Source organism: Heteronotia binoei, unplaced genomic scaffold, assembly GCF_032191835.1.
Source record: "Heteronotia binoei isolate CCM8104 ecotype False Entrance Well unplaced genomic scaffold, APGP_CSIRO_Hbin_v1 ptg001390l, whole genome shotgun sequence".
Lineage (NCBI taxonomy): Eukaryota > Metazoa > Chordata > Lepidosauria > Squamata > Gekkonidae > Heteronotia > Heteronotia binoei.
The window spans coordinates 29,721-99,813 of NW_026800256.1; the positions used below are offsets into that span (position 1 = coordinate 29,721).

At 51.2% G+C, this 70,093-nt stretch overlaps 1 protein-coding gene and 1 pseudogene across 4 annotated transcripts; one reads left to right on the plus strand and one right to left on the minus strand.

Annotated features, from left to right (window-relative positions):
- Positions 1–9,409: 9,409 nt before the first annotated feature.
- On the minus strand, positions 9,410–9,491 carry LOC132591054 (U2 spliceosomal RNA; annotated as a pseudogene).
- An 11,323-nt stretch (positions 9,492–20,814) lies between these two features.
- LOC132591053 (leucine-rich repeat and fibronectin type III domain-containing protein 1-like protein) lies at positions 20,815–55,199 on the plus strand. Of its 4 annotated transcripts, none has more exons than XM_060263932.1 (4): positions 20,815–20,982; positions 42,897–43,533; positions 49,603–50,997; positions 54,510–55,199. In XM_060263932.1, the coding sequence occupies exons 3-4, from the start codon at positions 49,622–49,624 to the stop codon at positions 55,015–55,017; spliced, it is 1,884 nt and encodes a 627-aa protein (XP_060119915.1). In that variant the 5' UTR covers positions 20,815–20,982; positions 42,897–43,533; positions 49,603–49,621; the 3' UTR covers positions 55,018–55,199. The 4 variants fall into 4 exon arrangements, with proteins under 4 accessions (XP_060119915.1, XP_060119918.1, XP_060119914.1 ...); XM_060263935.1 differs by having other exon boundaries at positions 20,852–20,982; positions 42,897–43,051; XM_060263931.1 differs by lacking the exon at positions 42,897–43,533 and having other exon boundaries at positions 20,855–20,982.
- Positions 55,200–70,093: the final 14,894 nt, after the last annotated feature.

A 70,093-nucleotide genomic window follows, 5' to 3' on the forward strand; every position in this document is an offset into this window, starting at 1 on the left:
GCACCCAAAGAGTGCTTGTGAATGGTTCCTCATCCTCTTGGAGAGGAGTGACAAGTGGAGTGCCTCAGGGATCTGTCCTTGGACCTGTTTTGTTCAACATCTTTATCAATGATTTGGATGAAGGAAGAGGGAATGCTTATTAAATTATTGCAGATGATACTAAATGGGGAGGGGTTGCAAACACAGAAGAAGACAGATACAGGATACAGGATGACCTTGACAGGCTGAAAAACTGGGCTAAAACCAATAAAATGAATTTTAACAGGGATAAATGTAAAGTTCTGCATTTAGGTAGGAAAAATCCAATTCATGGCTATAGGATGGGGGAGACTTTTCTTAGCAGTAGTATGTGCAAAAAGGATCTAAGGGTCTTAGTGGATTATATGCTGAACATGAGTCAACAGTGTGATGCCGTGGCTAAAAGGCAAATGCAATTTTAGTTTGTATCAACAGAAATATAGTGTCTAGTTCATGTGAAGTGATGGTATCACTTTACTCCACTCTGGTAAGACCTCACCTGGAGTATTGTGTTCAGTTTTGGGCACCACATTTTAAAAAGAATATAGACAAGATGGAACAGGTCCAGAGGAGGGCAATGAAGATGGTGAGGGGTCTGGAGACCAAGTCCTATGAAGAAAGGTTGAAGGAGCTGGGGATGTTTAGCCTGGAGAGGAGGTGGCTGAGATGATCACCATCTTCAAGTACTTGAAGGGCTGTCATGTGAAATTGTTTTCTGTGGCCCTAGAAGGTAGGACCAGAACCAATGCATTGAAATTAAATCTAAAGAGTTTCTGGCTCAACATTAGGAAGAGCTTCCTGACCGTTAGAGCAGTTCCTTAGTGGAACAGGCTTCCTCCTTGGGAGGTGGTGGGCTCTCCTTCCTTGGAGGTTTTCAAACAGAGGCTAGATGGCCATCTGACAGCAATGAAGATCCTGTGAATTTAGGGGGAGGGATTTGTGAGATTCCTGCATTGTGCAGGGGGTTGGACTAGATGACCCTGGAGGTCCCTTCCAACTCTATGATTCTTTGAATTGCTTCAAACTTGGTGACAACCTATATCTACAGGTGAACAGCACAGCCCTGGTCACATGCATGGCACCATAGTATGCCAACTTTTTTATGGCAGACCTGGAGCAGTGCTACTTCAGCTCCCATACACTAAAGCCATTCCTGACATCTTCATAATTCGGACCCTTGGGAAGGAAGCCCTTGAAAGTTTTCCCCGGGACTTCAACAGCTTCCATCCCACCATCCGCCTGAGCCTGGACTCAACAGGCACATTTTCTGGACACCGCTGCACAACTACACAATGGACAGATAAACACCACTTTATGCTGCAGACCCACCGACCAGGTCTCGTATCTTCATGCCTCCAGCTACCACCCAAAACATCCCACTCAGTCCACTGTCTGCAGCCGAACTTTGTGTGCCAGTTGTATCTGTGCTCTTGATTGGGACTCTCGCTTATGGAATTTATAACAAGCATTTTTGGGACTACAGAACCACCCAATGAGGCGAGGAAACACTGACAGGGCCAGGTTAGTACTCAGAAACAGCCTTCTCCAGGACAAACCAAAAGGAACCAACAAGAGAACACCACTGGTTGTCACCTGTAGCTCCCGGATCACACCAGTCCAACATATCCTCAGTGATCTGCAGCCCATCCTAGAAAAATGATGCCTCCCTCTCTCCCTCACAAGCCCTGGGTGGAAGATCTCTCCTTGCCTACAGACAGCCCACTTGCCCCCCCAATCTTAAATGACTTAAATCGGATCCAAAAAGGCAATATCCCGAAACCAGTAGGAGAACACTTCAATCACCAGGGCATTCAATCAAGGACTTAAAGGTCACCAAAGTTCCAACAGAAACATTTTAAAAAGCAAAATCCAAGGGGAAACTGCTGAATTGGAATTCATAGGGAAATTTGACTCAGTCAGACTTGGATGGAAGAGGGACTTTGGGTGATTATCTCATTACCAGAAGTAACTGCCTTGCCCTTTCAGGTATTCCATTCAGATGCATCAATAGAAGGAAGTGGCCACACCCAGTCTGGATTGTGCATTCTACCTTTTCCATGACTTTTGCAACTGCTTTGCATTTGCATGGTCCGTGGCGCAGAGTGGTAAAGCTGCAGTACTGCAGTCTGCACTCTACTCACGACCTGAGTTTGATTCCGGCGGAAGCTGGGTTCAGGTAGCCGGCTCAAGTTAACTCAGCCTTCCATCGTTCCGAGGTGGGTAAAGTGTAGATGCTGGGGGGCAAGTGTAGAGGACTGGGGAAGGCAATGGCAAACCACCCCATAAGAAGTCTGCCGTGAAGACATCGTGAAAGCAACGTCACCCCAGAGTCGGAAACGACTGGTGCTTGCACAGGGGACTACCTTGACCTTTTCACTTCCTGCATCCACTTCCCCCTCCCCTTACCAGTTATACGTCTCTGGCCAGTTTCGACATACCCTCCATGCATCTGATGGAGAGAGCTGTCTCTCTCGAAAGCTTACGCCACAATAACATTTGTTAGTCTTAAAGGTGCTACTTGACTCTTGACTATTTTGCAGCAACAGACGAACTCTGGATCTATTTCCTGTTTAAGGAAGCAGGTTGTGACTCCAGTCTATCCATATGCTGAAGACCCCTCTCAGGCAGAATGCAGACCAGCATGCCCGAGGGAATGAAAGCAGTGGGAAGCGGGCCCTTTGTGCTGCTCAGAGGCAGTCTTATCCACCAGGGCCCCCCAACCAAGACAGAGTTGCTGTGTGAGAGGCTGGGTTTTATATCTTGCAATGGTGGCACTGAAGAGGAACATGCTTTTACAAGCAAGCAAATGTGCAACATGCCCGTGAGAACACACAGAGCCAGGGTGGGCTTATTATGCCCAACATACCACCCACAGGCCCCCCTTCCCCAGGCAAGGATGAGGGAGGGGCTTTCTCAAGGCCCTTGACTCTTCAGCTGACAGGCAGAGCAGGAGGGAGGGAGCATCTCTGCCCAGCCACGTCTCGCTGTGGAATGAAGTGCTGAGTGCCGCATTGTATTCCTTTCAAAACTGCTTCAAAATCCATTTGCCAGAACCAGCATCATCCACCCCCCCTCAAAAAAAAGCCCCCTGACATGCTTGTCTCCATTTCAGAGGCTTATTCTGGACTTAGCTGAAGCCTGATCCTAATCAGCAGGAAGCTCCTCCAAAAGAGGCTGCACTTGCTGCCAGATAAGGCTGTTCGCAGAGCCCAATGTGGCAGCTTAACCAAATGGGTTTAAATTCAAGTGGAGGAGCAACTGCTCTTCTCTGCCAGCTCACGGATACCCCCCCTCCCCGCAGCACTGCTTAATCCGAGCCACATGGTCAGTCTCACGGCTGTTGCTGGTTGTCATGAGCCCTGACGAGGAGGAGCTGGAAGGGTTAACAGACCTGGAAGAGTTGCCAGCCAGTTCCTCAGTTGAGGATCAATCTCCTTCAAGCTCTCCTCCTCCGATCTCAAGAGTTCGGAAAGAACTTTCAGAGTGAAGACATGAGGCACGCTGATGCTTCAGATCTCTCAGCCCTGAGTTCTAACAGAATCACTGCCACCCAGGGAGCAGGCTGATTGAGACTCCCATATAGCTTCCACCCAGGACCTGGTAACCTTGTGGAAGCAACGTCTGTTCTCTGGCCTGTATCCATGCTCCTTCCTGATTCCTGATCCTGACCTGCTTGATTTCCTTGGCACCCTGACTTTTGGACATTGATTTCTGATTCCGGTTTGTGATTCTGCATTGGTGACTTGGCTGCTGCTTGACTTCCTGGACTTTGACCTTGGACTGGCCTTGGACTCCTGCCTGCCTGCACCCTGAGAATGGGACACTGGTGCCCTGAGAGAGGGCAGGACACTTCCCTCCAGCCAGGCTGGACTGGCCATCCTGGGGTGTGGTGTGGGTGTGTGTGTGTGCGTGCGTGCCCTCCCTCACTCCCTCTCTCCGTTTGCTGGCTGGCTTCTGCCTGTGAGGCAGACTGTCCTCCTGTACTAGGCCCTGGGGGTGACCAAGGATTCCCAGAGGAAGGAAGGAGGGTTAGGAACAGGGCCAGCATGTAGGAGTAGCCCAGGTAGGCATCCACCTAGAGGACCACTTGGCCTACAGGGGCACCACCAGGCCCCCTCCCTTCACCCCACCCCCATTTGCCTTCCTGGGTCTACACAGACCCAGGAAGGTGAGAGCGGTGGGGTAGCAAGGTGTCATGTGCTCTCCTGGGAACCCTCCTTCCATTGCAAGACCCAGAAAGGTGAGAGTGGTATGGTGTGGCGTGGCTGTGTGTGTGCTTCTCAGAGCCCACCTTTGGCAGGCTCAGAGGAGCACACAGGCCGCTGCCCCACCCTGCCCTCACTTTCCTGGGTCTGCCTGGGGTGGGAGTGGGGGGGGTAGGGCACCAGGAATTCTGGTTACCAAACAGCAGTGCTGAGAAAGGAGCACAGTGGGACTCGCTTGGCATGCCTTGATGTGAAAATAGCTAACAAGTCTCTCTGACAGCTAGCAGCAGCAATGTTTCAATTTTAACTTGATATCTAAAAAACTAACCTCTTTCTGTATGTTGAGGTTTTGTAAGGTGCCTGGGGCCCTGTGCAAAGAGAGGCTATGGCCAAACAAACCACCATGAATCAGTACATAAGCCCGATGCAGCAGCATCCCTCTGCAGGCTCGGACCAAGTGGTGGAGGAGGGGCTGAGGGAGCCCAGCCTGTTTGCAGCACAGCACCAGATCTGAGCAAGGAAAACAAAAGAAATTGGTAGAATGGAACTCACTGCCACATGAGAACTGCACAGCCGTGGGAATGGATCTGACCACACAGCAGAAGCTTGCTAGCTCTGGAACCTCCATGTTTGGGGGAGGGATCCTGCGGGAGCTCACTGCTGGGGTGCCAGGGACAGTCTTCGTCACATGGACGAAGAGATGGAAGCAGGAAGACTGAGCAGCAGCCCTTCAAGAAGCCCAGAAGACCAGTCAGGGCTGAGGGTGAAGAACGACGCAGCTGAAGGCACCACCAGACCTGGCAGGGCAGGCGGAACCATCCCAAAGTCAGGGTTTCACCGGGAGGGGGGGCATCTGAGTGAGCGGGAAGTGGTGTCAAGTCCCAGCTGCCTTGCAGAGATCCCTCAGAGGGGTTTTCAAGGGCAGAGGAGCACAGAAGTGGTTGGCCATTGCCTGCCTCTGCAGAGTGACCCTGGGATTCCTTGGGGGCTCCCATGCTGGCCGGGCTCGCCAGCAGTCCTGCTCAGCTCCCAAGATCTGATGGGACTGGGTTCACTGGGGGCAGCCCAGAGAGGCCTTGGCTTTGGGTGTGCCTGAGGTAGATCTCCTGCCAGCCAGGAGAAGGGAGGTTAGTTGGAGCAGCTGCAGGTGACGCATCGCCAGGAGTTTGGTCTCCCTTGCAGCTCGCCAGTGCCGCACGGTCGGTCATGGGCTTGAGGTTGGCTGTCTGGTGAAGGAGTCAGCTATCACTCCCCCATGGGCATGCTCGTTTTTGGAAGTACAGCGTTGTGCTCTTCTTGAGCAGTGAAACACATGCCCTGAAATACTTTAAAAGGTGAATGGAGAACCTTGATAGTGGCGGGATAACGGTGGTGGTGGTGGGGAAAGCGACCCCAATGGGGTGTGAAAGGGAAACCTCCGAGCACAAGGGTGACAATCTGGATTCCCTTGTGCTGCGTGGAATCTCTGTTGCAAGGGACCCCTCCTTGTATGGAGTCAGCAAGAGATCAGGTCTGCCACAAAATGTCCTCTGGAATAAAGCAGTTTCAATGTCTTGCTGGAAGGCCAAGGGAAGATGAGCCCAGTCTTCGGGACTCCTGGAATGCCCTCACCCCACCCACAGCAGGAAATCCAAAGCGGCAGCATTCAGACGTACAGCTGAAGTTTTCCAGCAAGGGAGAGGAAACCTGCTCTGCAGCTGAACTACTCGGCTGGCTGGAATCTTTCTCCTGATGTTACACTAACCATTTGGAAGTGCTAGTAGGATCCTGTCTGAAGATTTCCGAGCCGGCGCTCCTGCCCCTATTACCTCTGGTCCTTTTGGCATCCTGGCTTCTTGATGCTCTGGCTTTGTTGTGTCAGACCTAGGCTTCCCCTCTTGCAGAAAAGCCCTCCAGATTCTGAATCAGAACAGGAATGTTGCAGTTATAGCTTTTGACTCCACTGTCAATAAAGATCTTCTCTGGGCCCAGGAGGCAGTGGGGCCCTAGCATATGCCACAGTAAATCTGTATGTCTTCCAGGTTCCCAAAAGTTGTTGTTTAAATATCTCAATGTGATGCAACAAGAGGGGACTGGAGTCCAAGACGCTTTTTTCACACTGGTCTTTCACACTGAGAGAGAGAGAGGAGAGAGAGAGAGAGGAAAGAGACAGAGGAGAGAGAGAGAGGAGAGAGAAAGAGGAAAGAGAGAGGAGAGAGGGGGGGAGGAAAGAGAGAAAGAGACACAGAGAGAAACAGAGAGGGGGGGAAGAGAGAGAGAGGAGAGAGAGAGGAAAGAGAGAGAGGCAGGAAAGAGAGAAAGACAGAGAGACACACAGAGAGAAACAGAGAGAGAGGGGGGAAGAGAGAGGAAAGAGAGAGAGAGAGGAGAGAGAGAGGAAAGAGAGAGAGAGGAAAAAGACAGAGGAGAGAGAGAGGGGGGAAAGAGAGAGAGAGAGACAGTCTAGGGTTGCCAAGTCCAGTTCAAGAAATATCTGGGGACTTTGGGGGTGGAGCTAGGAGCAAGGGTGTGACAAGCATAATTGAACTCCAATGGAGTTCTGGCCATCACATTTAAAGGGACAGCACACCTTTTTAAATGCCTTACTTCCATAGGAAATAATGGATAGGGGCACCTTCTTTTGGGGCTCATAGAATTGTACCCCTGGATTTGTCCCCCACCCAGCAGTAAATGGGAAACATGTTTGGGACTGTGGAGGGGACTCTGGTTAAGTAGCTCTCTCTCCTTACAAGGAATGGCTGGCACTGGAAGACTTTTGTGTTTCCCCTATAAGACAGCTGACAGCATCCCTTCCTCCCTCCCCCCAACACGGTGGGGCAAGAGGGACTCTGCAGCAGCAGCTGTGGTGAAGGCGGAGAGCACAGCTCAGAGGCTGAAAAGGAAGCTCCCAGACAAGACTACCTTACAGGGAGAGTGGTCCTTGGGAGGCCCAGTTTCAGGTTGGTGGGGGTTCATCTAGGCCAGGCCTCTTCCTTGTGTCCTGTCACTTGTGGAATGGCTTCCTTAGAAGAAGAAGAAGATGATTGCAGATTTCTACCCTGCCCTTCACTCTGAATCTCAGAGACTCAGAGCGGCTTACAATCTCCTATATCTTCTCCCCGCACAGCAGAGGCCTCCTCTTAGCAAGCCTAATATTTTTTTTATTTGCTCCTTGATTGTCTCAAGTACCTCCGAAGAGGGGAGTGTCTTTGGTGTATCCCCTCCCCTCAAACACACTTGCAGGAATTGGTTTTTTTACTATTATTGTAATGTTTTGGGGCGTTGGTTTTTAGATTGTTGGTTTAAAAGTTACCTTGACTACTGCTTAAAAAATTAAACTATCAGCTGTGGAATCAATTTCATTGTTCAGCTGCTGTTTGAGGCTGATTCTTAGCCCTTCTTTCCTTCTCCTGCTGTATCATGTCTGTTGGAAACTGCCTCAGGAATCTTTTTTAAATTGAAAGCACTTCAAATAAACACATAAATAAATAGCTTTGACTTCCTGCTGTTTATCCCCAAGAGCAGCAGCAGCACTGGGAAGGCGAAGGGGGGGCCAGGTGGACGGGTGGTGAATGCGTGGAAGGAAACTTGGAGGAGCTCTCTGGAATTCCTAGGGGTGGCTTGCTCATCTATTCCGCTCTGCAAGTCCACGTGGACTTTTGCACCAGTGCAGGTTAAAGGCTGACATCTGGAGAGAGAGATGCATTGCCAGACAGGCAGCCCAGCCCACCTGAGACAAGGGAAGGGACAGAATCCAGGATCGCAGAACAGGATGATTGCTCACTGGCTCCATAATGAAAAGTGATCCCAAGGAGTTCCTTTTGGCTCTCACTGAAGACCCTGAACGGGCCTCTCATGTAGCACGGCAGGAGGGGGGAGAGGGGATGGCCCACTCCTAGCAAAGCAAGAGTCTATGGAGGAGGGAGAGAGAGGCAGGTACGGGTGGGAGCTAGGGAGGCTGCTGCTGGCTTGGCATCACTCTCTGGATGCCGGAGGAGAGTTGGAAGATGCTGTGAGCAGCACCTGCCCGCTGATGCCTCCCTTCCTCCCTGGAGAAGAAAGCCAGCCCTCTGTGTGTTGTTCTGCTGCTGCTGCTTCTGAAGGGCCCTGTTGAAGGTCGGAGGAGGAGCGGGAGACAGTGGAGGCACGAAAGCCACTCCCGCCCACTCAGTAGCCTTGAGGGAAGTGGGCTGCCTTCACCAGGATTTTCCTTTTCACAGAGAGCTTCTTTTCTAAGGCCTTTTTCTATTCCTCACATGTGGAAGCAGCTGAGGAGAGGGCAGGGGAGAAGAGGAGGAAGAAGTGGCTGCATTCTGATCAGGGTGGAGCAGCAGGACTGTGTGGGCAGCAGAGAAGTCACATTTATCTGCACAGCAGCAGTGGGCGGGGGTGGGGGCAGGGAGCCCCAGCTTGGGGGGCAGCTTGCGGGAAGGACCATTTGACTGCTCAGACGGCAGAGGGACCAGTCTGCAGAGAAGCAGGGAAGGCCAAGCTTGGCCGCTCTGGCCCTGGCTTCCCACTGGCATGTGCACCCTGCCCCCAGGCAAGGGATGAGGGGCCGGCTGCTGCTCCTGCTGGCTCCAGGAAGATTTGTGGAAGTGTGCCCCCCCCACACACCCCCGCACTTCTGTTTGAAGGAGGAGGGACTGCACAGCCTCCAGGGCCTCACAAGAGAGACTCAGCTGCCTGGGGCCAGCCCGGCCCTGCTGCTGGCAAACTAGGCCACTGCCCGGGGCGCTGGCCTTCTGGGGTCACAAAGTGGGTGCCCCCCATGTGACTCGGTGATGTCATCAGTGCAAGGGGGCACCAGGAGGTAGCCTTGCCGAAGGGGCCAGCCCTGACTGGGGCAGCTCCTGGAGCCAAAGGTTCCTGTCCTCAAGCAGCCCCTTTGTGCGGCCGGGGCACGGAGCAAATGCAGTTCTATGCTGGAACCTCCTGCAAAGTCCCCACTTATAACATTGCAAGATTTGATACGTTAATGGAATTTGAAAGTGGATAATGCCTTGGTTTTGTACAGGCACAGAGTGGAAGCAGACCCAGGAGTCCCTGGGAGAAAGCTGATGCCGCCCAGCGCTGCCCCCTCGGCCCCAGGCACCTTCTTTGGTGCTGCCTGGCTAGAGAGAGCTCAGCTCTCCATGTAGCTTTCAGAGTTTGAGGCAGCTTCTGCCCCACCCCCTTCTGCCCTTCTTTCCCCTCCAGCAGAGGTGAAGAGTTGGGTCAAAAGGACAACAGAAGACTGATAAGAACAGATACTACACTTCGATCTTAGCCAAAAGGCCGAGAAGGCATTTTTCCCCCCTTTGGTGGCTTGAACTGAGCAAAACCTTCACTCTGAGTTTGAATTTTTCCCCCTCCTCTCTGGGCAGAGAAAAGGCAGGAAGGGGGGCATCAATTGCTTTCCAGGTGCTCCTCAGCCCCCCTTTATTTAAATGCTAATACATCTAGCAGGAGAGAGACTGGGTGGGTCAAGCTCTCCCCCTTCTCCAAGCAGGGAACAAAGATTTGGAGGACTTTAGTCTAGAAAGGCTCCAGGAAGAAGCCCCAAGAAACACTAGGGTGGAAGGGGGCCTGCCCTGGTCAGTGGGTGGGGGAAAGAGAGGTGATAAAACTCAGATGAACAAGGAAGAAGGTCTCTTTTGTGCTGGGCCCATCAGAGCAGACAGAACTCTTAACCGAAGTCTGGGGGGAGACAGCCATTTGGCCATGTGCTGTCCTGGAGAGCTGGAAGAAGCTTTGAGGTAGAGATCACTCTGTTGAGATTTGTAACTTCCTAAGATAAAGGAGCCTGCCCTATATTTTAAGAACTGATGGGTCAAGTATAGAGGGAGGGACAGAGGATTTGAATCTTGCCTGTTTATTTTCAGTCCCTTGCTCAGTCTGGTGCTGTGCTAACAGTAGGTTTGTGAACATTTTCTTTTGAATAAATACTTCATAATTTTGGATATTGGTAGTGGTTCTCTATACCACACAGACCTCCACCATCTTGGACACACTGTTTTAAAAGGAGGGCCAGGGTGAATGCAGTCAGTTGGCAACTGGCCATTTCTCCAGGGGCGCCCAAGGCAGTAAACTGTCCCCATGGTGACCAGGCAGCGGGACACTCAGAGGCCAGGCCTCAGGTCTTGGCCCTCCCAGTGGGCCATTCCTGGTGGTGGGTTATCGGAGAGAGAAAAGTCTCTCAGGGCGGGAGGGGGCCTGCAGAGCAGAGTAGGCCTGTTCCACCACAAGCTGTAGAGGCTTCCAATGTGCCCATCCTGTCTTTAAAAACATTTCACAAGAGGTTTTTCTTAGTATTCCCTCAAATTTCCAATTTTTGTGCTGAAATTTTTTTAAAGACTGAAATCCCCCCCCCCCCCCGGGCCTTCTCTAGAGATCCAGTCAGAGATCTCTAGCGATCTAGCCAGCCCAAGTAGGCCTCACTCTTCTGGGCAGCCCCCCCCCCCAGTCAAAAGGCCAGCCAGCCACCCGCTGCCCAAAATCACATAAGAAGTGGAGAAAGGTTGACATAGGGCTTCTCCAGGGGTTAATGAGGACTGCTGGGGGCATGGCAAAGCCTCTGGTGCATGGCTGCCTGCCCGCGCTCAGTGTTGGCTCTTGGGCAAATAACGCCCTAGGCAGGCGCCCCCCGGCACACTCCACTTGCCCCCCGCTGCCGCGCTCACCTCGCCACACTCCGCTCGCCCCCACCCCTGCCGCAGTGCTCTGCTCGCCCCCCCACACACCGCCACGCTCTGCTCGCCCCCCACTCCGGGCTGTGAGATGGCTGTAGGGCCATTTTAGGTGAGTGAGGGGGGGAGGAGCAGAGCATGGTGGCAGAGGGCCACAGGGGGCTGGCGGCGGGGAGGGGGTTGCCTTCTCTTCCCACCAGGACAATTTCAGTGCCGGGGAACCACTCTCCTCATCCAGGGATTGTTATGCAGCTGCACCTCCTTTTCAATGGACAAGGTAGGTGGGGAGGAAGAGGAGGAACCCTCAGAAAGGTTCAGGAGCTGCTCTCCTGTGAGCTCCTGCTGAATCTGAGGCTTGTATGTAAGTCAGAAAACAGTTACAAAAATGGACCAGAATTGGTGAAGGGGCGATATTACCACCCCCCTGGGCAAAGCTCACAAAGGGAAGAAGCCGGCTGGAAAACAATAAAGTTTCCCCAAACCATTCCTTTACTGGCCTTCTGACTACTAGTTTCAGGAATGCCTCCCCCAGTGTAAGATCCAGCCCCTCCCTGGGGAGAGAGAGGGATCCGCCCTCCCCCTATATGCCCTCTCTTCTGACTCAAAGGCTCCACCTGCTAAGTGCTAATTGGCTCCTACCTGGGGAATGTAGGCCTGTGGTTGGGTTGCCAGCCTCCAGGAATGGCCTTGAGATCTCCCAGAACGGCAACTGAGATCAGTTCCCCTGGAGAAAATGGCTGCTGGGGGGGGCTCTGTGGCAGAATATCCTGCTGAGGCCCCTCCCCTCCCTGAACCCCCAGGTACCACCCCTCCCCTCCAGCAATTTCCTGGTCCAACCAAAGCCCTGCAGCAGGCCACTCCAGTCCTCAGCCCAGACCTGGGACCGTGATGGGGGTGGGGGCACAACAGGTCTCTGTCCGTCCGTCCGCATGAGAGGCAAGTGTCAGGTTTAGGGGCCAGAAGAGGCAGGGAGAAAGAGGCTCCCTCCTGAGACCCACCCCCACTCACCTCTGCACCTGGGGTGACACAGCAACCTGGAGAACGCTGAGCAAGCCCTTTTGAACCATACAGCTTTACATCCTGCGATCAGAAGAGGCCAGCCTTGGTGGGCATAGATCTCCTGGTCTCCTTTAAGGTCTGCTTGAGTTCTGGGTACATCCAGAATCCCTCCCCCCCCCCCCCCCAGGATCTGATACTGCCCTGGAGGAAGCCACCTGTGACAAAAGTCCAGTCAGCCTCTGGCTCTCCGCCTTCCAACAAGGGCTAAGCGCTGCCCCTGGGAGTGGGGTGCCAGCGACAACCTGCTTTGGCTGGCTCTGGCAGGGAGGATGGCATGGGCACAACTGCTCCCTCCTGGCTTGCCAAAACCAGGGCAGAGTCCAGCGGCCTGCCAGCTCCTCGTTAAGACTTCCAGGAGGAGACAGACAGGGAATCTTCTGTTTTCTGTGACCTTCATGAAATATTCAGGGGCACAGATTGTGACATGACTTCTTAGCACCACAATTACTTTACAGATTATTCCTCGCCAAAATGCCGGGCAGAGACTGAAGCTGGGAGCAGAGAGGACTGCTTGGGGGTGGGGGGGTGGGGAGCAGAGCTGCAAGGGCAAACACTGGCTGGTTTCGCTCACACTTGCCCTGCCATGGCCTTCAGCAACAACATATGGCTCTACAGGGGGAAGTCTCCTGGACCAGATTTTTTGAAAAATGTGGGAGAGCAGCTGACAGTTACCCCCTTTGAGGCTTAAAAGGTCAGGGCTCAAGGTATCCAATGGGCAGAGGAGTTCTTCTATATGTCTCTGGCCAGGCTTTGAGAGCAATGTCTGTGACTCTACTCCCGCCCTGGGCAGCTGGGACTAGCAACAGCTGGAAGCAGGGCTCTTTCAGTTGTAGCACCCCATCTTTGGAAGTTATCTCTGGCACCCAGGGGTTTTTTTGCAGAAAAACAGGTGGTGGAGCTCATCCAGGGATTGTTATGCAGCTGCACCAACTATTCAATAGACAAGGAGGTGGAACTCTCAGGAGGAGGAGGAGGAACTCTCAGAAAGGTTCAGGAGCTGTGCTCCTGTGAGCTCCCACTGAATCCAAGGCCTGCTGGCACCAGATTTGTTGGCTTTCCAGAACCAACTGAAGACTCATTGATTCTCTCAGGTTTTTAGATGAAGATTGATTCTCCCCTCTGTAGCATGGGTCTGTAGGTGGATTATGCGACAAGAACCCGAGGACAGCCCAGCTGCTCCCTCCAGCCCAGGCGCCTCTTCCACAGAGTGGCCTGCTGCCTTGGAGGACTCTGCGGCCCTGCCGCCCCCTAGTCCTGGGTGCGGAGCTCTGCGGCCTCTGGCATGGAGGCTTCTTTAACTCACCGTGGCAGGCAGTCATCCATGGGCAGCCTCTCCAGCACAAATTGCCCTCCATCTACGCTTATGGCCATCACATTCCTTGCAGTCACGGACCCCCCAATGCCACTGCTGAAATGCAGGTTTTTGTGCTCCTTCTTGCTGTGTGCATCTTTCGTACCATCCTGGTTTAATGGTTTTAAGTGAATGACATTTGATTCATTTGATTTCAGTTGGTCTAAATATGTTGCAGCTGCCTTTTCTGTGAGCTGAGGTGGCAGGACGGAGCCCCATGTGGGGAAGGGAGGAGCGGGAGGAAGAGGCTGGTGGCAGCACCACTGCGAGGCAGCTCTCTGCCCTTGACTCCCCCCCTCCTTGGACACCTCTTGGGCTAGGTCAGGCCTAGGTGTGCAAACCCCTTCCTCCGTTTGGTCTTGATCCTTCCCAGAACAGCCTTCACTCTTTGTGCCAAATGCACTCTGATGGCACAGCTTCCAGAAGGGTCTTGCAGGCCCCTGAGCTAGCCCCAGCTGCCTTTTCCTGAGGGGGGTGGGGAGAAAGGGAAGGAGTGAGGTGTGGAAGGAGGTGTACAGAAGGCCTTCCACCACCGGAACAGGCAAGTTGGAGGAAAGAAGGGCCAGACTGAAGCTGCCCCCAGGCAGGCAGGCAGGGAGTGGGGCTGGGGCAGAGGCAGGGCCCCGTGACATCACAAGGAGGGAGAGGCCTCCATTGTCACTATCTATGGAGGCAGGGCCATGGGGGATTTAGGGAGGGGATCCCCAGAAATTGGGGGGGGGCTGGGAACCCCTCTAATAATGCTCCTAGGAAAAGGTGAGAATTGGCCAGCAGCTATAGTGGTCTCTCAGCAGTCTCCTGCGGTGTCCGGTTTTTCAAATTCACCTTTAGAATAGTCACTTTCAGGGCTGGTGCAGGAAGGAGGATGGCGGGACAGGATGAGGTGGGGGGGAGAGGGGGGTGGCTTGGCTTTGTTGAGGGCAGTTTGGAGAGGGGACAGTGGGCAGGAGCCAGAGTCATGTGTCTGGGAGGGGAGGGGGCACCCAGTGGTGACCCCTAGGTCAGGTGGTGCCCTAGGCGACTGCCTGCTTTGCCCACTCCCCCGCACCAGCCCTGGTCACTTTGAGATCTGCAAATATGTATACTACCATGTGCACGGGACAAACTAAAGGTCACAGACATGACAGTAAGCAAGACCACACTGTGGGAGAACATTTTAAAAGTTTTCCTGGCTGCCCATTTACAAGAGTCTTGTCTGTACCTTATTCATAAGAATAACTTTGTACTGAAACTGACGAAATGCTAGCATCACAAATGCCTTCATTTGGCAAATGCGAGGCTGAAGTCTTGCAGCCGGGGCAGAATACAAAACAGCTGCTGTGAACTCAATTTCTGAGCAATTTACAGAGTTCAAAGTAGTAGCAATCTTCTTCTTCTCACTTCAAACTCATCCTACAAGTGAGTAGAAGTACATTTTAAGGCAATTCAGAAAAGCCATGACCCCAAAGAAAGCCCACAGTTATGCCACCTACAAATGTATATACCTTGCCTTCTTAGCACACTGCTTAGAAATTCCACCTTAAAAGCACAGACATTCAGAACAAATTATTAATACCCCCCACATAATTAAGTTTATGAGGCATGACTGCATTCCTGTGCATGGTTAATTTCTGCTTTTTAGGTTCAACTTGCAAAACACATTTGGCTTCGACAAATTATCTTCAAACAGCAGAAATATCTCCCTCCTCCTTCTCCCTATCCCAGCTCTGGGTGATGCATAACATGTATTATAAAACAGCATACAAGTGAAAAAACAACATAACGTAACAACTTCAATTTTAAAAAAAGCATTAACCCCCCAGGTAATACCCCCTATGGGTTTTTATCTATGTTTCTGGCCTTCCGGGGCGTCATCATGGGAGGGGCAGAAGAAAATGTATAAAGTGTCTGTGGTGGGTGGGTGGGAAATGGAAGGTGCCAGCTGGGCAGCAGACTGTAGCTGCCCTTGGCCAAAAGGCTGGTGGAGCATCCCTGCCTTACAAGCCCTGTGGAATTGCATAAGATCCTGCAGGGCCCTGATGTTACCTGGATGAGAGTTCCACGAGGTCGGGGCCAGCACAAACAGGGCCCTGACTGGGGACAGCCAGACCTCCTCAGTCAGGGATCACCAGAAATGTGTTACTAGTAGAGCACATAGTAGAGTAGACCAGACGTAGTGGAGGAGACAACCCCACAGATACATTGGTCCCAGATGGCTCAAGGCCTTAAAGGTCAAAAACAGAACCTTGGACCTGACCCAGTATTCCACCAGGAGCCAGCCGGATATGTGCCACTGCATTCTGGACCTGCTGGAGCTTCTGGGTCAGTCCCAAGGGTAGGCCAGCATGGAACGAGTTACAGTGGTCGAGTCTGGAGGTGGCTGTTGCATGGATCACTGTGGCCTGGTCTGAGCATGGCAGGAAAGAAGCCAGTTGCTGTTCTTCCATCTTCAGAAACGTCACCTTAGCAATATGCCTGACCTGGGCCCCCACTGAAAGAGGCATCCAGTGGCAGATGGCACAGTGTTAATGGTGCCCCATCAAGAGCTGGGAGTCAGCACGCCAATCCTGCTCCCGCTCCCCCCAGCCACAGGACCACGGTCTGGCAGATTCTGCTTCAGCCTGCTCTTCTTTGGCCAGCCCACCATGGTTTCTAATCCCTCAGCCAAATTTTGTGGGACAGAGGCTGACCTGCCACCCAACAACAGAAACACCTGGGTCATCTGCATATCGATGACACCCAAACCTGAAACTCTTTGCCAGCTGGGCAAGGGGGGCACATCAGAGAGAGGAGTGCCCCTTGAGGAACCCCACATAATAAGGGGTGCCTGCACCACCCTCTGTGCCCGATGGAGAAATGAGGAGAGCCACTGAAGGGCCACCCCAAGAACTCCCACACTGGTGAAGCTGTGAGTCCGAAGTGTCGAATGCCACTGTGAGGTCAAGCAATAAGAGCAGTGCAGACCCACCTCATTCCAGCTGTCTATCAGGGCAACCAGCGCAGTCTCCTCCCCATGGCTAGGGCAGAAGATGGACTGGAGTGGGACCCAGAAACAGCAAATTTGAGACCAGGCAGTAATTGGCTGGATCTAAAGGATCCAAGGATGGGTTTTTCAAGAGCAGTACAACCATGGCCTCCTCCAGACCCTCTGGAAACACCCCGTCTCCAAAGGCAGATTGATGATGTCCACCATGTTGGATCAGGCTAATGGCCCATCCAGTCCAACACTCTGTTACACAGCGGCCAAAAAACCCAGGTGCCATCAGGAGGTCCACCAGTAGGCCCATGACTTGTATACGAACTGGAGCCCCTTAGCTGTCTTTGGATTCAGTTTGTGACTCCTTCAGGTGTTGACAGGGTCCTGCATGCTGTTAGGCTGGAGCTACAGAGCAAAGCCTCAATTTTCTCCATTGGCTGACCAGTACGTGAAGCAATTTATGTACAAAAGCTCACAATGCCCAGCCATTTCATGTTTTCCCCTGGGTCTTAGGCTCAAAGCATTGACTATGAGAGTAATGAATGTCAATAAGTTAAAAGTAGATTTGCAATTTACAGACACACACCTGAACAACATCTGAGATGATGAATATAACCCAGCCTGGATTATATTTGACTTTATGCCAATGCAGTCATAAAATATAATTCATAATATTGTTTATGGAGGAAGGGGGAGAGACCCACGAGGGCAAAAGGGCCAAGGGCCCATGAACGGCAGCATGAGGCCCTGTGGTGTAAACACATCCACCCAATATCTGTAGAGGCCGGCAGCTGCAGGGCCCCCTTTGGGCTGGGCTGGCTCCTGGAATGCTTTCAGCTCCCCTCCCCCCTCCAGATTATACTGCAAGGGATCCGTGACTGGAGTCGAATTCCGCAGACTGAAGCGACACCCTGCCTGGGAACTGACCAGAGCTGGCTTTGGGCATGCCTGACCTTGGCTGCCCCCCAGCCACATACAACTGTTTGTCCTCATTTAGGGCAGGATTGCACCACGTGGCTGGATCAGAAGTTATCCCGGAAGAGGACTTCTGGCCCTCTCTCCAGGTGGGGGCCCTCCCCTCTTTGCACCCACAGGATGAGCCCAAGAGCACACTTCCGCAGGGGAGCTCAGCCCCCGCACCCCCACGGAGCAAAGAAGGCAGCAGGACAGAGAAGCAGCCAGCGTCCCCCCCTTCTGTGCCGCCAGAACGCTTGGGAGACAGATGGCTGTTCTTCTCTGCAGGGCCAGATTCCCTTTGGCTCCACTAAGCATTGCCCCAGATGGCTCCAGGAAGCATGCATAGCCTGCAGCACTCCTGTGGCTCATAAGAAGCCCCTCTGATCCACCACGACAGGGTTGGCATGGAAGGCTGGCTCAGTCTGGAGCAGAAGGGGATTAGCGGGGACTCCCGTCCTCCAAGCATCAAGCCAACACTGCCAGGCGGGGGGCGGGGTCCTGCCTGCCTCTCACCTGGACCGTTTCTGCCCATCGTGATCAAAACACAGAGGAGCTTATTGCACCAGCCAGCTGCCCAGCCTCTTCAGAGCTCCTGCAGCCCCATCAAGCAACACCTGACTCTTGGATAGTGCCACGAGAGAGAGAGAGAGAGAGCAGCAGCAGGGTGCCACGGGCTCTGGGTCCCATCAGCCAAAGCAGAAAGCCACTCACTTCCTCAAACATTTCAGCCCCTTCAGCCCATTTCAACAAAAGCGCACTCATGGGGCAGGAAGGCTGGGACAGACAGTCAGAAACGGGCATTCTACAAGTGAGAGGAGCGAAGGAAGTGGCGCTAATTCCATCAACCCCCCCTCTCCTCCCCCCTGCAGGCAGGAAGCTCTGGAGCAGGCAGGAACCCTGGGGGGCCTCTCAGGGCTGCATTAACAATTAGGCCAAGTAGGCACTGACCTATAGACCCCCACATCTTTAGGGCCAGCTTCCCCCCCATTTCCCCCCTGCTAGCAGCCCTCCCAGCCTGCACTGCACGCACAGCCAGCAACTGAGCCGCTCTTTGCCCAACTTGCCTGGTGTGACCGCTGCTGGTGTCATTGCCAAGTTTGCCTCTCTCTGCCTCTCCCGCAGCTTTGTCCAAGGGGCTTTTGAGAAGGGGCCTGCAGGCTGCAGGGGGCTGCTCCAACTCTGAGATAATTTGCAAGCCCCACCCCCCAAATTCTGACTGCCTAGGAGCCTCCATAGGGTTTGATCCAGCCCTGGGTCGTCTTCCCTGCAGCAAAGAGAGGCCAGGTCCTCTGCATGGCCAAAGGCCCTCAGCAGATACACGTGCCCTGCCCGGGCAGAACTGAAGCCTCTGGGGTGCCCCGGAGAGACAGTGCTTAAGGGCATGGGAGCTTTGGGACGTCTCTGAAGTTCTCATCTCCCCCACTTTCTCTCTCTTTGGGGGAGCAAAAGGGGTGTGGCCTGTAGCTAACCAGGGGCCCACGGGGCCTGGCCCCTGACAGTTTTGGAAGGCTCCTCACCCCCAGACTGCCCCTCTCCCCCCTGCATGTTTGTAATCACATGGGAGGGGCGCCCAGGAGCAGCTGCTGCCCCTCCCATGCCATTCAAAAGGGCCGCAATTCAGCTGATTGGTGGGGTACAAATCATGCAGGGGGGCAGCAGAAACAGCCACCAGCCCCCTCCCCCCATGGCCCCTCCCTAGGTGGCTTGGGTGAATTCTGCACCAGACTCCATTGTGGGGTGTCTCCTGTGCCGGGCGGGGGGCGGGGCAATGTTCCTCTTGACCAGCACTGCCAGGAGGCTGCCTGGAAATCAAAAGAGCTGCTCCAAGGCCTTCCAAGCTGGCATCTGCAATCACTTGGTCTCTCTCTCTCTCCCTCTGCATGCTGAACTTGTGAACTCTTTTCACTGCTTGGGGGTCCAGAGTGAGCAAAACAACCCACAACAACAGGCAGCACTTCTGCATGCTTTCATTTTGCAGCTCTAGCACTGTGCGCCCAGTCTTGGATGACCCGGGCCAGCCCAACCGTCCCAGATCTCAGGAGCTAAGCAGGGAGCTAAGGACATAAGAGAAGCCATGTTGGATGAGGTCGATGGCTCATCCAGCCCAGCACTGTTGCCCCCCAAAGAGCACAGGGCATCACTGCCCCAGACAGAATGCCTAAGAGCCACTCACTCCATAGGTTTGTCTAATCCCCTCTCAAAGCCGTCTATACCTGTAGCTGCCACCACTTCCCGCAGCCATAAATTCCACATGTGTGTGACTCTTTGGGGGAAGGGGACTCCATTGCCCTGTTCAAAGCTCCTTCATTTCACTGAGTGCCCAGGAGTTCTTGTGAAAAGGACTTCCTCTGTCTTCTCTATCCCAAGCCTAATTCTCTAAATCAGACACCCCTCAGTCCTCATTTCTCCAGGCTAAAGAGCCCTGACCTCTGTGGCATCTTTGGAATAATCTTTGGAGGCCTGGGTTTCCCCACTTGCTGAGTCCACTGTGCAGTGGAACCTTTCACCCCTGGCAAGACAAGACCAGAGAAACCCCACCAGTCCCCTTCCACGGGGAAGGGAGCCCCTCACGTGCCCATCTTTCCTAGCAAGCCAGCCGAGAACTGTGCCTGTGGACGTGTGTGCAGAGATCCGCAGACGGCCCTCCTGGCTCCCAAGGAACGGATACAGCAAGGGCATTTGGAGCAGCTCCCTCCTCCCACTTCCATGGCCAGATGCCTTCCTTGCACCTACTGGCAGGTACCTCTCCACCACTACCCTTCTGCTTGAAGGTAAAGGGAGTACTGACCCATGGGGTGTGACGTTTTCTTGGCAGACTTTTTGTTATGGGGGTGGTTTGCCATTGCCTTCCCCAGTCATCTACACTTCCCCCCCAGCAAGCGGGTACTCCTTTTACCGACCTCGGAAGGATGGAAGGCTGAGTCAACCTTGAGGTGGCTACCTGAACCCAGCTTCCACTGGGATTGAACTCAGGTTGTGAGCAGAGCTTGGACTGCAGTACTGCAGCTGACTACTCTGCGCCAGGGGGCTCCTAAGACCCTTCTACTTACTGCCCCCCCCCCTGCAAAGAATTCCAACTGGATCCAGAGATGTAGAGAAGCCTCCAGAGAGAGTCTGCTTTGCAAGACAAAGAAGGAGGGAGCACAGGGGGTGGGTGGGGCTTGGTCTCCCCAACAGCTGCAGGCGGGCATGGATGGGCTAATGGCAGCACAACTGTCTGTGTGTGTGTGGGGGGGGGGGTTGCTGCTGCCCCCCCTCCTCCCGGGCAAAGGGGAGGTCCAGAGGGAGTCGCTCTGTGGGCAAAGGAGGCCCGCCCAGAGTGTGCGTGTGGGGCACGGGGGGGGGGGGGCGAGCTGGAAAAGTGCTGGCGAAGAGGGGGTTTGAGGAAGGGAGCAGCCATTTCCTTCTGGAGAGGAGTTGCAATTCCGGGAGATCTCCAGGCCCCACCTGGAGGAGGCTGTGTGGCGTTGGGCCCTCCCGGCGGGAGCGGGGCTGGGCGAGGAAGGGAATCCTCTCGGGGCCGGGAGAAGTGGCGGCGGCGGCCAGAGAGCCAAGCGGGCGGGCTCCCCCAGTGGGCATGTGCGGCGGCATCCACGGCGCCTGCTCGGCTGCGGCAGCCACGGGAAGGGAAGGGAAGGGAGGCGCCGCCGCCGCCGCCGCCGCGCACCGGCAGCCGGAAAGGGAGGGAGGGAGCCGCCGCCGCCGCCCGTGGCCGCATGGAGAGAAGCCGCCTGCCTCCCGCTTGGACCGCCCGGCAAGAGGAGGAGGAGGAGAGCCGCCGCCGCCCAGGTGAGCCGCGGCACCAGCAGCAGCAGCAGCAGCAGCAGCGGGAGGAGGGCGAGGCCGGGCGCCGGGCCCCGTTCCGCTCGCGCTGGGCTGGGCTGGGCGGGCGCCAGGCGGGGAGTGCGGGCGGCGGCGCCCCTGCAGGTGTGCGCGGGGCTGGCTGCTGCCTCCTTCCCGGGGCTCCCGCCGCCGCATCTCCCTCCCCGGCCGGCAGCCTTTCCGTGGCCTGGGGGAGCGGGTGGCTTAGGAGGGGGGAGGCGGCGCAGAGTCCTGACCTTGGCCGGCCGGCCGGGCCTTCCTTGGGGGCCTGCAGCGCGTGTCCCTCCCTGGTGCTCTGGGGGGCCGGCGCGGCGGGGCCGGGGCCTGGGGCTGCTGCTGCTCGCGGGCGCTCGGCGGGCTCCAGCCGCCCTCCGCAGCCGGGAACGGGAGGCGGCGGCGGCAGGGCAGGGCAGGGGGTGGCCTGGGCTGGGGAGCCCGCGCTGCTTCGGGCCGGGGGGGGGAGGAGGGGGCCCAGTGCCAAAGGGCGGGGCGCGCGCTGCGGCTCAGGCGGGGCCTTTGGCGAGGGAACGGCGGAGCCGAGGAGGACATCGGTCCCGAGGGAAGCTGGCGGGGAGGACCACCTTGTGCCTCTTTTCTTCGCTCGCCGACCACAGGGGGGAGCCAGAGAGCCCCATCAGGTGTGCGTCGAGCAGGAAGGCTGACCCGCGCCCCCTGCCGCGAGGGGGGACTTGCTCGAGTGGGGCTGCTGGGGGGCCTTCTCGGCCCACTTGGCCTGCTGCAGCCCGTGCCCCCAAGCAGGCCAGCCCAGTGTCCCCTCTAGGCTAAGTTAGTGTGAGCTAGATAGCAGGTTTTTAGCCTCTGGCTCACACATTTTTGTTTCAGCTCAAGAAAAACGCCCCCAGAGCAAGCTAATATATGCAGGAGCTCACAAAGTAGGATTTTTGCTCACAAGACTGCAGCTTGGAAGGAACATTGGTGCAGACCTCCCTCCTTCCTGGCTGCAGCAGGGCCCTCCTTTGCCAGAGACCTGGTGTCTTCCTGACAGGTGGTGCCAGAGGGAGGGAGGGTGTCCGGTGCTGCTGGGAGCCAGGCAAGAGCAGTCTTGCCACCTCTGGGGCTGCGCTCGTGGCAGAAGCCTGACTCAGGACTGCCTTTCAGCTCCCCCCTTCCGCCCCCACTCCTTGGCGGCCGCAGCAGCATCCCTCTTCCGAGCACTTGGGAGCTGAGAGAGCAGAACTGCTGCTGGTGCTTCTTGCAGCCGGCATTTCAGAAAGGGCCTTGCTGCTTGCAGGAATGTTCCAGAAGAGTTTACCCAGATGTCTCTGGGTTTAGGGACTGACGTTTTGTGGCGTTTAACCACAATAAAGAAATTCTGAGCTCCCTTGGCTGGAGTCTTGTAGCACAATAATTCCAGCTACTTCCCTGACCTTCCCAAAAAGGTGAGGCTGATAAGGCTTTTCACCTTAGAGAAAAGGGCTCTAAGGGGGTGTGTGTGACATGACAGGCTGCTGAAATTACGTTGGTGGTGGGGGGGAGGTAGAGAAAGCGGATAGTGAGAACTTTTCCTTCCTCTCCCACCTGTGCAGCACCAGCTGCACTGGCTTCCGGCTGAGTACCGAGTTAGATTCAAGGTCTTGGTTATGACCTCTAAGGCTTTGAGCAGTCTGGGACCCACATATCTATGGGACTGTCTCCTCTACTATGTCCCTGGGAGGGCGCTATGCTCCACTGTTTGAACCAGTCCTCATATGGTGGAACTCTCTGCCGAATTCCACAGGGCCTTGGGAGGCTCATGCCCCCTCTTTCCCCTTATGCTCAGTCAGAAAGTGGTCGGAATCAGTCTTTTGGGGGTGGGAGTGGGGAGAGGGACAGGCTGTAGCTGGGAGCAGGAGGAGGCTGGGCTGGGCTCAGAAGGGGGGGCTTTTGCTGCTGCGGCGGGTGCCCCTGCCTGGCACCAGGTGACTGAGTGCTTGTTCCCCTCCTCCTGCCACAGAGGGAGTGGGCATTCTTCTCAGTGCTTCTGAGGATGTCCTAGAGTGGTGTGGCATGTTGAGGCATCGGTCCCCTCCCCTTCTCCAGCTCCAGGCTATGAGGGGAGTAGCTCGGGGAGCTGTGGGTTGGCTGCCTGGACTCTTCTCCAAACCTGCTTGTGCTCCTACGGCCCTTGGCCTTGCTCCTTCTTGCACCGAGTTGTCTAATGGTTCTGCAGCTCTGCTCCTTCCTGCTGCTCTGGGCTCTTTCTTTTTGTACCCAAGTTTGTCACTTGGAGGCCTCAGAGCTGTCTTTGGTGGGTGGAGGGTTCCCTTCAGCTCTCCTGAAGATGAATTAAAAAGATGCCAGTGCTGTTGCTGCGCCTTTCACGCCTTTCTGGGGTTCCTGGGGCTTGCTTTGTGCCTCTCAGTGCTTGGGAGGACCAAGAGAGGTGTGCAGTGCAGGCCGAGGCTGCTGGCCTTCCTGTTTCTCCAGGGAGGGACTGCTTGTGCCTGCAGCCTGCTGGGTCAGCAGACAAGGCGTCCCCTGGCTTGGTGGATCTGCTTCGTGCAGGACCAGGGCCAGCTCTGTCCCTCTCTGGACTGCTTCTTCATGGCCTCTTGCATGGCCTGGCCTGGCTGGGCTCCACAGTGTATCTTCTGTGCCTCTCAGGCGCTCTATGTAAGTGGAGCAGTGCATTTCTTCCAGCTGGCCTTTTGTTCACCTTGCGGCGAAGGGAGGGAGAGAGGCTGGTGAGCCAAGAGGGGCAGGGGCGGTCAGCTCCGAAGGAGGGGCTGGGCTCATTCCCTGACTGCTGCCAGGCCTCTGCAGGGACTGGTCTTGCAATGGCCCCCTGACCCCGCTCTTCCAGGGCTGAGGATCTGCAGAAGGCCTTGCTTGGTTGCGGCCCGATGGGGTGGGGTGGGGGGGAGGGAGTCTTGCAATGGCTTTCTCTTGATGCAGGGCCCCCTGACCCCACCCTTCCAGGGCTGAGGATCTGCAGAAGGCCTTGCTTGGTTGCGGCCCAATGGGGTGGGGTGGGGGGAGGGAGTCTTGCAATGGCTTTCTCTTGATGCAGGGCCCCCTGACCCCACCCTTCCAGGGCTGAGGATCTGCAGAAGGCCTTGCTTGGTTGCGGCCCGATGGGGTGGGGTGGGGGGAGGGAGTCTTGCAATGGCTTTCTCTTGATGCAGGGCCCCCTGACCCCACCCTTCCAGGGCAGAGAATCTGCAGAAGGCCTTGCTTGGTTGCGGCCCGGTGGGGTGGGGTGGGGGGAGGGAGTCTTGCAATGGCTTTCTCTTGATGCAGGGCCCCCTGACCCCACCCTTCCAGGGCAGAGAATCTGCAGAAGGCCTTGCTTGGTAGGGGCCCGGTGGGGTGGAGTGGGGGGCTCCTTTTCTCTTACCCCAACAGTACCAAGACTTTCCCTGCCTTTGCTGGTGGGTTCGTGTTTGGATGGGGAGGGCGAAGGGCCTTTCCCCTCCCTGACTGGCTGGCACTCCATCTATGTGTGTGTGTGTCCTTGCTTATTCACACTTGACAGGGGGCCAGAGAGCTCATAGGGGGAGGGAATGGGTGGCTTTTACTGGACTCCACGGCCTTGTGGAGAGTTCTGGCTGTTGAGGAGTGAGTGGTTCTCCCAAGAGTCAGTTCTGGAGCCTGACTGTGGGGCCTAGACAGGTTAGGGACTGGGGTGGCATTTGGGTGTTCTTAAGAGGGGCCTCCTTTGCTGGCACCCTGTGAGGACCTCTGGGCAGTCTTGCTTGTCATTCGCTTTTTCTGGCTTTTGGGGCCAGCTGGCCTCTGCTTTGGGTGTTCTTGCATCTTCTTGGCAACTTTGTTGAAGAAAGAATCCTTTTCTTATTTAGAACACTGTTTTCAGCCCTGCCTGCACATACTATAATTAGGAACTCTTTCAGCATTAGAAAATTGCCGGCCTCTGTGGAATCCCTGCCGTTGTGTCATCTCCACTTTTCAGGAAACACCCCTTGGCAGGGCTCACCTCCCTTCAGCAAAAGCCCCTCCTGCTCATCCCCTTAAGAGGGAGGAGGGGCTTTGCTTTGTGGAGCAGAAGGGGACATTGGCCTGAGGCATCTCCCTCCCCAGGGGGCAAGAGGGCAGTAAATTGGAGGGAAACACCTTGTGATTCCACAAAGTAGGAGTCCACTCTCACCTTTAAGACCAACGAAGTTTTATTCAGAATGGAAGCTTTCGTATGCATGCATATTTCTTCAATGGGGTACAGTGAGCAGAAATATATCCAGCTGGTGGGTTAAGAGTAAACTGATACAAGGTTAGGATCAAATGGCAAAACAGTGTAATAAACAAATTGGAAGACCTTTTGGTCTGGAGAGCATTTGTGTGGGAAACCAATAAAAGGTAATGAAAGTTGCCTGTGAATTGCTCTCGCTACAAATCTAGGTAAAACCAAAGGAGTGATGTTCTTCTCCACCTAATTCACTTTTTTAACATTAACATATATTATAAAAATCATTCTCTACATTATAAACATCATTCTAGTTTGCCATTAGAAAAAAAGGAATGCATTAAAATATAATGGAAATGGGTTTGGATCAAGACAAGGCTCATCCAGCCCAGCCAATGTCCCTTATTTGAGGATGTTCCACAGGCAGTTCCAGGCCTTTCTGGCTCTGCTGTTGGGATCTTCTGGGTGTTTTCAGATGGCTGCAATTGACTGGAGTGGACTTCCTTTTCTCCTGCATGAGCCAGGCCGTGATGCTGAGAGTTCTCTCATGAGGTTTGTGTGCAGGACAGGCTGCACTCCATGGTGACCCTTTCGGGTTTACAGCAAGCTGGCCGGCTCCCCGTCTCAAAGATCCAGAAGTATTAACCAGGAATGGTGGATGCCCCAAAATGGGCACGAGGGAAGGTATTTGATGCTTTCTGAAGGTAAAGCAATTTGTGCCCAGGAAAAGGGTGTGGGCACCTGTGCTGTCCTTGAGCATGAGACATGGTTCTCTTCCTTCCACAGTTCCTCTGTTGCCTTTTGGAGTTGGTTTCACTGCTTCAGCCACCCTGAGCCTGCTTCGGCGGGGAGGGGGGGATGTAACTAAACGTCAGCGTTTGACCCCCCCCCCCTCCACTCCACTCCGCCAAGCCAAAGCAGCAGTGCTGAACAGTGCCCCCATGATGCCCCCCCCCGCTTTCTTTGTCCTTCCTTTGCCTGCCCTATGAGATGTGCAAGAGCCTATCTCCTGGCTGGCTTTAGAAGAAGCCCCCCAGTGCCTGCAGCGGTATCTGTTTCTAGGTACTTGGAATTGGGCCTGGGGAGCAGCTGATCTCTTGGCAAATGCCTTTGCTGGGGGGGGGGAGCTGCTTCTAGAGAGCCATTGGTGATCCTTGAGCGGGAAGTGGGGGAGGGGGGGGGAGGAATTGCTTTCAAGGGTGCCAAGAGCAGCCTCCGGACCCCTGCCTGGAATGTAATAGAGCCCCCCCCCTCTGCTCTCCAGGAGGTGTTGGTGGCTTTGGGCCCCTCCCCCAGGCCAGGCTTTTCACTCTCTTCTTTCTGGGTGGGGGGGCGGGGGAGGAGGCTTCTGGTGCTTGGCACAGTTCCCGTCTCAGAGCAGATTTCTTCTCAGGCTGTTTCAGGGCTGTGGCTCTTCTGCACCACCTGTTCGTCATGGGGCTCTTGTCAATCAAGAGCCGTAGCTGATTGATCACCTGCCAATTAATAGATGGAGTTGAAATTTGCATAGTGCCCAAACCTCGCAGTGGGGCCCTTCTTGGGATTCTGCACTCGATGTGAGCCATTGCAGTGCGGTGTATTCTTGGAAAAGGCAGTCCTGTTTTCCTTTGCAGCGTTTCCCCCCCTTATTGGACCCACCCGCTTCTGAATGCGTGCGGCTGATTCTGGAAGGGTCACTGGTCTGTTGCTCTGTTGCTGTCCGGAGCTGCTGGCTTCCTGTTGCTGCCGACTCTGGGGCTGCCTGCAGGGCCTTCCAAGCGGGTTTCTGAACAGTGGACTTGCACCTGGTTTGGGTTTCTTGTGCATTTCCCATTCTGGTTTCAGTTGCACACAGTGTGTTTGTTTCGTCTAGAAGCTCATGTGCTTCTCCGTCCCCCATCTGTTCTCAGACACGCATCTGCCCTGAGCAGAGCAGGAGAGTCCAGCGGTTTCAGGGGTTGTCTGCATTGCCGTCTGTGGCTTGTGAAGCTTGGCCTTTTCAGACAGAAGGCACTTCCAGCAGCAGAACCCAGCTTCCCCCCTTCCGCTGCATTGCTGCTCCTGGGGAAGAGGGGTCCCTCCGGAACAGAAAGAGGGGCCAGCCGGGGATCTGCAGCAGGAAGAGGGAATTGGTAGAAACTGCGCCTCCTGTGGAATAACCAATGATTTCCTCCTCCCACCTGGCTCTGAATGAGGTTGAGGATGTAACCGGCCCTTCCTGTGCTGGGGGGCGGGGGAGTGTTTGAGTGTCCACATCCTGTTGGGAGCAAAGGGGATCAAGCCGCCCCCCCTTTTCCCAGCATCTGGTGTCTCCCTGTTCTGCTGCACATTGGGAGTGGGATGCCACCTGGGAAATGACGGAGACCAATCCACAGTGGGATTTTGAGGAGCTTCTCCCCTTTCTTCCCCCTGAAGACATTTGGCTGTGCAAGCAGATGCTCTGCTCTGTGTTTGAGGCATTCAGCACTTCTTGTCCTGGATCCCAGGCGGGGGTGGGGGGTGGGGGTGGCTGGCATGCATCAGCTTCCACCTTTCCTTGCCAGCTGGCTGAGTCAGCTGGGCCCTTGTGGTGGCAGGAACTGGTGACTCGTGAGCAAAGCATTCTGGTGGGGAGGTGGCTGGCAGAGCCGTGAGCGTCTTCCCAGTTCCTTCACCTTCCACAAATTCTCTGCACAAATGGGAGAAATAATGATCAGGAATGAGCTTGGCAGGGTCCTGGCTCTTGTGTGGCTTGCCAGTCAGAATAAAGGGCATTTCAGCAGCTCTGCTGAGCCAATTAGGATAATGCGCATGCAGCTGGAATGTGCCTTCTTGTGCCATCCGCCCCCTCTGGCTGCAGAGGCTGGACCATCCTGACACCATGCTTTTTGCTCTGCGTGTGTAGAGTATCGGACTCAGCGCAAGCGCCGCGCGACCTGAGGGCGCACTCAGGTCGCCGTGCGCTGCGCGGGAAAAGCCCCGCCAATCCAGACCAAGGGCGGGAAGTTTAACTGGCCAGGATTGGGCTGGCCAGCGAAGGGGATGTTCCGGGATGCATGTATAAATTAGCGGACCCGGCCGCGTCTGTTCTGTTCTGTAATGTACCAGCGAATAAAGAATAAGCTTCCACCACGACTCGTCTCCCAGTACATTACACTGGCGACGAAGGTGGGATCTAGCTAGGTCCGGCCGCCCGAGGGGAACCAGACCTGGCCGGAGACGAGGAAGGTGGGGACCGCAGGACCGCACAGCCCGCCGCCACCATGGCGAACCCGAGTGTAACGACGGGCCATCTTGCGGAATTCAACCCGGAGAACCCCGAGAGATGGGAGACCTATACGGAACGAGTCGCGTGCTACCTGCGGGCGAACCTGATCGACGACGACGACCGAAAGAGAGACGTCCTGCTGAGCGTCTGTGGAGAAGAAACTTTCGAGATCGCACGCGGTCTCTCCGCTCCGGCGAAGCTGACCGAGAGGACCTACGGAGAGGTCGTGAGGCTCCTCACGGGCCACTTTTCGCCCCAACCGTCCATCGTCGCCCGCCGGTTCCTCTTCCACAAGAGGGACCAGAAGGCGGGGGAGACAGCGGCGGTCTACCTGGCGGCCCTTCGGCAGATCGCCGGAAACTGCAGTTTCGACAAGAGGGACGAAGCCCTGAGGGACCGATTTGTCTGGGGCCTCCGGGACGAGCGACTGCAGCAGAAGCTCTTCGCAAAAGAGGAGCTCACCCTACAACAAGCCTTCAACGAGGCGACGGCGTTCGAAAGGGCCACCAAGGCGTACGGCCAGCCACGTGGGGAGGCAGTCCACCAGGGAGAAACGGAGCCGGAGGACCGAGCAGAGGAAGAAGCGTTCCAGCTCCGGCGGCCTCAAAGAGCGGACACACGGGCCCCCGCGAGACAACGAGCGACGGAGAGGGCCACCGCCACCACCGGTTCCCGGTGCGCCAGCTGCGGCGACCCCCACGAGCGGAGGGACTGCCCGTACCGAAACCTGGACTGCCGCAGCTGCGGAAAGACAGGCCACATCGCCCGGGCTTGCCGGGCCAAGAACAGCCGCCGCCAACCGTCAGCGCATCACGACTCCATGGACACACACACGTCGGCATCCACCAGTCTGCAGGTATTGAGCTTGCCCCTCTCGGCCCCAGACAAGGTCAAAATGTCAGTCCTAATCGAGGGCGCCCCCTGCATCATGGAAGTAGACTCGGGGTCCTCCATCTCTATCATTTCGGAGGAAACCCTCAAGAGACTATGTCCCAGCCGCCGCCTCCAAACGAGGCCAGTGGACTTCGTACTGAGGGACTTTCAGAAGAACCCAGTACACATCGTGGGGTGGGCCCGGGTGCATGTAGAAAGAGGGGGTTTTAAGGGGCCCCTAGACATCCTAGTGGTCAAGCGCCAACTGACCACACTCCTCGGGTTGGCTTGGTTCAAACCACTGGGGATCCAGCTGGTGGGGGTGGACCACGTGCAGACCAGCCATTTCGACGGGGTCTGCCGGGAGTTCCCAGAGGTTTTCGACGGGTCCTTGGGGAGCTACAAGGGCCCGCCCATCACCCTACCGATCGACCCTATGGTCAGGCCCATAAGGCTCAAAGCGAGGCGCGTTCCGTTCGCCCTCAAACAAAAAATAGAGGCAGAGCTGGACCGCCTCACAGCCCAGGGCGTCCTAGAGCCGGTAACGTATGCAGAATGGGAGACCCCCATAGTAACGCCGGTCAAGCCCAACGGGGAAGTAAGGATCTGCGCTGACTACAAGTGCACGATAAATAAGGCACTGCAAGACAACCCCTATCCAGTCCCGGTAGTCAGCCATGTCCTGGCAGCACTAGCCGGGGCGAGGGTTTTTGGGAAGCTGGACTTAGCACAAGCATACCAGCAACTGCCGGTCGACGCTAAGACAGCGGAGGCACAGACGATAGTGACCCACAGGGGTGCGTTCAGGGTTAAACGGCTGCAGTTCGGGGTTAGCGTAGCTCCGGGGATATTCCAGAGCATAATGGACTCTCTTCTCAAAGGGATCCCCGGAGTTCAACCCTTCTTTGACGACGTTTTAATCGCCGCCCCCACCGATGGAGAGTTCGGCTGCCGCCTGCGAGAGGTCCTCAGACGGTTCCAAGCGGCGGGGCTGAAAGTCAAAAAGGAGAAATGTTTGTTGGGAGTTCCGCGGGTGGAGTTCCTGGGGTTCGCCGTGGACGCGGCTGGAATTCACCCAACGGCAGACAAGACCAGGGCCATAGTTCAAGCCCCTGCCCCCAAATGCAAAGCAGAACTACAGAGTTTTTTAGGTTTATTGAACTTTTACCACGCATTCTTGCCCCACAAGGCCGCCGTGGCGGAGCCGTTACACCGTTTGTTAGATAAACAAGCCCCGTGGGTCTGGGGTAAACACCAAGCAGCGGCGTTCCAGGCGGTGAAAGACCTCCTGGTCTCTAACGCGGTACTTCATCACTACGATGAAAACTTACCCCTGATCCTGGCTTGCGACGCCTCTCCCTACGGAGTAGGAGCGGTCTTAGGGCACCAACTCCCGGGCGGGGGAGAGGTGCCAATCGCTTACTACTCCAGGACTCTGTCCCCGGCAGAGAGGAACTACGCCCAGATCGATAAGGAGGCCCTGGCGATCGTGGCGGGGGTACATAAGTTCAACGACTACCTCTACGGTAGGCGCTTCACCATCGCTACTGACCACAAGCCGCTCCTCGGCCTCCTAGCCCCCGATCGTCAGACCCCCCAAATTCTGTCTCAAAGGGTTTTAAGGTGGAACCTGTTCCTGAATTCTTACACGTATACGCTGATACACCGCCCCGGTAAAGCAATGGGTCACGCAGACGCCCTCAGCCGCCTCCCGCTACCCGCGACGGACCCAGATCCCGCCCCGGCACACGGAGTGATGCTCATAGAGTCGCTCCCCGAGCGCCCCCTGCACGCGAGCGAGGTGGCTCGGGCGACCGGGAGAGACCGCGTCCTCGCACGGGTCAGGGACTGGGTGGGAAGGGGGTGGCCCTCGGGCAAAGCGGAAGAAGCCTTCCGGCCGTTCGCGTCCAGGAAGGACGAGCTATCGACACACAAGGGGTGCATACTCTGGGGTAGCAGGGTGGTGGTCCCCCCCCCCTTGCGCAGGCAGGTATTGGAGGATCTCCACGAGACCCACCCGGGCATCGTGAGAATGAAAGCCCTGGCACGGAGCTACGTGTGGTGGCCAGGCATGGATGAGGAAATAGAAGGGTGGGTAGGAAGGTGCCAACCATGCCAGGAGTCCAGACCCAACCCGCCGTCCGCCCCGACCCACAGGTGGGAATCGAACGGGCGGCCATGGTCCCGCCTCCATGTGGATTTCGCGGGGCCGCATCAGGGCCAGATCTTCTTTATACTGGTGGACGCATACACGAAATGGTTGGAGGTAATCCCGGTGGCCTCGACCTCCACCGCAGCAGCAGTCCGGGCGCTCAGAAGGGTCCTCTGCACACACGGGATCCCCGACACACTAGTAACGGACAATGGCACGGCATTCACCTCCCGGGAATTCCGGGAGTTCACCGACAGATACCTTATAAGGCACATAAGGTCCGCCCCATTCCATCCAGCCACCAACGGCCAGGCGGAGAGGATGGTGCGGACCACCAAGGAAGCCCTGGGCCGTATAGTACAAGGGGAATGGGACTACCGCCTCTCAGCCTTCCTGTTCCACAACAGGATCACCCCAAACCCCATAACCGGTTTCAGCCCCGCAGAACTGCTCATGGGGAGGAAACTGACCACTCGTTTAGATAGGCTACACCCGGACAGGGCGCCAGAGGTCCGCGGGACCCCCGAGGTCAGGGAGGCAGTGAGAGGGTTCTTCCCGGGCGATCCAGTGTATGCGAAAAACTTTTCAAGCGGCCCCGAGTGGTTAGCGGGAAGGGTTTTGAGGGTGACAGGCTCCCGGTCCTACGAGGTAACCACCGCCGGAGGCCAGGTGCTGAGACGGCACATCGACCAGCTGCGCCGCCGCACCCCACCCGAGGAGTCAGCAGAGGGAGAAAGCAGGGAACCGCCGGTCACGGTACCGCCAGAAGAGACGCCGCCAATACAGGAGCTACCAACGTATGATGCCCCCGGAGCCGCGGAACCAGAACCGGAGCCAGTACCCGACGCGGGCGGGCAACAGCCAGAAACGGCGCCTCCCACATCGGGATCGGGCCCCCCACCGACGGCAACCCCGAGGAGATCAACACGGGAGCGCCGAACACCAGGGTACCTAAAGGACTATGTCGTTTAAACTAGGAGGGGAGGAGTGTAGAGTATCGGACTCAGCGCAAGCGCCGCGCGACCTGAGGGCGCACTCAGGTCGCCGTGCGCTGCGCGGGAAAAGCCCCGCCAATCCAGACCAAGGGCGGGAAGTTTAACTGGCCAGGATTGGGCTGGCCAGCGAAGGGGATGTTCCGGGATGCATGTATAAATTAGCGGACCCGGCCGCGTCTGTTCTGTTCTGTAATGTACCAGCGAATAAAGAATAAGCTTCCACCACGACTCGTCTCCCAGTACATTACAGCGTGCTTTGGGGGGAGGAGGGGGGTATTGTCGGCCACCCAGTTGCCTTTGCTTCCAGGACACAAAGGTTAACATCCTCCCACCCTCTGACCCTCTTCAGCCAAGACCCCTCCCCCCGCCCCGTGCCTTTGGGGTTGGGCTTCCCTCTGCCCAGGCCTGCTCCTCAGAGCTGCTGTTCCCTGCCCGCCTGTGCTCCAGCCGCCCTCCGGGGCTTCCCTTGAAGGAGGATGCAGAGCCTGTGCTGTGACTGCCCCAGCTGCGGGAGACAGGACTGCCCGAGCCCCTTGCAGCTGCCAGGGAGGCCTTTGGCCACCGCTGCTCTGCTGTTGCCCTGCTCAAGGGGGGGGGCTTCATCAGGCCAGGGGGGGTTCACTGCTTTGTTGTAAGGAGCTACAGAAGGACAGCCTGTGTGTGCATGTCTGTCAAGAAAGGGGAGGGATTGGGTGTGTTCTGGATGTGGGAATGGTGGTCCTGGTGACCTAGCCCAGCTCTCGCTCTCCAACTCAGGGGCCAATCTACCCTCCCCCCCCCCCCGAAGCTCTGAAGCTGGGCTTGCTAGCTCAGAAAAGAAAGGAGGGAGAGAGAGAGAGGTGTCCCCCTCCTGTCTTTGGCAGTGGTTGTTAGTGGAATAACTCTCTTTAACAATTTGAGAAATTCATTCTTTAAATGAAACTTAGTCCTTAGGGCCAGATGAACTGCATCCAAGGGTACTATAAGAACTTGCAGATGTAATTTCTGAGCTTTTGGCCATGATTTTTCAGAATTCTTGGAGAACAGGTGAGGTGCCAGAAGATTGGAGGTAGGCAAATGTTTTCCCCATCTTCAAGAAGGGGAAAAAGAAAGATCTGGGTTACTACCGACCCATCAGCTTGACAACTATACCTGGAAAAGTTTTAGAACAAATAATTAGTCAGTCAGTCTGAGCATTTAGAAAGGATGGTTGTGATTACTAAGAGACAGCATGCATTTCTCAAGAACAAGTCATATCAGATTAACTTGTATCCTTTTCTTTGAAAAAGTTACTGACTTGCTGGATCAGGGGACTGCTGTAGACATAGTTCATCCTGATTTCCATAAGGCTTTTGATAAGGTTTTACATACTATCCCTGTTGACAAATTGGTAAAATGTGGATTGGATTCTCTTACTGTTAGATGGATCTGTAATTGGCTGACAGATCACACCCAAGGAGTGCTTGCGAATGGTTCCTCATCCTCTTGGATAGGAGTAACAAATGGAGTGCCTCAAGGATCTGTTCTGGGGCCTGTTCAATATCTTTATAAATAATTTGGATGAAGAAATATAGGGAATGCTTATTACATTTGCAGATGATATGAAATTGGGAGGGGTTGCAAATACAATAGAAGACAGAAACAGGATGCAGGATGCTGTATCCAATGCATCATTATAGGATGGGGGAGACTTGTCTTGGCAGTAGTATGTGTGAAAAGGATCTAGGGGTCTTAGTGGACCATATGCTGAACATGAGTCAATAGTCTGATGCAGTGGCTAAAAAGTCAAATGCAATATTGGACTGTATTAACAGAAGTATAGTGTCGAGATAACATGAAGTGATGGTATTGCTTTACTCTGCTCTGGTAAGACCTCAGCTGGAGGTTTTGGGCACCACATTTTAAGAAGGATATAGACAAGTTGGAAGATGTCCAGAGGGGGGTAACGAGGGATCTGGAGACCAAGTCCTATGAGGAAAGATGGAAGGAGCTGGGTATGTTTAGCCTGGAGAGGAGGCAGCTGAGAGGTGATTGGATCACCATCTGCAAGTATTTGAAGGGCTGTCATATAGAGGATGGTGCAGAATTGTTTTCTGTTGCCCCAGAAGGTTGGACCAGAACCAGTGGGTCGAAATTAAATCAAAAGAGTTTCCAGCTGAACTATTAGGAAGAACATCCTGACTGTTAGAGTGGGTCCTCAGTGGAACAGGCTTCCTCCTTGGGAGGTGGTGGGCTCTCCTTCCTTGGAGGTTTTTAAAGAGAGGCTAGATGGCCATCTGACAGCAATGAAGATCCTGTGAATGTAGGGGGAGAGGTTTGTGAGTTTCCTGCATTGTGCAGGGCGTTGGACTAGATGGCCCTGGAGGTCCCTTCCAACTCTATGATTCTATTAGGAAGAACTTCTTGACCGTTAGAGCGGTTCCTCAGTGGAAGAGGCTTCCTCCTTGGGAGGTGAAGGGGCTCTCCTTCCCTGGAGGTTTTTCAACAGAGGCTGTATGGCCACCTGACAGCAATGAAGATCCTGTGAACTTAGGGGAAAGTACTTGTTTAGTTTAGTTTATTCGATTTATATCCTGCCCTCCTCGCCAAAGCAGGCTCAGGGCGGCTCACAATACACAGTAAATAAAACAATTTAGATAAACATTAAGTTAAAACAGATAAAACAATTTAAACAGTTTGGTGCTGATTTCCATTGAGTTACAGATGGCATTCGATGTTCTTAGACATCCTATTAGATCTTATATCTCAGCAGGTTCAGTTAAAGGTTGGCTGGAACAGTATCGTCTTGCAGGCCTTGCAGAACTGCGCAAGGTCCCATAAGGCTCTGACCTCCGCAGGCAGTTGGTTCCACCAATGGGGGCAGCCACTGAGAAGGCTCTTTCTCTGGTTGATTTCAATCTTGCCTCCCTCGGCCTGTGGACTGACAGTAAGTTTTGCGTTGCAGATCTAAGTATCCTCTGGGGAACATGTGGGGAGAGACGGTCTCTAAGGTAGGGACCATATAGGGCTTGTAGAGAATCTGGTTTACCACTGGCAGCCAGTGCAGTTTCCGCAACCCCGTATGTGCTGTATGTGCTCCCACATCCCAATGCAGGAAGTTGGACTAGATGACCCTGGAGGTCTCTGCCAGCTCTATGATTCAAATTGAAATGTGTGTGTTTGGAGTTGGATCTGGTGGTGTGCCCATTGAGCTAGGCATCGAAAGGTAGGCTTTGCATCTCTTTCTGTCTGATCTCACCAGGTGTTATCTGCTTGGGTACCAGCACCCCTTCAGGCAGGCACAGACAACTAGGGAGCTCCAGATGCAGAAACCAGGGAGCTCCAAGTGTCTGTCTCTCTTTCTCTCTCTCAGCAGTTGGGATGGGAAGAGGCCCATTCCTTCTGACAAAGAAGAGTGCAGAGAAGGGCTGGAACAAGCATGGGCCCAAGGAGCCTGACCCAGAGAGGGTGATAATCCAGTAGCCAGCCTTTTGGACTCCCAGAAGTCTCAACCAGGGAGCCATCCTGTGTTTTGTAGGGAAAATGCAGCCTCTTGCTGTGTTTCAGGTATTGATCTGCCTCACCCCAAGCAGCTGAGTGTTTGCTTCCAAAAATAACTTCTGCTCTGTTGCAGCAGTACAGAGAGGTCCCCTGTGGTGGAGAGCCGTAATCTGGAGTGAGGAGGCTGGTGGGTCATCCTGTGCGGGGCGGGGGGGGGGGGGAGAGCAGGAGGCAGAAGGAAGGCTCTGATTGAGGCTGAGGCCAGTCCAGAGGCCCCTGCTGGCATGTTGTTGTGGCACAAATGTGCATCTTGTCTTCCGCTTCTGCGATGCTGCCTGTTCTCCTGCTCTCTGGAGCTCATCCAGGCTTGGCCGGGCAGTTGACTGGAGAGTGATTTCTGTTTGCCCCCACTGCCGGATGTTGTGAGCGGGCAGGTTGTCTGAACCTGGGGGGGGTGCCTCATTTGCATGGGGGCTGGGCTCCACTCTCAGCCTGGCCTACCTCACAGGGGTGTTGGGGCTGTGGAGCCAAATTGGTGAGGGGAGGGGGATGGTCAGCCATTTTGGATCTTCTCTGGGAAGATAAGCGGGACATAAACATTAAGCAGAACACGCTGTGGCCATGATTAGTCCTCTGATCTCTCAGTCTGCTGGACGCGATGGCTGGAAACAGTGCCCAGTGCTCACACAGAGACAGGTGCCTGTGCACTTGCGGGGGGCAGCCCTGTGAGCTATGCTGCTGTGGTGAGGAGCGTCCCTTTTCCCCAGAAGAGCAGGGGAGAGTTGGAGCACATTTCCTCAGATCCATTCGAAGCCTGAAAGCCCCTGCTGGAGTACATGCTATTAGGCTTCTGAGGTGTCACACTGTTGTGTCAAGTGTGGCTGTCTTCCAGGTGCTTCCATCACCAAAGGTCCTGTGTGTGTGTGTTGTCAGCAGGTGCAGCCCCTTCCACAGGCCCTTTGTCGAAGAGATGAGGGTTCTGGCAGGAGCTTCTCTACTGCTTCACGATGGGGAGTTGCTGCTTTGCAGGGGCTGTGGTGGAGGGCAGAGCGAATGGGGCAGGCATAGTTCCCTGCTGTTAGGGTGGCTTCAGGAGCCACTCAGCAGTGTGGGAGAAGCTCCTGGCATCTGAAACCTCCCCGAGGAGCAGCGTAGTAAGACCTCAGAGCTGTTCTGCCAAGCAGGTGCTTCACTCTCTCCCATTGGAAGCAGAGCCTTGGCATTAAAGGGTGAAGAGCATAACTTCCATGGCAGGGCAGAACTTCTGTGCCAAGTAAGCAGCCTGCTGATCTACAACCGTTGGTCTCTGTCTGTCTCGCTCTCGGGTATTCTCTCTCTCTCTGCACCCGTTTCTTCCTCTCAGCCTTCCTGGCCCAATCCTTTTCCTCTGCAGGCTGGAACTGAAATCTGTGACATTAAGGGGGGGGGTGCTTTTAAGTTCTAAACCTTTAATTCTGGTGTTCGGCTTCTTGCAAAGCTTATCTTAAGCTGCAGGCTGCAATCTTGTGTATGTGAAACCAAAAGAGAAGCAAGAAAAGTACAGGAATGTTATCGGAACATCAGAGTTGCTTTGCTCCCTTTGCAAATCCCAAAGACTTAATTAGTTCATTTAATCAGCGCTAACTTGCTTCATAGGCCAGACCTGTGTACAAATACAGGGCTTTCATCTTGCTGACTTGTGTGTGGTCTCATGATGCTAAGGGGGCAGCATTCTGGATGTTAGTTAGTCCAGTATGGAGAAATACCCAGAATGACTTCCTGGGTTTGGACTTGGCAATCTCCCCCCCCCCCCTGCCAATTTAGTTAATGTGACAGAAGACGGGCAGGAAGAGGGAGTTAATTGTGAACGCCTTGCAGTTATTTCATTATACCTGCACTCCAGGTAGATGGAGCTTTACAAAAATGAACCATGAGTAGGAAATCTTCAGGCTCTGGGGGGGGAAAGGCCAAAATTGCCAAAGGAAACTGGATGTATCTTCCATATTATATGTGGATTGCCCACAGATATGCATGTGCTGATTGCATCCGGGTTAGAGTTCTGTAATGTGTTATGTGTGGATCTGCCCTTGAAGATGATTTGGAGGCTGCGAGTGGCGCAGGATGTGGCTGCCAGGTTGCTGACAGTTGTCCTTTTGCAGCTGCCAGTTAGTTTCCGTATGTTAGTATGTTGAGTGAGTGTTTTGCTTTGCCATTGAGCTTGACTGCTTTGTTCATATCCTTATTATGTGGTCTGTGGAGGCTCTTCATATACTGGTGTGCGCTTACTATGGCTTTGGTCTACCATGTTTGCATTTGGCCATGCTTTGAGTGGATCCAAGAGCAGCTGGGTTGAGGGATGTGAGATATATTTTAGAGAAAGATGCCCGTTTCAAAGTTTCCTGTTTTTCCAGTTGAGATTCTGAGTCGTTTGCATGCTGGAGGCAATTCTGTAGGCCCTGTCCTTCCAAAGAGGGTCCTTTGTATGCTCATGTGTCCTCAGGGGGAAATCTACCTCCCCCCTTGTGTCTTTATGGCCCCTGCAGTCTCCATTGCCTCCATTGTTCTGCACAGCAGGTGGAGGGCTGACTTGGTTTGACTTCAGAGCCGGAAGGGACCACCAGGGCCATCCAGCAGCCCTTCCTCAAGGCCGAGCTGAGGACTTTGCAGCAGGTGAGTCTGGCGGCCCCTGATTGCCTGCTGAGAAGACAGCTGTTTGGCACTGGAACTGGTGACCCAGGAGGCGTTTCTGATGGCTAGTGTGGTTGCCTTTGCATGGCTCTCAACAGGCCTCTGGACTGCCGGCAGCACTCCAGCCCCCCTTCCCTCACTGCTTGACCTGCCACAACAGCTTTGCTTCCTTCTATCCTTTCTGTCGTTCTCATCTACTTGCGTTTGGTGATGCTGCCAATGCCTTTGCTCCTTTGCTGCTGCATGATTTGGAAAACCTCATGAAGTCATCTCATGTTATTGTGCAGCCAGGAGCAACAGGAAGGCCTTTCAGAGCTGCCCCAGACTTGTCTGCCCCCCCCTTTGTTTCAGTACCAGGGAGTCCGCCATCTGTGTGTGTGTGTGTGTGTGTACACACGTGCGCACAACTGCATGTTGCATTGTCTGGGGATTAAGAGCTTCATGTTGCATTTTGACTACATAAAAGGCAGCAGTGAAGGAAAACGGGTTGGTTCTGTCATATTCTGTGCAGTCTTTGAAAGTCAAATTTCCCCTTGTAGCTTCCACTCTGTCTCCTGCTAAGTTCACTTGATGCATGCAGCTGTGTAAAGTTCCGGACTGTCCCGTGCAGTGGAGAGACGACATTGTTTGGCTTGGGCAGTTGCCAGTCCAGTTGACGCCTGCGGGTCTCTGCCAGCCAAGGTGGTGTCTCTAGGGATGAAGCTGGTATCCAGACCCCCTGGCATGCTTGTTCTCAGATTACTCCTGCTGAGGTGGGTCTCTGAATCTTTCTGTTTGGCTTGTTGCCTCTTGCCCTGTGATCACTAGGGAGGCTGTGGGGGGGGGGGGGGGGGAAGGGCAGCCATTTTGTTCTTTGTAACACTGTGCATGGACATCATGCGTCTCCCAAAAGTATATTACGAACTAACTGGCAACTGCCAAGGCCCCGATTCGGATAAGGGTTGTGGCTAGGGGGTTAGCCTTCTCCTCAAATGCTATTTTCCATACCTCCACCCCCCTCCCCCAGCTATCTAAGGGGGTTGCAGAGTCTGACTTGGACGATTCCTGAGGTTGGTGGCTGGGAAATGGGAGGGAACTCAGTAAGTTAAAAACAGGTTGTTATCTGCAAACCAACAAAAACAGCAGCGTTCCATCCACAACACTGTGTTCATACCAATGTTTGATGGAGGAATTCAAAATGACCTTGCAGTCTGATTCTTGCATGTGTAAACTGGTCCACCCCGAATGTCCCCAGACCACTCAGCAGACGACCCCTTTAATGTGATCATAGTGCTGTGAAACTTAGCAGTTTTTATGTAGCATAATAACCAGCCATGAGAGGGAAACTGCTGAGGGGGAAATCTAAAGAAAATATCTCATGAAAAAAACCTCCGAGTTTAACCTCAGGATGAGGGATGTGTGTGTGTAGAGATCTGACCTCTGAAGTGATGAACCACATATTATGATCCCATGTGGTCCTTTGATCTAGACCAGTTATGGTATTTGGTGTCCCAAACAATGTGGCTCTGGAAAGGACCTCTGCATTCTCCTCGGGTTTGGCACAAAGCCAGGCCCTGACACTGGATGACTACCCAGGAGGAGGAGGGAGGCCCACCCGAGGTCTCTTGGGTAATAGATTAAAAATGGCAGCTTGTGGAACAAGAAGGCCCCCGTGGGAGAGTTAGTGGATCCCAAGGACAAGTGGTCCCTGGACAGTGAGTCTAGGATTGCTCTTTGGTCCTGAGTGGGGTCATTAGGAAGAGGCACAAAGCTTGTTATGCAGCTGAACTGTTGCCTTGCTTCTTGACAACAAACCTTCCTATTCAAACCTGTCATCCCACCCAGCAGGTTTAGGAATCACGTCTGATGTTTAGATAATATATCCAAAGCTGATTTTGCTCCCTAAGGAATATTATGCCACCTGCATGAGATTTATGCTCAGTGGTCTCTATCTCTCTCTAATCAGCTTTCTGAAGAGGTAAGATATTGAGGTCATTAGCCACAAGAACAAGTCTTGAGTGGGGTCTAAACACAAAGGTTTTCAGTCCTGGCCCTGCCCGGCTGGAACTCTGCCAGAGAACACCTGTGAGCTCTTCTACAGAGATGTTCCGCCAGGCTTTCGGTTAAGGACAGTGACGGCTGCTAAGCTGGCACCCCCCACCCCACCCCCTGCCCCTTGGGGTCTCCCCCTCCTGAAATCTGGATTGGAAGGGTTTTAATAGCATGCCATTGGGTTTGGAATGGCTATTTTAATGGATTTTATTGGTTTTAAATGGTTTTTAAATCAAGTAATTATGCTATACATTGCCCGGAGGCTGGTATTAGTTGGGACGGGGTGATTCATTAAGTCAAATAAATAAATAAATAAAGATCTCTCTCTTTTGGGTATTTTTATGTGTGCATGTGGAAGCGTGTGTGTGTGTGCGCGCGCACCTGCAAGTCATGGCAAGCTCTGGTGACTGGCCTCTACTGGAGGATATTCAGGGAGGTGGTTGGCTGAAGCCTGCTCCCCCCTCCCGACTGCTGGTATTTCTTTGGAGGTCTCCCATCCAAACAGTTGCCAGAGTCGACTGTGCTTAGCTTGCCAGGGCTACCCAGGGCAGGGCTAAACCCATGAACTTGAGCAACGGGCGACACTTGGAAGAGCCTCAGAGCCATTTTGTGAGGCAATTTTTTTGTGGGGCAGCCCTTATGCTTAGACTTATAAATAATAGATACTAAACAGAAGCCATTGATCATTCATTTATCAAACAAAAATGTTTCCAGTTTATTTCAAAAGTGCTAACCATTCCAGATCTCTTGGTTTGACGCATAAAAATGTTTCTGGTTTATCACAAAGATGCTCCCATTACAGAGCTTGGTCTTATTTGTCACTCAGGGTTTTTTTTCTGGCTACAGGGAGTCTGGTGGTCAGGGCTCATTCCATTGCAGCTGAAGTCTGTATGGCTGGGCACAATTTTTTTTCTGTTGAAGCATCCATATCAATGTTGTTTGTGTCCTTGAGGCAGCTGATAAGGCACCGCACTCAAAACTGAGGGGGGGGGGGGGAAGCTGCTGTCTCCAATGCGGCGACAGACACAATGATTCAGGAAAAGCTGAACTGAAGTCTGGCTTCCCAATGCAGACTCTGGAGAGCCCCTGCCCCTCTGAGCACACAATACTGGCTTTGCTGGGTTGAGGGTGTGACTCAGCAGAAGGCAGCTTCAGGTGCTCACTGGTGTTTCTGAATAATACTAATAAAATCATAGAATTGGAAGGGATCTCCAGGGTCATCTACTCCAACCTCCTGCACAACAATAACTCCCCCCCCCACATACACACATACCTCAGTGACACCTATTTCCACACCCAGAAGTTGGGATACACAGGAGGTCCCACGTGAATCCCCCCCAACCTGGCCTCCTCTCACAGACTGTCAGTTCATACATTGGAATCCCTAAACTTTAGCCTGTGGCTCCCCTGGACTCCGTCGAGCTTGGCACCAGGTTGGCAGCATGCCATTCCAAGCCCCACCCCCAAGGCAGAAAGGAAATGGCTGTTTAAGTGGGTCCCCCCCCCTCAGGCAGTCACAGTTTTAAATTTATTCTCAAATGCAGAGTCAGACTATGCTCACCAAAAATCTTCCTGAGTTTAAGAAACCTCATCAGTTTGTAGATATCAATACGTGTCTGAAAAGGGTTATAAAGGGATGTCGGAACAAAGCCGAGCCCCAGATTCAGCAGGTTTTGTTCCCGAGCCATAAGTCTCCAAGAGGAAAGATGAACAATTATCTGAGCATGGGCCTGTTTTCTTGCTGGGTGGTGGCTGAGGAGTCCAGAATCAGACAGGTGGGGGTCAAAAAGGGCTTCTCTTGTATTGTGGACTTTGGTGGCTACAGCAGAGCTGTGTGTGTAAATGTTACAGCCAACTTTTAGCCAAGAAGGGTTTGTACTGGGCCAGGAATGCGGCCTGCCTGCCTGCCCGCCCCAGCTCAACATACGGGGGGCCTGCCTGCCCGCCCCAGCTCCAGGAGGTCCTGTTGGAAGCATCACCATGACTTGGTGGAAGGGAAACAAGGTTCGAGTCCAGTCCAACTTCCCTTTGAGCCCAGCAGGACCTCTGGGGGGGAAGGAATGCTCCCCAGCGCAGACCCCCTCCCTTCCGCCAAACTGCTGGGGCTCCTGTGCCCAGCTGCAGCTGTCTGGTTTCAGCACCATGGAGAAGGATTCCAGGGGTTTCTCCCGGTTTCCACAAGGCTTTGCGGCACTGCCTGGATCTCAAGCAGAAACTGTGCTCCTCGGTGCAGAATAGAGGTTTGGTCGTGAGGAGGGGGCTGCCGGGACAGGGGGTCCTTGTTGCTGCCATGAGACAGCGTTTGCTTTAACTAAGAGGGTGATTTCTTTTCCCTTTCAGGCGGGATGGCTGTCTCTGAACACTGGCAGGACTGCTGTGTTGAATGGCAAATGATGGCTCTGCATGGCAAGTCCCTGGTTCCGAGGGCTCTGGGAGCAAGAAATGTGTGTCTGAGGCGCAGGGCAGCTGGACTGTCTGCTTGAAGGCCCTTGGAAGTAAGAGCCAACTCTCTCACCTGTGCCCAGTTGCTGACCCCTGTGCGTCTGGCTCAAAGTCCCTGAGCTCCTCCAGCCACTGGACATCAGCGTGGTAGGCAGAAAGACACAGAAATGTCATGAAAGGTCTCTTTTGCCCAGCAACTGCTCAGCTGCAGCACAGGACCCCACACAGTCTTTCTTTCTTGAACAAAGTCCGGGGGAGAAGCCGCTGGGGAGCATCAGCAAGGCCAGAAGGGACCCTGCACACTCCACCCCGATGAACTCTCCCCTGCCCCCGTGCTGCATTTTGTCTGCAGTTTGCACTTTGAGCTGAAGAACCTCACCAAAGCACCCCTGCCTCCTTGGGCTGGAAGGAATCGGAGGGGAGAGCTGAAGCCGTGCAATTCCCCCTGTTCTTAGGTCCAGTCAGTTTTACATGGTGGGTTCCAGCTAAGCTGTCAGCACACTTTACAATTCAGCAAACTGCAGCAGAGAAGAAGGTAGGTTTTCCATCAGCGAGGGAATGTGAAACCTTTTGTGTCAGTCCAGGAGGCACAGACTTTTTATTTCCTCTCAGGCAAACTGTGTATGACTCTGAGGGTTTCCATCTACTGCTGTGTAAATAGTTGAGGAAGGTCAGTGGGTCAGCTTGAGCGGTGTGGGAAGCTGGATGCTGGAGTATTGCATCGCTCTGAGGACATGTCCTGTGGCCGAATGCAGTTTCCTCACCATGCTGCCTGGATTCCCCTGGACAGCTGGCCCAGAGGTGGAGGGAGGCATCTCTGCAGGTGCCACCTTCTGGCTGGTGTGCTAGGGGCATGGCTGCAGGCCAAGCGGGCAGGACAGTTTGAGGGCTCTACTTGGCAAGGGCAGAGAAACAGGTGGGGTCAGGGCTTGTGGTCTGCTCTATGAATGTGTGTAGGTTTCCCCCCAAATGGAAAAATGCGTGTGCCTCATCTGTTGCACACATTAGGAAAAGGAAAACAAAGGGGCTGCAAGAAAAGGAGCGAGATTGTTTGCCCAGTTCATTTCCAGCTTGGAAAGATCTACTATTTGAGTTGAATAACCTCTGCCCCACTGCCTTGCTGCCTTTGGGCTTAGGAAGGCCACCTCTGCTTTGTCTTCCTGGGAGTGCATGGCGAGAAAGCTGCTGCACTCCCAGCCTGCATTTGGCTCCCATGCCACAGTGCAGCCCTGCCTAGCATCTGGGCTACAGGCCAGCACCTCTTCCCCTGTGCCCACTCTGCCACACAAGAATCCTTCTAGGGGAACAGAAGTCTGCCCATGCTTTATGGCAATTGGATTTCTGTCTAGATTTCCAAGTCTTTCCTTTAATTGCCTCTACAACTGGGGCCCTTTCTCAGCTCTCTGAATCCTTGCAGCAGGCATCCAGTGTGCTCAGATAGGGCAGGAAGCAAAGATGCAGGGTTCCATCAAGGAAACCCCAGCCCTCAGTTCGCAAGACCCGAGCAAGGTTGTTGGGGAGGTAATTCAGTCATGGGGTGGCCAGAAGTCGGATGTGACTTGCCGGCACTTAACACCCTGGCGGCGCACAGAAAGCAAAGAAGTTATAGTCCTAAAAGGAATACAGTGGTAGAAAAACGAACCTATCCAATGATGACTCCAATGAAGCTTGTGGATGGCTGGAAAGATGTCAGTCCTTGGTTTGCGTTCTTGAGCTCTGGATCTGAAGGGATTTGCTCAGCTCTTGTGGAGCAGGGACATGTCCAGCCCACCCATGATAGAAGAAGCAAAGCAGTTGCTGCCATAAGATCACATTTTATGGATAACTCTGAGAGATGGGGTGGGGGGGCGGGAGGAGGGAGCTTGGGTTCCAGTTCCAGAACAAGAGCCTGCACCAGACCTTCCTGTGGCTTGGCAGGAAACACTCCCTGAGCCTTGAGGCCTTTGGAAATGATGGGCACCCTCTAGGGCCGAGGAGTGAAGAGCAGTGGAAATCCCCTTTCCCCACCTTCTGCCTCGCAGGCTGCTTGCAGGGGACAGGAAGCTGGCTACCTCTTTCTTGCTGCTTTGCCCATCTCCCAGTGTCCACAGCAGGTGCAGAAAGGGTCCGGCTTCCCCCAGAGAGGGCTCTGCTCTGCTTCTCAAAGGCCTTTGTGTGAGGTGGGGAGAGCTGGGGGGGATCCTGACACAAGGATTGTGCTGTAGTTTGCTTCATGGCCCCCCCCCCCCACCTGCAGCATCAGCCAACAAGAATAGGGAGGGAAAGACTTCAGGCCAGGTTCCCTCCCCTCCTCCTGTGCATTCCTGGCTTGTTTGGCTGCCTCATCATCAGGTGGGAGCCACGTCGTCCTTCCAGGATTTTCACAAGGAGAAATGTCGCCTGGGAAGTCAGCACATTTTGTGCTGAGGACTGGAGTTCTTCCCATAGGCTTATTCCAGTGTGCATCTGGAAGAAGGCGCAGTGCGGGCTGACCGAATCCGCTGGTGCTGGAGTCAGAAGCTGGTGCTACCCATTGAAGGGAGATGGAGGTCTGGCACCTTGGACCCTCAGATGGCAGCTCAAGCAAAGGATCCCAGACTTCAGGGGCTTTTTTGGATGCTGAAACAGTGAGCTGCCATCAGGGTGGATCAGTTGGATGTGTTTAAAGGCATGGATTGCTGTTGATGTGGTGGGATGGCCAGCCCCACGCTCGGCTGGGAGGCCTGGCTGCTGTCTCTGGGGCTAAGAGTGTCATGTCTCAGGCCGCAGGCAGGAGGGAGTCTAAAGTCGGTCCGGTCACAGTTCAAGGAGTCAGTCAGGAGCTGAGTCACCACAGCAAAATCGCAAGCCAGAAGCAGAAGTCAGTGTCCAAAGCCAAAGGGGTCAGGGTGCCAAGGAATTCAAACCGGTCAGGAACTGGAATCAGGAAGGAGCGTGGATGCAAGCCAGGGAATCGACTTGTTGCTTCCATGAGGTTGCATGGGCACATCAGTCAGCCTGCTTCCTGGGTGGCCGTAGCTCCCCCAGCAATCAGGGCTAAGAGATCTGTGGAAGAGAAGACCTGCCTGCATTCTTGAGATGGGAGGGGGAGAGCTTGGAGGAGACAACAGAATGTGGAGGGTGTGATTGAGGCCCAGCTGTTGGTTCTTTCTGGTCTGTTAACCCTTGCAGCTCCCCCTCTTCAGGGCTCGTAACACAGAGAGACACTCTGGGCAGCCGGGCAGCCTCCTGTCGAAAAGAGGGAATAAGCGGAGTGAATCACCAGGTTGTGTCTGAGCAGCACAAGACCTGGGGTTCCAGCCTAGTCAGGGGCCTCCCCCTGCAAAGTGCCGTTTCCACAGAGGCTCTGAACAGCGTGCCAGTCTGCCCTCTGGTGGGCCTAGCCTGGCATTTCAAAGGGTAGATGCTTGGTATGCAGCCTTCACAGACTGGTGCAGCACAGTTAGCAAGGAGGATCCTCTTTTCAGGAGGGTAAAGGAGCGTCTCTCCAGCATCTGACAAAGTAGCCTCCAGCCTTGGAAACTTCGGCTGTGAGAGTCTTTCAGGTGCCGCCCAACTCCCTCCTGCTTACGGCCCCTCCTTGGGACATGTTAACTGCATTTTTCTAGTCCGAGAACCTGTCTTCATGCTGGGCTACCGGAAGCAGGGTGCAGGCAGGTGGTGTGCAGGGAAGAATGAAAGTGTGTTAAGCCCTTTAGACCCCCGCTGTGTAAATCTGGAAAGGCTTGAGATTCCCTTTTGCTCCTTGCTTGGAAAGCGAGTGTGTGGGAAGAACAGTCCAGGAGTGAATGAGCCATTCCACGTCTTTCTGGTGGAGGATTTGGGGAAACTACAACAGTCTACCTCTTAAAGTCAGCGCTGCAGGTTTCTGCCACATCCAGTGTAGAAAAATCACAGAGAGGTGCAAAGGGGGTGGGGGTGGGTGGGAAATCTCATTGGGAACATCTTTACTTCAAATCGAGCTTTTGCGAAATAACCTCTTTCCACATGGGAAGTATTCTGTCTGTCTAGTGCATTTTCTCCAAAGATCGAAGGGCAGCATCTGGCACCCTGCTTTCCCCCTTCCTCGTGTGATCTACACAAATCCCTTTGCGGTAGGTAAGGCAAAGGGAGTGTCACTTGCCTGGGGTCACATGTTTAAACTTCACTGCCACAGCAGGGTTTGGGGGCAGGAGGTTTCCCCTCTTCCCCCTTTGCTTTCTGCCGTGCAGGCAGGAAAAAGGATGCATCTGAGAGAGGGGACGCGGAGGCTGTGGCTGTGGCTGAGCTGTCAATCTGGACTTCCTCGTGGCTGCAGACAGCAGCAGCAGCAGCAGATGCCCACAGAGAATGCAGAGCAAGGGCTTCTCCATGCAAAGGGTCAGCATAGCATTGCTGGATCTGACCAAAGCTCAGGCTGGCTATTACATTTTTTATCCCACCATTCCTCCGAGAAACTCAAGGTGCTCTGGATGACTCCCCCCCCATTACCTCACAACAACCCCATAAAGGGGGGCGGGAATGGCCTCTTGAAACACAGCGAGCTTCATGCCAGAGTGCAGGTTTGGGTGGAGATCTCCATCCCACTCACTTGATCTCTGGACCAGCAACCTCTTGCCCACCTGTGGCCAACCAGAGGCCCCAGAAACACCAAGAGGTCAGATAAGAAGGGAGCACTTCCTGCTCTCTCCTCTCCTCTCCCCCCCACCCCACCTCTGGTAAATGATATTCTGAGGCTGCGTTCAGTCATCGCAGCGAATTCAGCCCTAAAACACCTTCTCTGTGAATTAATTTTATCCTATTTTAAAACCATCATGACTGATTTTCGTTGATTAATTGTCTGATGTGAAGAAGTCTGTCCTGACCACTGGCCATTCAGTGTAATGGGGTAATGTGGGCTGAGAGCCTGTACTGGTCCTCAGCACCTGGCGGGAGGCCGTGCTGAGGACCCGGAGGGCCGCTGGCAGGCTCAGCCCAAGGTGGAGCCATTCAGTCATAGGTGTGGAAGGTCTGTGCCTTTGGCCCCATCTCCAGTGAATGAGCTACAGGGCAGAATGGATAAATAGGTCTGACTGCCAAGTATGCGCAGCTAACAGTTATTTGCCTGTGTCTTCTTTGTTTTGGGCCTACGTTTGATACTAATTTTTCATGTGCTTATTGTGGAAAATCTCTTCTGGTTGTGCATACAAAGGGGCAGACCAGTATTGGTGAACAGTCAGGCATTCTTTCATGAACATACATTAAACTGATTTAAATAATGCAACATTTATGACTCGCGGGTGTGGCTTTGACTCTGTTGGAACTGGAGCAGCTGCACTTTCGTGATCACATAAGTGTGTGTGTGTTTATGCAGCTGTATAAGAATGTCATATCCTCTTGTCTTAAATGAAGGTTTTATTTGAACATCCTTTTCCAGATTATTCAGAACCCCCCCACCCCCACCCCTTTCTGGCCTGAATGCTTGATATTGCTGTGAAGGCAGCCTGCATACAGAGGGAACGGTGGGGATCAGCAGCACAGGTGCCTTTTGTGCAGGAAGGAGCCCCATTGCACTCTCTCCTCCCAAAATGCTGTAGAATCAGACGAGATGACTGCTCAGCCATTGACTGAACATGGGGAAAGTGGGTGGGAAGGAGAGGAAGAAATAAGAGAACAGTGGAGGACATTTGTGAAGTTAAAGGGGAAGGAGCTGGTGATGTGTGTGAGGAGGACTCAAAAGTTCAGTTAGAATAATAGAAACATAGAATTGGAAGGTACCCCAGGGTCATCTAGTCCAACCCTCTGCACAATGCAGGAACTTGACATACCTCCCTCCAAGTTCACAGGATCAGATGGCCATCTAGCCTCTGTTTTAAAACCTTCAAGGAAGGGGAGCCCACCACCTCCCGAGGAGGAAGCCTGTTCCACTGAGGAATCGCTCTGACGGTCAGGAAGTTCTTCCTAATGTTGAGCTGGAAGCTCTTTGGATTTAATTTCAACCCATTGGTTATGATCCGTCCTTCCAGGGCCACAGAAAACCATTCCACACCCAGCAGTGACTCCGCTCTGGCCTCAGAAGTCTTTTCTGTCCAGCCAGTCCAGCTAGAACCTCTATTTAGATGAGGAGGAGCACAAAAGGCTGAGAAATTCCACATGTCAAGGCTCTTTGCGCTTCTGTTTGTAAAGATCAGCATGCGAAAAAGCAAAGAGCCACACAATTGTCTGGGCACCTTCTCTTGAGAAAGCAGCGTTGCTCCTTGTACCCCGTGTGGCTCAGTCATGTGCACAGAGGCAACTGAGACAAGCTAACTACCACATATGTGCAGCTAACAGTTGGCCTGTCTTTATCCACTCGACTCTTCGACTCCCCTGTTTTTGTTTTAGCTCAGGAAAAATGGCCCCAGGCCAAACTAATTTATGCAGCAGCTCACAACATTACTGCCAGTAGCTCATGAAGTATAATTTTTGCTCCCAAGACTCCACAGCTTAGAGGGAGGGAGCAGGGGAAAGGGGATGACTCGAAATCTGATAATGGTAGGTTTGACTTGGCAACACTTGTCTGCAGATGATGCTGGTGCCCATAACTCCTTTGTTTTAACTGTGAGATGTCTAATTACGTACATGCTGCTTTAATGACCTTAAGATGGATTTTGTTTTTCTCCTTCAGGGGTTTTCCCTTCCTTACCATGGAAAGAGTGGTCTTTTACCTACTGTTGATATGCACTGCTGTGAAGGCCATGATGTGTCCCACGAGGTGCATGTGCCAGAGTCTGTCTCCATCCTTCACCATCCTCTGCGCAAAGACAGGACTTCTCTTTGTTCCTCCCACCATTGACCGGCGAACAGCAGAGCTCCGATTGATGGATAACTTCATCACGACACTCCGGCGGAAGGATTTTGCTAACATGACCAACCTGATTCACTTGACGCTGTCCCGAAATACCATTAGTCAGGTTATGCCATATGCATTTTTTGATCTTAAAGGCCTTCACGCTTTGCACCTGGATAGTAACAGACTCACCTCTATTCATGAGGATCACTTCAAAGGGTTAGTCAACCTGCGACACTTGATTCTCAGTAACAATCAGCTGAGCTCTGTTTCTCCTGGCTCTTTGGACGATTTCATCGATGTGCTTGAGGATCTGGATCTATCTTATAACAATCTTGTCCACATTCCTTGGGAAACTGTTGGGAGGCTTTCTAATGTCAACACCATCAGCTTGGATCATAACCTCATAGATTTTGTTCCTGAAGGGATTTTCTCAAATCTTCATAAATTGGCTCGGTTGGACATGACATCCAACAAGTTGAAAAAGATCCCCCCAGACCCCCTCTTTTCTCGAATCCCTGTCTATGCCAAGCCAAAGGGGTCCCCTTTGTCCTCTCTGGTGCTGAGTTTTGGGGGGAACCCCTTGCACTGCAACTGTGAGCTCGTGTGGCTGAGGCGCCTGACCAGGGAGGATGACCTGGAGACGTGTGCCTCCCCTGCAGAGCTGATGGGTAGGTACTTCTGGTCCATTAAAGAGGAGGAGTTTGTCTGTGAGCCTCCCATGATCACACACAGAACCCCAAAGCAGGTGGTCAGGGAGGGCCAGAGTGTCTCTTTGAAGTGCAAAGCGGTTGGTGACCCAGAGCCATACGTTCGCTGGATTTCACCTGGGGGGAAGCTGGTCTCCAACACTTCCCGGACAATATCCTATGACAATGGGACCCTGGATATCTTGGAGGCATCGGGGGAGGAAAAGGGGATATTTACTTGTATAGCCTCTAATGCTGCTGGAGAGTCGACTGCACCAGTTGAACTTCTGGTTAATTCATTCCCTGACCTTGCGAACAGCACAAACTGTGATAAAGAAGCAGAGCCTGGCCCCTCCGACATCTTGACCTCGGCCAAGTCCAGCTTTCCCAATGAAACCAAATCTTTCCCAGAGAGGAAGGTGGTCATCGCTGAGCTGACCTCCTCCTCTGCTCTCATCCGGTGGCCTTCCCAGCACCACATCCCAGGAATACGGATGTTCCAGGTCCAGTATAATACCTCGGCTGATGAAATCCTGGTATACAGGTAACTGCTGCTCACGTCTCTTATGCTTATGTCAAGCAGGCCCTGAGTTCAGCAGGAGCTCCTGGACCTTTCTGATGGCCCCCCACTCCTCCCCACCTACCTTGTCCATTGAATAGTAGGTGCAGCTGCCATCGGGCAATCAAAATGGTAGAGAATTAGATATTGGCTTTGAGGCTTTTGCGAGTTACTTTGTGGATGATGTCCTGTCATTCTCCCAGGACCTCCCTGCCACGATAGATACAGGGTGCGAGCTGGAAGCGCCTTGGCCATCCTCTGGTCCTATATTGGACTGCTTCAGAGGGCTCTTGCCGGAGGATGTGGACAGGATCCTGGCTGTAGTGAAGCCTTCCACTTGCCCCCTGGATCCCTATCCATCCTGGCTGGTGAAAGCCTGCCAGGATGGTATCAGGGACTTTCTGGGTGATATTGTCAACTTGTCCCTTTCAACAGGGACCTTCCCAGAGAAATTGAAGGAGGCAGTGGTTCGTCTGCTTTTGAAAAAACCATCATTAGACCCTGGGGTCTTGGCCAACTACCGCCCAGTTTTGAATTTACCGTTTCTGGGTAAGGTAGTTGAGAAAGTGGTGGCAGAGCAGTTACAGGTTTTCCTGGATGAGACATCCGCCTTGGACCCATTCCAGTCCAGCTTTTGCCCGGGCCATGGGACAGAGACTGTGCTAGTCGCTCTCACAGATGACCTAAGACGGCATCTGGATCAAGGCGAGTCAGCACTGCTGATACTTGATCTATCTGCACCATTTGACACGGTCAATTACGACCTTATGACCCACCGCCTTGACATCGTCGGAGTTCGGGGGGTGGCCTTACAATGGTTTTCCTCCTTTCTCCAGGGACGGGGACAAAGGGTGGTGCTGGGCAGTCAGACTTCCTTACAGCATCCACTTATATGTGGAGTGCCGCAGGGAGCCGTTCTCTTGCCAATATTATTTAACATGTGTATGCACCCCCTTGCCCACATTGGCTGAGGTTTTGGGCTGGGTTGCCACCAGTATGCTGATGACACCCAGCTCTATCTGTTGATGAGTGGCTGGCTAGTCACTGCCCCTGACCAGTTGTCCAAGGCATTGGGAGCCATGGCTGGGTGGTTACAACAGAGCCGGCTGAAGCTGAGTCCAGCTAAGATGACGGTCCTGTACCTGAGTCGGGGTGGCATGGGCTTGGGCATCCAGCTCCCAGCTTTCAACGGTGCCACATTGGTGTCAGCCCAACAGGTGAAGAGCTTGGGAGTGACCTTGGATGCCTCCCTTTCCATGGAGGCCCAGATCACGATGGTTGCCAGGTCTGCCTTTTGTTATCTTTGGCAGATCAGGCAGCTAGTACCATATCTATCCCCCCAGGACCTGGCTACAGTGATCCATACAACGGTCACTTCCAGACTAGACTACTGTAACTCACTTTACGCTGGCTTACCCTTGAGATTGATCCAGAAACTGCAGTGGGTGCAGAATGTGGCGGCTCGCCTCCTGACTGCACCTTTACAGGTGGGCATTCGGCCGGCGCTCCGCAGTGTGCACTGGCTGCCCATTGAGTACCAGATCCGCTTCAAGGTTTTAGTTCTAATGTTTAAAACCTTATGCATCCTGGGACCAGCATACCTGTGGGACTGTCTTCTTCCATATATGTCCAGGAAATCGTTACGCTTGGCCTCCCAACCTCTGTTGGCCATCCCCAGCCCAAGAGACGCCCGCCTCGCCTCAACTTCGGCCAGGGCTTTTTCTGGTGGGATCACTCACCAGGGGCTCTCCTTTCTTGTATTGGGTTGCTTTTGGCTGGTGGGGGGAGCAGCATATGCTAATGAGATGCTAATGAGCTTCAACACCTATTTTTCTACAAAATGACCCTGATGTCAAGTAAGATAACAGCTCAAAATTGAAACAGGTGAGAGAATTCTTAAAAGGCTGTGCAGTGGTGGTTGCAAAAGATCTCCTTCCTTCCCTCTGTCTTTGCCTAAGAGGTTGGGGGGTGGCATCTGCATGAGGAGAACTTTCTCCCAGCCCCCTCCTTTCTTGGGTCTGCCTGCCCCTGCTCAAACTGCCCTTCCATTCCCTCTCCACAACTGAAGTGCAGAAGGGGTTATGTGCATGTGTGTGAACTGCTTTACACACGTCTTCTCTGGCCAGCTAACTGTAGCTAAGTCAAGTTTCTTGTCTATGCGCTGAATAAGCAACCAGGATAATCCAAAAAACTTGAACTAGGTTATCAGGATATCCAAATAGCCCTCTCTCTTGGATCTTCGGGCAGGTGGGGAAATGATCATAGAATCACAGAGTTGGAAGGGACCTCCAGGGTCATCTAGTCCAACCCTCTGCACAATGCAGGAAATTCACAAAGACCTCCCCCTAAATTCACAGCCCGTCAGATGGCCATCCAGGCTCTGTTTATCTGCTTCTTGTCTATTTGTTTCCATAAAGGAAATTAATCTCTTCTTAGCCTGGAATCCAAGGAGTTTGTTGCTTTGTTCCCTGGAAATAATGTTTTCTCTGAGATTAGGGCTTCCCTGGGTGTTAATCGAAGTATCCTTTATCATTACAGGGTCCTAGTTCCCAGAATAAGGAGGCTTACAAAGTGGGCAGCCCAAAAGCGCAGACCAGGGGAAGACTAGCCCGCAGCAGGAGAATCAGTATTTTAAACTTAGAACATTGAATATGTAGAAGTATTATGCTCTGCTGTTTTCAGGATAACAATATTTGAACTATAGAGAATTGTTTTTTAAAATATTCTTAGTCGATTTGTCACTCCTTAAAAAAAAAAAGACAGGATGCCTCAATTAATTAACTACCTTTCTCATGCATGATCATTTTCTTTTTCAAAACTTACCTGGAGAGCATTATTTTGGGGCCACAGATCAATAAGTCAGAAGGTCTGCATGTCTTGGTGTTGGAGGCTGCAGTGATGAAGATCATATTCATGCTCAAAGAGCGGGGGTGGGGGGAGGACAGAGACTTCCCTTGCTTCTCTTGTGGTGTTCACTGCCACAAGTCATAGCTATGGCCTAATGTGATCTTGTCAGAACTACAGACATTCATGAGTACCATGTGATGAGGCTGCACCATGAGTACCATGTGATGGGGTGGGGAGAGGGAATAGCCAGGGAACGTTGTTCCTTTGTTTGTTGCCAGCTTGTGATCTGGTTCTGCAAGACTTTTCTGGTGTTCTTGGCCCTGGGATTGCTGGTATTAAGCAGAGCCTGTTTTTTTTTTGCATGTAGGTTGATGAATGCAGGTCAGTGAATGAACCCGAGTGCAGGCTAAGCACTTACTTGCCTTGAGAAGAAGGTGGGATGCTTGAGGGCTGTCCAATGTACAGTGCCCCGCTGCTGTGCTTACTCTCTGTCTCTCTGTCTCAGTGTTCTGCCAGAGAGAGCCAACAGAACCAGGGTGTCCCCTGTGGCTGCTGCTGGCTGGCCTGCTGGTTCCCTTCTCCCGTTCTGGGTTCAGGAGTAGAAGCAGCCCTTGTGCTTCTGGCATTGATGGGATTTGGTTCCCTTGCAGGATGATCCCAGCTGCCAGCAAGTCCTTCTTCCTGACTGACCTGATTGCTGGGCGTGACTACGACCTTTGCGTTCTCGCCGTTTACGAGGATGGTGTGACGTCTCTGACAGCAACCACCGTGATTGGATGCGTGCAGTTCACCACGGAGGAGGAATACAGGCAGTGCCGATCCCTCCATGCCCAGTTCCTGGGTGGGACAATGATCATTATTATTGGAGGCATCATTGTGGCATCAGTTCTTGTTTTCATTTTCATCCTCCTGATGAAGTATAAAGTTTACGCCAACCACCACAAAAGTAAAAACACTAAAGTGAGCAACGTCTGTTCTCAGACCAATGGCAGTCAAAGGGGCTCCCTGGCTCATTCCAGCTCCAAACTGGCTGAGGGGCACCTCTGTCTACCCCAGGAATGCTCAGGAATGCCCGTCAAGGGCAAAGCAGTGAGAGAGCAAGACGGTGAAAGAGCAGCACCCACAGTCACTTTACGAAACGAAGCCTTGTTCCAGTAGCCCCCTTGCTGCTGGCTACTGATGGCAGCGTTGTGCAGAACAACTCACCTGGTGGTATTTTATGCTTCACTACTATTGTCTATTTTTAAGATCAGATGGTTTAAAAATATTTTTTTAATCTGTAAATGTTCTTGCATTCTTACCTATTTTTGTTGCACTATATTAAAGTGTGTGATTTCCAAGGGTTCTCTACTGGTTCTGTTCTAGCATACCCAGAGTAAGAATCAAAAGGTGGCTATGGCAAAATATGGCTTTGGTGCAAACCATATTCTGGTGCTAATCATTAACAAATACTGGCCTGATTCTGGGCAGAAGATCTTGAAAAGAAGTGACCGCCAGGTAAGGATACAACAAACTGTGGTGTTGAAAGAGCCCTGGAAGGCCTTCTGGTCCATTTGCCTGCTCCGTGTGGGGAACCCAAAGGCACAGCTTTCCTGACTGGTGGGGCTGTCTAGAGACTCTAGAGACTAGGGGAGGGATGGTGGCTCAGCGGCAGAGCATCTGCTTGGCAATCAGAAGGTCCCAGGTTCAATCCCCAGCATCTCCAACTAAAAAGGGTTCAGGTAAATAGATGCGGAAAACCTCAGCTTGAGACCCTGGAGAGCCGCTGCCAATCTGAGTAGACAATGCTGACTTTGATGGACCCAGGGTCTGATTCAGTAGAAGGCAGCTTCATATATTGATATGAAGCCAAGCTCTCGCATCTTGCCTAGTAATTGGCTTGACAGTGGAACCACTCTAACCAGTAGGAAGTTTCTTCTAATGTTGAACCAAAATCTCCCCTCCTGAAATGCAGGCCCATTAGATCTGGTCTAGACATTGCTCTTAAAGCACACTGAGAATCCGAGTCATCTGGGGGAGTGTCCAAACCCTTATGTCGTTGGACTTGGAGGGGAGGCAACCTAACACTGCATTAACCTTTTTTGCAGCCAGTATCATAATGCCCCTGTGTAAATCTGTGGTGCAGCCTCATTTGGAATACTGTGTACAGTTCTGTTCTTCGTATTTCAAAATGAATATTGCAGAGCTGGGGAAGTTATCCTGCCTTCTCCTGTACTTAGAATGATCAAGGAATTCCAACACATGACCGGCCTCATCCTCTGCTAGGGAAATAATGATTTTTATTTTATAAAACCGTGCCACATACATACATAATAACAGATAAGAATACAAAGGTTACTGCAGCTAGAAAAAGTAATAAAATTACAAGTTACTAAATATACAAATTACAAATAAAAAATTACCCAAATTACAAATTATGTACAAAAGTTACAAATATAACACATTTCAAAGTTTAAAATTACAAAATACAATTACCATAATATCTCTGTATCATATATTTTTATTGAAATTTTTTGGGGGAGGGCAAGATAGGGAATTACAGAAAGGAAAAGGAGGAAGGGAAATAAGGTATAATAGTTTTGACAACAAAAGTTCTGCATCGCGAGATTACCTGAGCAGACAGGTTAAAACAGATAAAAGGAAGTACTTCTTCACCTAAAGGGTGATTAACATGTGGAATTCACTGCCACAGGAGGTGGTGGCGGCCACAAGTATAGCCACCTTCAAGAGGGGTTTAGACAAAAATATGGAGCACAGGTCCATCAGTGGCTATTAGCCACAGTGTATGTGTGTATATAAAATTTTTTGCCACTGTGTGACACAGAGTGTTGGACTTGATGGGCCGTTGGCCTGATCCAACATGGCTTCTTTTATGTTCTTATGTACAAGTAATATTGTTAATCTTTGGCAATTTATAACCTATGGATTATAACTAATAATTTGTTAGTATGATTTTATAGTATCAAAATTGAGGCGCAAACAAGAAAATGCCACAGATCATATTCATATTCATGCATTAAGCCAGTCATAAAAAGGTTTCCAATAAATGACTAAATTCCTTAACCTACTAAATACCTTCTAAATATCGATAATAACAACCTATCAGATACCTTAAAAACTGCGCCTGGTGCCTCTCCTTGCATCTGCTGCTGCTCCCTGGTGTTTCCTTCCACAACCGCTGGGCTCAGGGTGATTTCTTGCAGAGGTGGTGGCCACCCCGGGTTCCATTGGTAGTGCATTGTCTGCACACGTGCAGATGCTTTTTTATTTGAGGAGGACTGTGGGAGACAATAATCACAGTAGATATAATTAAAGCTGAACACAAAAGTAAACACAATATCTTAACAATACCACATGTAAATATGATAAGAAGCAGTGTAGCATAACATTTAAACAGTCCAACCTTCAAACACTCTATTTCTTCCAAAGCATCCACTCCCATGTTTCTCATGTTTTTTGTCCATTGGGAAATTCTATGGTTGTAGTTTCCCATACAAACCGGCAGATGGCACTGTGGTCACATTGATGCATGCCTGAAGGCAACCTCACACTGAGTAATGTCTTAAAATTAACCATGTCAGATCTCACAAGGAGACTTTTAAAGTTCTGGCTCCTACGAAACGCTATAGTGAGGCCAACTTGACAGCCTGGGAGCTTTGATACTATGTGCCTTGACTATATCTTTAATAAATCACTAAATCAGTAAAATCTATGCTCCAGCATAAGTTCTGCATCCTATCTCTACTCTGATTGTTCAGAAGCTGAGTACATTCTATAGCTGAAGCTCTGTGTGTAGATGATTCAAGGACATGTTTGGGGTAGCTCCTCTTACTTAGTTGCTGGTCCAAAATCCTTAACTCTCTTTGAAAAGACCCCAGCTGAGTGGATTCCTTTTGATTCTAAGACATTGGCCATGTGGGAAATGGTTCTTTAATGGTGTGACATGGTGAGAGGTATAATGCAGATGTGAATTGCAGTCAGTCTTCTTCCTGTACAATTCAAAGGCTACCGTATTCTGCAAGGACCTCTCTCTCTTTCTCGTGCACTAAGTAAGGCAAATTGCACCTTTAAGACCAACTAAGTTTTATTCAGAATGTAAGCTTTAGTATGCTGTAAGCTTACATTCTGAATAAAACTTAGTTGGTCTTAAAAGTGCAACTGGTCTACTCTTTGTTCTATTGCTTCAGACCAACATGGCTGCCCACTGGATCTGTCTAAGTAAGGATCCCATCGCCCATCAAATTGGATAGAATGGTGTATCTGATTAGTCAACCCTGGAAGCTCTCACTATTCAATCCAGCTCTATTTACAAAGATCAAATCCTCACTATACCTCTTACAGAGGACTATATGATCATGCTCTAGCATTAAAGATCCATTTGAGTTCAAAGTCTTCCGCAGATAAATTCACTATATTGGGCACACATGGACTGCCTACTGCAATGCCCTTAACTTGTAAGTGGAACTGCTCCCAATACCAAAAATAATTTTGTTCCAAAACTGAGTCTGTGAGGTCGTCCATCAGGAAATGAGTCTGTGGACTCAGAAACACCTCCTCTAGGATGACCCTAGCTCCCTCATGTAGAATATTTGACTATAAGTATGTCAAATCAAAGAATATTAACACTGCATTCTCTGGGAAGGATAACCCTTCCAACTTAGTTATGAAATCCTAGTATCCTTGATATAGCAGTCCACAGATTCCACAAAGGGCATCAGAATGGAATCTAGATATTTAGCAGGTGTTTCCAGGATGGAACCACATCTGGAAACCATGGGGCGGCCAGGGGGCGGACTTTTGGCTTGTGTATTGTGGGCACTGGCAGCAGTGTGGCTGCCACAGTTGCTAGGGTGGAACGCAGGAGCTCCCAGTTGGAGAGCCAAGAGGGACCAGTTAATTACGGATATCTGACAAGAAACATAACTTGGAATACAAGGTGGGAAAGATGATGCTCTGAGAACGGTCACAGCTAGCCATTGAGACTGTGGACAGAGAAGCAAGATCGGACAAGCTTATTAAGGGGCTCCACAGCCTGGAAGCCCACATTGCCTCCATTACTGTGGGGAAATTCAAAAAGCTCCTCAAGAGTAAGCACAGAGATCTCCAAGAACCCACTGAAACACAGCTGGGAGCAGCAGAAACCCATGACCGTAACTCCAGTTCAGAAGTGCTTATCTACTGTCAGTTGAAGTGAGGGATGTGGGTGCACCTGCTGCTGCAAAAAGCCCTGAAGCAGTAAAAAAGTTGGCACTGTGCAGTGGGTGGTGTAACCACTGGGTTGAGAGAAAAAAAAACCTCATTTCTTTGTAATAAATTCCACAAAAGTTGTGTGTTTGGCTGCTAGAACAAAAATAAAAAAGGAATGTCCTGTCACCTTAACAGCCACTCAGTGTCTCGTGGTGAAAAAATGCCATCACCTGCATGCTGTGTGTCCTCAGGTGACGGAAAATGGTAAATAATGGGGTTAACAGGCCATGAAAGGCATGGAGTTCTGCCTAGCTAGAAAGCAATGGGGGTGTGGGATGGCAGGCTCAGCTGGGCAATGCCAGAGGTGTCCCAGACAGGAGAAGTGCTTTCTGAGGGGGCGGGCTGCCCAAGACCAAGGGGTTCCCCACGGGAGCGGCACTAGAGGCCTCTAGCCCAGGTGTGGCCAAGCTCCAGTCAGCCTAAGCAGCTCTACTCAGAATCCTGAGATGAAGATTACTCCCAGAAAAAGACTGCGCAGAAAAGCTCCAACTTTACATACAGGCACAAAACCAACAGTGAAAGACAGATAGCTTGGAAACTTAAGACGACTCTTATTCTGTCTTTATGTTTTCAAGTTCATCCTGTTATAAACAGATGAAAGGGAAGACAGTGTGTTTTAAGAACTTTCATACCGTGAACTCAAGTGATGACAACAGCTCCACTAGGCATGCAGAGAAGATGCTTCTGAACTTCAGGCTAATTTTTACCTAAGACAGGGCCTCCTTTTTTGCAGTAGATTTGTTCATTGCATTTGTGCCCCACTTGTTATTTTAAAAAGTATTGGTGCACAAAGTGGCTCACAGTAATACAAATAGGTGTGGATGGCAAAGTCCAAGAAGGAAACTCTCAGCTCCAAAGCTGGATCCCAGGGCAATGGAGGGGTTCCCAATGCAATTGTCTGCATCCAGTCTTCCATTTTTGGTGTGTTTAATGCAAATGCACAATGCTGCACAGCACAAAAGAGATTTCTCCCATGAATGGTACTGTACGGTCAGGGAGATTTTTTAGAAAGGGGATGATGTAGTAAGTCTACTGCTCTCTCCTAAATGCCACGAAGAAGCCTGCACCTAATGCGCTGCAATCTGATATGAGCTGGGAAGCAGGTTAAGAGCTCACACATGCTCGCTTTAATATTCAAGGTAAGAGCCAGCTGCATGTCGCTGAATCCACTGTTGGCAGAGAAGTGTAACAAAGAAAGCAAACCTCACTGAAACACTTTGGCCAGCCCCTGGGGCACTAGGTGCCACCTCCTAGGGGTGCTTCTTAAGTTCTCTTCCTCCAAATTTCCACAGACTTCAATTTATGACTTTCCCAGTTTTATTTTTGAAGTGGATCTGAAGCACGTGGCACTCTCCATTGCATCATTTATCATTTTCCAAATGGTGTGCCCAGAGCTGGGCTTGCATTGTTGGCAAAAGCTTTCAGGTTTAGTTGGAGACAACTGGGGATTTGAAGGTGGACCCTGGGAGACGACAGGGCTTAGGGAGGGAAGAGGCCTTAGTAGGTTATAATGTCATGCAGCCCACCTTCCAAATAGGCTTCCCAAACCCCCCCCCCCGCCCCGCTTTGGCGGGAGACTTCTGGGTTCGCAGCTTCATCCCCCGGTCTCCAGAAATCAGGAAGCGAGGGGGGGGGGAGAACATACCTGTAGGGTTCGTGTTGGTGAAGAGATCCTGAGCAGTTTGTAAAATGTCTGCCCCTTTAAGGCTGGGCAGGAAGGAGGAAACAGGAAGGGCTTTGGAGAACGGCCCCTCCCTTTCTTTGCTTTCGTTTTCACAGCAGGCAGAGGGAAGAAGACCCAGTAAGTATTTGTGTGTGTGAGAGAAGAGGGGGGATTTCCTGGTATGGAGGCCCTCCCCCCCCTTTAGAAAGCGTGGGGGGGAGGGAAATGTCTACTAGGCACTCTATTATTCCCTATGGAGAACAATTCCCATAGGGAATAATAGGAAATTGATCCGTGGGTATTGGGGGCTCTGGGGGGGCTATTTTTTGAGGTAGAGGCACCAAATTTTTAGTATAGCATCTAGTGCCTCTCCCCAAAATACCCCCCAAGTTTCAAAATGATTGGACCAGAGGGTCCAATACTATGAGCCCCAAAAGATGGTGCCCCTATCCTTAATTATTTCCTATGGAAGAAAGGCATTTAAAAAGGTGAGCTGTCCCTTTAAATGTGATGGCCAGAACTCCCTTGGAGTTCAATTATGCTTGTCACATCCTTGTTCCTGGCTCCACCCCCAATGTCTCCGGGCTCCACCCCCAATGTCTCCTGGCTCCGCCCCCAAAGTCCCCAGATTTTTCTTTAATTGGACTTGGCAACCCTACTTCCAAAGCAGGGATTTTCTCTGGGAAAAGTGGAATAAATGTTTCAAATAAATAAACGAGGGGTTTGGGGAAGATCCTCAATAGGGTCTAATGCCACAGAATCTACCCTCCAAAGCAGCCATTTTCTCCACAGGAACTGATCTCTGTCCTGTGGAGTTCAGTTGCAATTCCAGTAGACCTGGCAACCCTATGTCAGGTCCCTCTCATTCCGTGTTGCACCTCTGTGGATTGAAAAAACACAGCTTGACAATTGCACGCATTACTAGGCCTGCCAGCTCTGGGTGGGGAAATGCCTGGAGATTTGGGGAGGGGACCCTGGGGAGGGTGAGGTTTGGGGAGGGGAAGGACATCAATGGAACATAATGCCGTAGGGCCCTCTAAAGTAGCCATTTTCTCTTGGACAGCTGAAAATAAATTGTATCACCAGGAGAGCTCCAGGTGCTACCTGGAGGTTGGCAACCCTACTACAACTGCATTTCTGTATTGTTTCTTCAGTGCACTGACAAAATATGTTTTTGAACTGAAACAAACTTAAAGACTGAATATGCAAAATTTGAAAAAACAAAAAAAGATTCCTAATGTATCGGTTCCATTTCAAAGCCAATTCAGAACTCCAAGATTTGGTGGGAACTGAGATGAGAAGAATTTTGAAAAGGGGTTTTGTACGCATGCGTTAACTAAGCCGACTGTGTGCTCGTCCTCCCCTTCGAACTGGAATTTTAAATAGCTCAAAAGAATGTAAATAGCTCTTTGGCAAGTCTATTTGAAGAACGAGCTTACTTACGAAGGTCTGAAGATCATAAGAATTCCTTTCTGGGGTCCCAGAGGGTAAGACAACAACTTTTACTATCAAATTAACGAGGCAACGCCCAGGTTAATTACTCAGCGGTCGCAGGTAACTCCGGAAAAATAATCATCATGGCTAAGACAATTAAAGAATTATCTGAGCAGATAACAGCTTTCCAGGCTTTAATAATGTCGTCCCAGGACCAGATAAGATCTGAAATTAAATCAGTCAGGGATGCTGTTACAGAGTTGACTGCAGAGCTCAAGGACACACGGAACATTGCAATTTCTGCTAATGAGCTTGCCTTATCTAATAAACAAAAAATACTCCAGCTGAATTCGCAACTTACAGAGCTCTCTGATCGTAACAGAAGAGCGAATCTGATCCTGGGTGGAATTTCAGAGGAAATAAATAATAAACTCCTGGAAGGAACCCTTATAGACTGGATGGGTGAGCAAGGAGTCACTCTGCAATCTCAGGATATTGAGAGAGCTCATAGACTGCAAAGGAGACAAGATGGGGGTGCCCCAAGGGAAGTCATAATTAAATTTTCAAGGGAAAAGACTCAGCAGACAGTTTTCAAGACTTTGAAGATGATGATGATGATGATATTGGATTTATATCCCGCCCTCCACTCCAAAGAGTCTCAGAGCGGCTCACAATCTCCTTTACCTTCTTCCCCCACAACAGACACCCTGTGAGGTGGGTGGGGCTGGAGAGGGCTCTCACAGCAGCTGCCCTTTCAAGGACAACCTCTGCCAGAGCTATGGCTGACCCAAGGCCATTTCAGCAGGTGCAAGTGGAGGAGTGGAGAATCAAACCCGGTACTCCCAGATAAGAGTCCGCACACTTAACCACTACACCAAACTGGCTCTCCTTTGAAAAAAAGGAAAGACCTTTCTTTTAGAGGAAGGAAAGTTTGGGTGAGAGAAGACTTCTGCCAGGAAACCATCAGAAAGAGAAGGCTAATGAGACCCTTTGGGCAAAAATTATATGACAATAAGATTAAATTCTCTTGGGGGTACCCCTCCTCAATAATTATTTTTAAAGATGAAAAAAGGCTGGTGGCCCGCAACCCTAAGGAAGCAAGAGATCTCCTCACTCGCCTGGGCATCGCCACAGACGACCTGAGAGACCCGAGAGAGGAGGAGGAGGAGGAGGAGGAGGAGGAAGAGGAAGAGGAAGAAGAAGAGGAAGAAGAAGAGGAAGAAGAAGAGGAAGAGGAAGAGGAAGAAGAAGAAGAAGAAGAAGAAGAAGAAGAAGAAGAAGAAGAAACAGTGGAGCTCAGTGTGGACCCGGGAGAAGGAAGCTCAAGTAGACAAGAGAAAAGGCCAAGAACGGACTACTAAAGGGAAGTATAAAATATTTTGAGCTAAATTTAGCTATAAGCTTGAAGGGGAGGGCGGGATGCGTGCCCCCTGGAAGGTGGAAGACAGGATGATGGTCTCATCCAGGAAGTTGTCTGTGCCACAGGGGAAGGGAATAGGGGGGGGGGGGTCAGTAAGAAGTATAGAAAAATACCCTCAGCCATTAGGGCCCAAGTCTGTTACATATAAAGAGAATGGATAGATCTTTAAGAGTCCTTTCACTGAATGCGAATGGTCTAACATCAAATCTTAAGAGATTCAGAGTAATTAAAATGGCTAAAGAACAAAGAATAGATCTGTTGTGCCTACAGGAAACTCAAAAAAAAAAATGATAGAAAACCATTGATAAAAGATCTGAGGTGGCAGGTTTTAGCAGAAGCAAGAGGGTCTTCCAAAGCTAGAGGCGTGGCTACATTGATTCGTAAGGATATTAAGGTGGAGAACATGGAAAAATTAGTAGATAAGGAAGGTAGATACCTCTTAGTTAAGTTTAAGCTGGAAGCCATAAAAATCACTATAGTAAATGTTTATGCACCAAATAAAAGACAAAGGAAATTCTTAAACTTGGTTTTTAAGAAGATACAACAGTTTTCAGAGGGCGAACTAATTGTAGTGGGCGATTTAAATACGGACATAACCAAGAACAATAGTATTAAGCTAAGAGATTAGGGCTTGAAGGACGCTCATGAGTTCATCAATACGAGACCCAGCCCGACACATATTTCTTGTAGACATAAAACAGCATCCCGCTTAGATTATATAATTTTGGAAAAAAATAATAATATGGTGGTTAAAGAGATCAAGACCCATCCAATTTTGATTTCTGACCATGCCCCTCTAAGTATTGAATTAGAATTAAATCTTCCCTCGAAAAATAGACCTTGGAGGTATAACAACCTGGTAATGGCAAAAGAAGAGGATAGGGAATACTTAATGACACAGTTAAAATTATATTTTAAGGAAAATAGAGGAACTGTGTCAACTAATATATTGTGGGACGTTGCTAAAGCGGTAATAAGGGGCCATTTGGTTAGGAAGGAAAAAGACATAAAAAGTGAATGGTATAAAAAAAGGCAAACAAAACTTAATGAATTGGAGGAGTTACAAAAAGAAATAATGGGAAAGTGTAATCCTAGTTTACAGATTAGAATTAAAGAGATTCAAAAACAGTTGGAGGCCCTAGATATGGCAACAATGTGGAAAAAGGAAATAATGGTTAGGAACGACTTCCAGAGGAATAGCATTAATACAGCAAAAAGGTTAGCTAATTATTTGAAAGTTAAAAAGGCAAAACAATCAATTAGAACTATTAAAATTAATAATAGTACAACTCAAAACTCTAAGGAAATCACTAAGGCATTTGAAGACTTCTATAAAAAATTATATATGAAAAAGAATATAACGGAGGTGTGGGACGCACCTAAGCTAATCATAGAGGAGGAAGCAAAAGCCTCACTGGGTGCTGAGATTACACTCCAAGAGATAAAGGAAGTAATAAAAGCGCTCAAAAAGGGTAAATCACCAGGGCTGGATGGCTTTACTTCTGACTTTTATAAAGAAATGGTAGAAATTATAGCACCTGAATTGCAGGTAGTTTTTAACGAAGTCTTGGAAGGAAAGAAAGCCCCGGACTCATGGAAGGAAACAGAAATAATTTTGATATTAAAGCCCCAGAAAGATCTGGAAGAAGTAGGTTCGTATAGGCCCATTAGTTTACTAAATCAAGATTATAAGATTTTTGCTAAGGTTTTAGCAAATAGACTTAAGAGAGTTATCCCGTCAATCATAAAAGGGGACCAATACGGTTTTATTGAGGGTAGATCTATTGCCCATCCTATTAGAAATATCTTAAATGTATTGCACCATGGCCAAAAGAAAAAAATAGCTCTGTTAAAGTTGGATGTTTATAAAGCCTTTGATACTCTCTCACATGAATTCTTGTGGCAAATATTAAAGAAGATAGGTTTAGAGGAACGGTTCTTACACGCTATACAGGAAATATACAACGGAGGTAAGGCCAAATTTAGAGTCAACACTGACCACTCACAAGCGTTCCCAATTCAAGGGGGGGTAAGACAAGGCTGTCCACTATCCCCGCTTATATTTATAATAGCTATAGAGCAACTAGCAGAGCGAATTAGGAATGCCGGGAGAATAGAGGGGTATAAGTCAGGTAATGAAGAAATGAAAATTAATTTATTTGCGGATGATATCATAGTAATTATGTCTAACCCAAAAGACGGAGTTAAAGAGATTAAGATAATTTTAGATGATTTTGAAAAGTGTTCAGGGCTCGGAGTGAATATGGCAAAATCAGAAATTCTATACCTTAATGTTAATAGAGAGGAAAAACAGGAAATAAATAGGATTACGAATATAGGAATGGGAGCCAAGAGATTTAAATATTTAGGGATAGTCCTGCAAAAAAATATGGACAAAATGATAAAGGAGAACTATGGTAAAATATGGAAGAAAATAGAGAGATATATGAATAAATGGAATCATAAAATACTAGGGATATCATCTAGAATAAGATCTCTTAAAATGTTCATGATACCAAAGTTAATGTATTTATTCCAAACGTTGCCCTTAGGTTTGAGGAAAAATCAAATTGAACAATGGAATAAAGCAATCAAAGTCTGGATTTTTAATAATAAAAACTGTAGGTTTCATAAGAGAATTCTATACAACCTTAAATCAGAATTAGGTTGGGGAATCCCAGATTTAAGTAAATATTATGAGGCCTTCCAACTAAGAGCGTTACTAGATTTGAGTGAGGATAAGGTACAGAAGTGGATTAATTTCGAGAATGCAGTCAACAGTGGCATTGGAAGATTTGGAATTTTTTCCACAGTGTCGACAAAAGATCTAAAATTAGCTATAGGGCCCAGAAGAGCAGCATTAGAAACCTGGATGAAATGGTACCCACAGTGGCTAGGGAAGGCTTCAAGGTGGAGCCCCCTAGAAGCTATTGTTAAGAAGGTGCATGCTATAAAATGGTGGGAAAGGCTTAAAAACAAAGGCTATTTTAGAGTGGACGATATGTTTAGGGGTGGTAAACTAAAACCCTTACAGGAAATTATAGAAGATTTAGGTAATCAATACTGGTTAAACATAGCAGGCTTGCATAAGAGAGTTAAGAAGATCAGTGAAAAGGGAGAGCTTTGGTTAAACACTCCAATGGAAGAGATATATAAAGTAATGGCCAAACAAAGGAAGGGTCTAGTGGGGTTACTATACAGGAAAATGATTTCAAATAAAGATAAAATAATAGTACATTTACAAAAGATTTGGAGTCATGAAGGTCAGTTAACAGAGGGGTTGGCTGGGAAAATCTTGGAAGGTCTAGAAAGGATTAAAGTAATCAAATTTAAAGAACTGGAATATAAATTTTTCACAAAATGGTACAAAACTCCCGCACAAATAGCCAATATATTCCCAGGAATGAGCTCCAAGTGCTGGCATTGCAAACAATTTAAGGGTTGGTTTGCACATATGTGGTGGGAGTGTGAAGAGGTTAAACCCTTTTGGGGGGAAATTATTCAATTTATTAGAAAAGTCTGCAATGTACCATTAACCATTGGCTTTAATATGATGTTGTTAAGCACAATAGGAAGTCCGGCACTAAGTAGACCCACTCAAAACCTTGTCAAGGCAATGATACTAGCGGGGAAGGCGGTCATCGCTTTGGGGTGGAAAGATAAAAGTAAATGGTCAATAGAAATCTGGCACAGCTATTTGTTTGATAACATACAGTCTGACATCGTGGCAACAATCAACAAGGATTCCACGTGGGAAGATAAAGTCAAGGAAATCGAGACCAGATGGAACCCTTATTTAGAGTGGATCTCAGGAGAAACAAGGAAGGACATTCAGTGGAAGATCAGGACTTTGTGCCCTTGGCTGAGGGGAAAAGACTAAGAGAAGATGGGGAGGGTGGGGGGGGGAGGGTTATTTGTAATTTCAACATTCATATGCTGTAATGGCCAATTGTACAAAAGTCAATAAAACAAAAATATTTATATAAAAAAAAAGAGAAGAATTTTGAAAGTATATCCTTAACTAAGTGTGAGTTTAGCTGAATGATGCAGTTCCTTACCATGCCAAAGATATCACTCCCTGCAGTGATAATATGCAATAAACCGTGCAAGTCACTCTGCCCATGCACTTCCACGGTTTCTATAGATACAGTATGTGATCACTTGGTGTTAGCTGTCAGAGGATGATCATCATCATCATTAAAAAACCAGATTTTAAGAACCAATTGACTAAGAAGAGGAAGTATGCAAAAACTCAATATGTTAGACACCAATATACAAAGGAAACTGGAAAACAAACTACCAATGAGTAATAAAGTTCTCTAGAATTTTACTAGCAAATATGCAAATTGAAAGTAGTAAGTTCAACAGGTAAGTTCAATTTGCAGGTAGTAAGTTGAACAGGTAAGGAGTACAAATCCATCCTGAATGGGGTGTAGAGTCTATTATGTAATAAGATAGATGTGACTTCACTCCCTAAGAACTTCTCCAAAGTAGACAAGAAGGAAAAAATATCCAAGCCTGATAATTGTTTTAAGGTATTCTCCCCCATCTCAAGAGCTTGGAGTCTTAATCATATCTGTATAAGTACACACTAAGATACAATCAAGTTCAGCACACTGGAATGTTTGGAGGGGTGACAGCTTCTCTCTTGTGCCTGCTCATCCAGCTGTGCTCCTTCCCCCTCCCAGCTTGGTGTAACTTCTCCCCTTTGGAAGCCGACTAAAGCTGCCTGTGTTAGTTCTACGCTTGGGTGGCCCTCTGCAGCTGAACTCAGGATTGGTCCGCTCAAGAAGGTTGGCAGGGGTTAAGGTTAGGAAAATAGAGTGGTTTTTTAAAGGAAAAGATAGTTTTATTTAGAGTATAGCACAGTGGAATGCATCTTTAAAAAGTTAAAGGGATTAGAAGATCAAATTCTTATAAAATGCTTTGGTGCTCCTAAATGTACTGTGTTAAGAAAGTTCATTTTAAATTGTCTTGTTATGTATGTCTTTAACATTATTAAAGGTACACTTGTGGGTGGTGTTGGAGGGCATTATCCCTTTTGAGCTAAGCAATGAAATTTGGGATTAGCACCCTTAAATTTCCATTTAGTGGGGAGGGTGTTGTGCCAGGGTGAAGGTTTCTGTGACTAAGTTCTGCAGGATCTTTCACCTTCTGTTGCAAGCCCCAGGGTGGAGCCACCAGCTGCAAGGCATCAGGCCTTGATTGCCACTTAGAGGCTGTTGAACTAGTAAAAGAGGAGGTTTCTCCTAGTCTCAGACTGCTTGCTGAGGCCAGGAGCTGTGGTGGCCAGAGGGTCAGTAAGAGTCTCCTTAGAAGCCTGGTGGGTTTGGCTGGACTGTCCCAGAAGGGAGCGCCTGTGGAACTCTGAACCTTTTAGCTCTCTACAGTTGGCCTGAGGGGCAAGGTTTTTAAAGTGTTTTGTTATTTTATTTCATGGTGTTGGGAGAGGAACTGTCCTGTTGGAATACATTGTTGTTTAACCTTTTGTTTGGTGTCAGTGGCTTGCAAAGGAACCAGTGCTTTTTGGCCCTACTCAGAAGAAGGTGTGAAGGCCATAAGTATCTCTTTGGTTATCTGGATATTGTTGATCCTTCAGGGGAAACAGGGGGGATTGGGCCCTACTAAAATACGGGTCTGGTGGCTCCTCCTTTGGTGGAGGAGCTTTGCCTCCCCCTTGATATCAGCTAAAAAGTGTCCTGGTAGTAAGTTCCTGGACTGATCTCATCACAGGAAACTGGGAGCTGGCTAGAGGGTCTGCTGGGCACATTTACAGGGGTGTCAAATATGTGGCCTGTGACCTGAATCAGGCCCCCAGAGGGCTCCTCTCAGGCCTGTGAGCAACTCTCTGTTGTCTGTTTCCTTCTCCCTCTCTTGCGGAATTCCTTCTTGCTTTGCCGGGCTTGCTCAGTCACACAGGAGGTACAGAGAGGGTTGCCAAATCCAATTCAAGAAATATCTGGGCACTTTGGGGGTGGAGCCAGGAGACTTTGGGGGTAACTCCATGACTCCAGGCCTCGTTTGTTGGCAACAGCCAGCCACAAACCCAGATGCCAACTCACCTGCCCTGCCACAAACAAGTCCCAAAAAACATAAGCAGTGGGCCGCACCTAGCTACATCAGTGGACTGAGTAGTGCACAAAGAAGACACATTTAGAGTTACCTTGAGATGGATGGTCAGTCTACCTCTTTGGTGTTACCCAGGATGCACCACAAGAGGTGAGCCATATATTCTCCTGGGACTCCTGCAGGAGTCCCAGCTACTGTGATTTTGGTCAGTGAATGAAATTCAAAATTCTTGTAAGTTGATGCCAGAAAAGCTGTGCAGCTATAAAAAATATCTCTCTCTTTCTCTTTCTTTATTTCTCCCTTCCCTTCCTTTCCCCCATCTTCTGACATTCGTGTCTTGCAGCTCTCAAACATCTTATGCTTGTTCTGTGTGGCTTTTTATGTTAAGCAAGTTTGGGCAT

Coding starts and splice junctions, on each gene's coding strand:
- LOC132591053 (XM_060263932.1), top strand. CDS start 49,622: ATGGAAAGAGTGGTCTTTTACCTACTGTTGATATGCACTGCTGTGAAG. Junction 50,998..54,509: donor GATGAAATCCTGGTATACAG/GTAACTGCTGCT, acceptor GTTCCCTTGCAG/GATGATCCCAGCTGCCAGCA.